The 72,089-nt window shown below is 39.4% G+C and overlaps 1 protein-coding gene across 3 annotated transcripts; it reads right to left on the bottom strand.

Annotated features, from left to right (window-relative positions):
* Positions 1–14,774: 14,774 nt before the first annotated feature.
* Tbp (TATA binding protein) lies at positions 14,775–52,504 on the bottom strand. Of its 3 annotated transcripts, XM_076208064.1 has the most exons (7): positions 51,749–51,820; positions 45,302–45,622; positions 44,536–44,666; positions 38,005–38,248; positions 25,998–26,101; positions 17,942–18,036; positions 14,775–16,800 (listed from the first exon to the last, which is right to left on the bottom strand). In XM_076208064.1, exons 2-7 carry the CDS (start codon positions 45,593–45,595, stop codon positions 16,727–16,729), a joined length of 942 nt encoding a protein of 313 aa, XP_076064179.1. In that variant the 5' UTR covers positions 45,596–45,622; positions 51,749–51,820; the 3' UTR covers positions 14,775–16,726. The 3 variants fall into 3 exon arrangements, with proteins under 3 accessions (XP_076064179.1, XP_076064170.1, XP_076064162.1); XM_076208055.1 differs by lacking the exons at positions 14,775–16,800; positions 17,942–18,036; positions 51,749–51,820 and adding exons at positions 23,347–24,800; positions 52,482–52,504; XM_076208047.1 differs by lacking the exons at positions 14,775–16,800; positions 17,942–18,036 and adding an exon at positions 23,347–24,800 and having other exon boundaries at positions 51,749–51,823.
* Between the last annotated feature and the right edge of the window lie 19,585 nt (positions 52,505–72,089).

Genomic DNA, 72,089 nt, shown 5'->3' with positions numbered 1-72,089 from the left:
ATTGAACAACTTTTATGACACGTTCACCTATAAGCACTTCCCACAGTCCCTTAAACACATCATTGAATGAGTAAGAAATAAGGATATGTATACACAAAAGCTGCCATTGGCACAATACTAAGGTTTGTTGTATGTTCAGCTGCATAATGATGAAACACTTCATGCTCACTCAGGAATGTAGGGGGGTGAGAAGAATTCTGCCACCATGTTCCCATACATGTTGTAAAAGGCAACTGTTTGGGGTAGAGTGAGGGGATTCAGGTTCCCTCCTCTGTATTCTTCACCTGCAGAGTCGAGGCACTGGGTCTGGGAGAATTTTAATACCCTAGTAAATATGTCCTTGCTGTGGAGGTGCTGTGTCTTGCAACACTGCTTCTCACCCAGGGCAGTGGGCAAGATACAGGGATGACCCATCATCCAGGAGGTGCCAAGATAAGAGGGAGGGAAGGAGGTGGACGGGAGTGGAGTATGTTGAGGATGGAATGGGTGGGAGTGGTTTTTATGCCTTTGTTTTTTGGCTACCTCCCTTGTAAGGGAGAAAAAGCCTTTGGTATACATATGTAGTAATTACGTCACTGAATGTTCAAGGATGTGGTACTAATGATGGCAAACAGGAAGAGATTTGTGGTAAGTTTGTGGAATAAAACTGAAAGGATAAGATGAATTGGACTTTGGGAATGTGGCAGGGTGTCAGGAGCAAGAAGAGAATGAGGAAGTGAAGGATTGGCACCATTGGTAAGTGATGAGATAGGTAAGTGTTAGGTAGAGTGATAAGAAGTGTTACTGAGGATAATGTGGGCAAAGGTAAGATCAGAATAGGAGATAAGGACATTTGTGAGTACATATGGCCCTAGTAGTGAAGAAAATGGGAAGGAGTGATTTAAAGTCTTGGAAATATAAATGTAATGATCTTAAGGGTTCTTAATGCTAGAGTAGAAAGTGAACCAATAGAGTAATATGGAGATATGAGGTAGCAGGAAAGAATGAGAAGAGATGATGTAGATGTGTTTCGAAAAAGGAAATTAAAATAACAAACACTGTTTGATAAGAAAGATATAAGTATATGTGGGCCAGGGTAATTTGTGGGAGGTTAATTGAGAAGGCATTACTGAGGAGACTAAGAGGAAAACAAATTAGTGGGAGTAGGTGCATGCCTTGGCTGAGATATAGTTACTGAATTATGTAGTGATGCCCAAAAGGAGGATTATATGAATTGTGGACAAATGCATTCAGAGGACAGGGAAGTGGATCATTTGGCCATTATCTAATGAAAGGGAAATTGAGAGTGGAGTGACAAAAGTGAAAAATGTGGAGGTGAGGCAGATAGTAGGTAAAGAAAGAGCTGTTGGATGGAGTAGATTAAAGTATGCCAAGGTGATTTGAGCATATAGAAAGCATGGGTGAGGAAACACTAACAAAAAGAGTGTGGAAAGTAGAAATGGATGGAGTGATTCTAAGAGGAAGATCAAGGATGAATTGGATGGATGGGGTAAAGGAGACATTGGATTCAAGCAAGGAAAGGGTAAAAAAATCAGGAGTGAATGGAGAATGGTTATAACTAGATCAGAAAATGACAGCCCAAAGGGATGTTTTGTCTGCTCTGGGGGCAGAGAGGTCACCATATAATGGAACAGTAGGGATAAATCGGCTCCAGCTGTCAGGCCTTACTATGGAAATGCTGTGTTTTTGGTGAACTGCCTTTGACACAAGCAATGTGGTGTGAGACAGCGATGACCCTTCATCCCTGAGGGATGGGATGGGAAATGGTATTGAATGGGGTGTAGGATAAGTGTATGCTTTGAAATGGTCACAACCTTATAAGGAGGGCCTTTTGGCATGTGTCATTTTACTGAAAGTAATGTTATAAATGAGAACTGGGCAGGAGAAACTCGTGAAATATTTAGAATTCTTACAGCTTTATAAATTTATACGTTATTTTCTCATATTGTGTAATGTTGAAATATTTTACATTTAAGTAAAGTGAGTTCACAACATCACAAAAAGAAATATCAGAACATCTATCAAAACTGGACGTCAGAAAATCACATGGCCCAGATGGTATTGCAAATTGGATTCTAAAGGAATGCAAAGAAGAACTAACAGACAAAATACACATCATAATAAATAGCTCACTCAAAGAAGGAAAGATACCTAATGACTGGGAAAATGCTAACATTGTACAAATATATAAAGGAGGAAACAAGGAAGAACCCACCAACTATAGGCCAGTATCACTAACAAGTACTATAGCCAAAATTTGTGAGAAAATCATCAAAAATAGATGGGTAAAACATCTGGAAGACAACAACATATTAAACCCAAGACAATTCGGGTTAAGACAAGGAAGATCATGCACCACAAACTTAATATGCTTCTACTCAAGACTAATAGACATAGTGCAAGAAAGAAATGGATGGGCTGCTTGTGCGATCCTAGACTTGCAAAAAGCCTTTGACAAAGTACCACACAGAAAATTACTAAAAAAAAATGGAACACATAGGAGGAATACAAGGGAACCTACTAAAATGGATGGAGGACTTCCTGACTGGTAGAAAGATGAGAGTAGTGCTCAGAGAAAAATATTCAGATTGGAAAGAAGTGATCAGTGGAGTACCGCAAGGATCTGTACTGGCACCAATAATGTTTGCTATCTATATCAATGACATGGATGAGGACATGAACTGTTATATGAGCTTCTTTGCTGACGACGCCAAACTGTTAAGGGAAGTAGAAACTGATAAGGACTGTGAAGCACGGCAAGAAGACCTGAATAGGGTATGGAACTGGAATCAGAAATGGGAAGTGGACTTTAATACTAAGAAGTGTAGCATAATGGAGTTTGGAAAAAGCAAAAACAGAATATCAGGAAAATATACAATTGGAACTAAGGAAGTAAAGAAAGTAGGATCCGAAAAAGATTTGGGAGTAATTATCACAAACGACTTGTCCTAAAATAAACAAATTAACAAAATTGTCGGGGAAACTTACACCTTGCTAAGATCAATAAAAGTGGCATTTGCATACTTGGACGAAGACATGATAAAAAAAATATTGGTTACATTGATAAGGCCTAGACTAGAGTATGCAGCGGCATTGTGCTCCCCCAGTACCAAAAAGAATGTAAAGAAAATAGAAAGAATCCAAAGAGCAGCTACAAAAATGGCACCTGCACTTGCAAACCTATCATACGAGGAGAGATTGGCTAAACTGGAGTTACCAACACTGGAGCAAAGAAGAGAGAGAGGTGACCTATTGACCATCTACAGAATCATGAAAGGCACAGAGATACTTGATAGAGAGGACTTACTTAACTGGGACAAGAAGACATGGAAAGAAAATAAAAAAACATAGCTATAGAAGAGAACCGAAGAAAAACAGTTTTCCACATAGAGTTTTGGATACTTGGAACAAACTGGATAATGAAATAGTATGTGCAAAAACCATTCATGGGTTTAAAAGCAAACTAGACACTGCGAGATACAATGGCGTGACACCACGAGCATTGCTCCCCTTCCCGCAAAATACAACTAGGTAAATACTATTTTCAGGTTTTAGATATTTTCCACCATTCAAAATAGGAGAGAAAAATGTGTAGTGCAAAAATTTATGGTTTTGATTGTGTTAATGGTATGGCTTGTCAGTGACAGAATGAACACATGCTGTGGTCTCATCCTTAAACTGTTCCATTTTAGAGATGAGAAATGCAGTCATTCCAAAATCCAAAATGCTTCTAATCCCAAGCATTTCAGATAAGGAATGCTCAACCTATAGTGATGAAAATAATAAATATTCATACATATAGTAAATGCACATGCATATACCAAGAAGACTTTTCCCCTTTATATGAGGTGGCCAAGTCAAAGTATATACCCACTATCCATTTCACACTCACCCAAAAATCCATTATCCTTTCCATCTTAGCTCCTTATGGATGAAGGGTTCTCCCTGCCACACTGCGCAGATCAGAGGCAAAACAGCAAGACACAGCACACCAGAGCAAGGTACAGCATGAGCTGGTTTACTCCCCACTACTTCATTACATGGCAATCCCCCCTCTCATCCACTCAAGAAATTTCTAGAACAGACAAGAAGAAATCCCTTCAGGCTGCAGCATTTCCTCATTTACCATTCTCTGTTCACACCTATCTTTTGCCCTCTTTCTTCCTTGTTTAACAAATATTCTTCTTGTATCTGATGCCTTCGCTCCATCCATTTACCTCAATCTTAATCTTCAAGTTACTTCCATTCAGTCCTGCTTTCTATGCTCTTTCAGCTGGTCTTTCCTCACCCATTCTTTTAATATGCCCAAACCATTTCAGCATTCTTTAATAAATTATACTTGCCAGCTCCCTTTCCACTACCCCCACTCTCCACTTCACCTCCATATTTCTTACTCTATCCATCCTTGTAACCCCCACCATACTTCTTAAACCCTTCATATCAAACATATTTAGGTTCTTCCCTTTTGTCTCCTTCAATTCCAAAGTCTCTGCTGTGGGAAAAATCACTCCCCTATACAGTCTTCTCTTTGTGTTCATTCACACTTATTTGTCATGACTTTTCATTCCCTCACCAGTCATTTATTTCCTTCTCTTACTCTACAGTTCACCTCCACTCCCTGCTACATGCAACCCCTTATACTTTAAACTCTACCTCATCTAGCCCCATCCTTTAAACTAACCTTGAACTCACTGCCACCCTCACCCCTTGTACATCTCATCACATTACTTTTGCTCACATTTACTTTCAGCTTCCTCTTCTCACATAGAGACCAACAATGGGTACTTGTAGCATTCCTGCAAGACAGACAGCAGAGCTGCCCATTTTCATAATTCCATCAACCCCTCCAACTCCATTAGGAGGTGCAGCCTTAAGGGGCTCACACTTAGTCTCTGGACTGGGCCCAGGATCTCTCTCAAGCAACTTCAACTGTTTTCCTTTCACCTTGTCAGACATGGAGACTTAATAACCAGTGACTTCTCCCTTCCTCCTACTACTTTCAGCCAGTGATATAGAACAGTCCCACACCAATACAACTCAGATAATACTCAAAAGGTTCTCCCCAGAGACATTTACGGGAGAGCCCAAGGACTGTTGCCACCTGCTGTGGGTTTTCTGCTATCTGAAAATCAATGCACCAAAATTATTATTAATCTTCTCACAAACCCTCCCAAAATCTACCATTAACTGCTTCAGTCTGTCCTCCAATTTGAATATAAGCACAGTATTATCCACAGATAACAACTTGCACACTTCTCTCTATTCTTATTAACTCCAATTCCCTGCCTAGCACCCTCACTCACTACACCATCCATATACACGGTGAACAACCATGGTAACATTACACAACTCTGGCACATCCCCACCTTCACCTCCAAGTACTCACTCTCCCCATTCTCAACATTCACGAGGTCTACAACTCACGGAAAAACTTTCAACTCTACAGATTCCCCAATACATCTCCAAGATATTCTATAATGCCTGTCATCCTTGTCCTACATATACCAACTGCTTTTTCCCCCATACAAGGGAGGTAGCCAAAGTCAAAGGCATAAATTCCCACCCATTTCATCCCCACATACTCCACTCCCATTCACCACCTCTCCCTCTCTCCTTTCTTGGCTCCTGGATGACAGGTCATCCCTGTGTCTCGCCCACTGGGCTGGGTCAGAAGCAATGTAGCAAGAAAACCCATCCACAGCAAGGCTGCTTCATTTAATCTGTGACCCACCTTCTCCATCCCCTCATGCAGAAAAAGAGATGGGGAGAAATCCCTTCAGGCTGCATCAAAATATCATTCATACATACTCCCTCATCCCCTGCCCACTCCCTCCCATGAATCACAGCATCATCCATACACAACTATTTTCCATTCACCCCTATCCTCTGTCTTCTCCCTTCCTTCCTCATCAGACATTCCCCTCTTTCCCAAAGCCCCTTTTACCCCATCCATCCATCTCATTGTTGGTCACCCCCTTATGTTCACTTCTTCCAACTTTGCCCTCCATACTTCTTTTACCAATCTTTCTTCACTCATTCTTTCCATGTGTCCAAACCAGCGTTTCTCAACCTTTTACCCTTGCGTAATCTTTGAAATAAATTGCATGTCTCAAGGATCCCCTGCACAAAAAAAAACACATATACCTTATCTTTTTAATATCATTTTCATTGTAATAATAGGTCAGATAGGATGATGTCTATATTACATTATCACAATAACCTTTTGCAGAACCCTAGGGTTCCATGGAACCCTGGTTGAGAAACGCTGGTCCAAACCATCCCAATACTCTTTCATCAACCTCATCTCCCAACTCCCTTTCCACTCCTGCTCTTCTCCTCACATCCTCATTTCTCACTCTATCCAGCATGGTAACCCCCACCATACTTCCCAGGCACTTCATCTCAAACACATTTAAAATCTCTCTCTTCCTCTTTTGTTTCATGTTTCTGCCCCCATACAGTGCTATTGGCACAATTATTCCTTCATACAATCTCCTCTTAGCATCCATTCCCAAATATCTATTTCTCATTACACTTTTTAATCCTCCAAGGCATTTACTTGTTTCTCTCAATCTACATTCTACATCCACCTTCACTCCTCCCCTTCCTGCCACATTCACACCCAAGTATCTAAAGCTATCTTCTTCCTCCAGTCTCCCTTAATACTCACTTCCAATTTGCTGCCATCCCCTCCCCTTGTACATCTCATCACCTTACATTTATCACTAACTTCCTTAATCCCTCCTCTGATCCTGCTACAAGCACAGTGTCCTCAGCAAATAACAACTGGCATATCTCCCATTTTTCTCCATTTTTTTTAACCATCTCCAATCCCCAACCCATTACCCTTGTGTTTATCTTTTGCACCACCCCATCCATGTATAAATTGAATAGCCAAGGTAACATTACACATCTCTGATGAAGTCCCACCTTTACCTCAAACCACCCACTCTCTCCATTTCTAACACAGGCTCTTACTCTCATAAAAACTCTTGACTGCTCTTAACAGCTTTCCTGCTATTCCATATATCTGTAATACCTACCACAGTGCCTTCTTGTCAACCCTGTCATAAGCCTTTTCCAAATCCACAAAGGCCAAAAAATATCCTTACCTTTTCCTAAAACTTTCTCATATATCTGCCTTACCACAGAAATAGATCCATGCAACCCCTACATGTCCTAAATCCACACTGTTCCTCACCAATAACTCCCTCTGTTCCTCTCCTAATCCTCTCAATCAAAACCCTCCCAGAAGCCTGCCTAACTACACTTGACAAACTGATCCCTCTGAAACTACTACACTCATACTTGTCTCCTTTTCCCTTGTAAAGCTGAAGTATACAGGCACTCTTCCATTACTCTACCCTCTTCTAAACAAACATTAAACAACCTCACCAGCCAGTCTACCATCACTATACCTCCCATTTTTAGACACTCCACATGACATCCATCCAACCCAGGTGCTTTACCTGCTCTCATCATTTTAATAATTGCTTTCACCTCATCTTTCCTTATTTCTCCTCCATTTTCCTCTTACATCACTGTCATTTTCTTAGCACTTCCCACTGCAACTACCTACCCTCATTCACATTTTGCAACGCCCATCTTCCTCTTACTGCCATCTCTTCCATTATCATCTCTCCATCTGCACCTTTTCTTCTCTACTTGATTCATCTCCTCTTCCTCTCTTAATTTCCTTCCAAAACATCTCTGTATTACTTTCAAAATTTTGTCATACTCTTACCTCATTTCACATCTGCTCACCTCTTTGCCTCCTTTATCTTATGCTTTCTCTTCTCTTTGTACCTCTCATATGATTCTCTCGTCCTATTTTGTAGCCAATCTGTGAATGCTCATTTCACTTCTACAACCTTCCTTGCTTCATCATCCCACAACTCACTACCCTTCCTTCTATTTCCTCCCATCCTCCTTGTTCCACACAATCTTTACACACCTTGTGACTCCTTGAAACATCCCTATTCCTCCTCCACTCCTAGTTCTACTATATCCTTCACTCCTTCCCACTTTTCTCTCAGATTCTTGTACTCCTTTTCTTTCTCATTTAAGCAGTTTACTCTAAGCACCTCCCTACCTTCTGCCCTTTTCCTCTTTCTCCATCTATCCTCCACTCAACTTGCCTTCCAAAAAATTATCTCTCCCCTTACAACATGTACATCCAAAACTCTTCCTACGCTTCTCCTGGTTATCACTATATAGTCCATTAAAACCCTATCTACCACCCTTCCATCCACCACCCTCTCCCATGTGTACTCATTCTTGACTTTCTCCCTAAACACTGTATTTGTTATCATCAACTCTCCAGACACATCTCCACCATTAACTCTCTACTACAATTTTTTCCTGGAACTCCACACTTCCCAACCACTCCATCTATTGGTTCGTCTCCTACATAAACCTTGAAGAACCCTCCTTCCACTCCATCAGATGCCTTCCTATCTCTTCACTTACTAGTATAGCCGACTCTTCTCTCCCTCATCCTCTCTTCATTCCTGACCCCCTTCCAACTACACTCCCATACTCAAACTCGCCCCTCCCATTCAACTTAAGTTTCACTCAATGCCAACACATCCATAGTTCTTCTCACAAACATACTGCATATCTCTTCCTGTTTACTCTTACTCTCACCTGTACCACATCCACACACATCAAAAGACCCAAACCTTCAGTTTCTGGTTGGAAAACTCCTCCATTGCTTTTTTTCAGGAATGTCCTCTTTGGGGCTATAGAGTAGAATGCCTAGTATTTATTTACCTAGTTGTATTTTACGGGATGGGAGCTATGCTCGTTGTGACCCGTTTTCGTATCTCTCCACATCCAATTTATTCTTGAACTCCTGTATAGTCCTATCCCTGTCCTGTTTTTGTTGCCTTTTAACCCCTTCAATACGTGCGATGTTGCGTCATAATACTCGCATTATAAAAAATAAAGTCACTGCTCTATCGCTCGTTCTCTTTCACCCGTGAATTTTGATAACCATAGAAAATATGATGAAGCCAGTTTACAGAGTACGGGGGTCACGCAGGTACGACTACAATAAATATAATCAAGACGCCGACATCAGCATCCTCACGTACCCGCTTGCTCCTCATGACACCTTCGTAGGCGTCACCGTATGGTTGTTGTTGTTGTTGTCGTTCCCTAGACTGTCTGTCCGAGCAGTCCCGTCTCCCCAAGGAGGGCCACAGCCGAAACTGGGTTTTCCCACAAATCCTTTATAGAGTGTATGTTGTGTTGTTTGCGTGCATGATTGTGTATAATGCAGTCTTCCATTATGTGTTGTATGGTATGGGGTGAAGTGTTACATCCTGGGCAGCTGTTCACAACACGGTCGTCCAGCCTCTTCTGGTAGCTTAGAAGTGCTGGGTGGTGACCGCATCGCAGTCTGGCCAAGTGGACTCTATCCTTTCGTGGGAGAGAGGATTCAGAAGGGTGGATATCAGGGGGTCTGGCATGCAGCAGTGTGTTGTCTTTCAGTGTGTTAATGGAGCGGTGAGTGATATGATTATGAATATGTTTCCGGAGGCTGGTATTTGGTGGTTGTGGAGGAAGAGAAGAGAGTATCTGTGCGTAATAAAGGTCTTTGGGTGTAGTTTTAATGTTTCTTGGTGTGTGTGGGTGTTCTGCTATGTAGTGTAGCGGGTGTGATGTGTTTGTGGTGGCTGCAGCAAGTGTTTGTGTGCCTCTCATGTCGAGGTGGTCCTTGACTTTGAGGACTTTTGTTTCATGGTGTAAATGGTCTGTAGGTGATGTATTTGTGCAGCCTGTAATTGTTTTTAGGGCTTTGTTTTGTATGATTTGAAGGGTGTTGTGGTGTGTCTCACTGAGATTAGGAGCCCATGCAGGACTCGCATAATTCATCACTGAGCGTATGCATTGTTTGTATATTGTTATATTAGTTTCTTTGTTTTGTCCAAATGTTGTTCCTGTGATTGACTTAAGTGCGTTAAGTCTAGGTGTGCATTTGGTTTTTATGTTTGTGAGGTGTTGTTTGAAAGACATGGATGTATCGTATGTTACACCAAGAATTTTCGGTGTGTTTGTGTGTGGTATTAGAGTGTTGTTGATGTAGAGATGAGGTATGTATTTGTGTTCTTTTGTCCAGTTGGTGAGAAGTGTTGCTGTAGATTTGGTTGGAGCTATTTTGAGTCTGTTTGTGATGAACCATGTGTTGAGTGTGTCAAGGTAAGGCTGGATTATTTCTGCAGCTTTGTCTGTGTTACGATGTGTGCATGTGATTGTTATGTCGTCTGCGTAGGAAGAGATTTGTATTTCTGAGGTGTCTGGCGTGGGTAAGTCATGCATGTATAGATTAAATAATGTGGGGGATAGAACTGAGCCCTGTGGTACTCCGTTCTTAATGTTTCTGATGTGCGATGATTGGCCATTATATGACACATGAGCATTCCTGCCTGCCAGATAATTGGCCAGCCATCTTTTGGTGTTATTGTGCATGTCTGTGTTATATATTTTATTTGTTAGGTTGTGGCGGGGGATAGCATCAAAAGCTTTACTAATGTCCAATGTTATAAGAAGTGTTCTGTGGTGGGGCCTATCTGAATTGATGCCATCAAAAATTCTTTGTGTGAGGTTTGTCAGAAGAGTGTTTGTGGAGTGTAGTGGCCTAAAGCCGTGTTGTGAGTCAGCAAGGGGAATATATGGTGTGACAAGTTTAAGTATTAGGCGTTCAATGACTTTAGAGGGGGTGCAGAGAAGTGTGATTGGGCGGTGCGATGTTGGGATTGTTGGGTCTTTGTTCGGTTTTGGAATGGTGATTATTTTACCATGCTTCCAGATGTCGGGTATAGTGTTGTGTGAATAGCTGTAGTTTGCAATGTTTGTGAGTGCGTGTATACCTTGTGGTCCAATGTGTTTTAGGTGGATGTTGCTTATGTTATCAGGGCCACAGGCAGATGAGTGCTTGAGATTATGCATTATGAGTTTTGTCTGACTGTCTATGAAGGGTGTATAGTCTGAGTCTGTGGGGAAGTCTTTCTTACGTCGAATGGTGCGTCGGTCGTCAGGGTGAGATGTAAGATGGCTCGTCTGTGCAAAATGACGTATGAGTGCGTTTGCTTGTTGTCTGTTTGAGGGTAGATTATCTGTTGTTGTGATTATTGCTGCGTGAGAGCGTGTAGTGTTAGTGTTGGATAGTGTGATGCTGTTGAGTGTTTTGTACAATTTGCTGGTGTTTGTTTTGTGATCAAGTGTATTGATAAAGTTTTGCCAATTTTGTGTTTTTTGTTCATGTATTTTATTGGCAATCACAGTGTTTAGTGTTTGTATTTGGTCTGCTATGTTTTGAGGGATAGGTGTGGGGGTATCGTGTTTAAGTGTGTCACGTTGTCTGATGAGGTCTTGGATTTCTGGTGTGAAGTTGGGGTTGTGTGATTTTCTGTTGCCTCTAGGGATGTATCTCTTGTCTGCGTTTTGTATGATTGTATTAAAAGCGTGCACAGCATTGTTTATGTTTGTGATTGGTGTACTGTTAAGTGTTTCAAAATGTTGTTCTGTCTCTTCAGTAAAGGCTTCCCAGTTAGCTCTCTTGTAATTGGTGTAAGTGTGTCTGTGGCCAGCTGGGGTGCATCTTGTTTTGGTGGTGATGATGATTGGAAGGTGGTCAGAGCCAAGGGCTCCGACCACTCTCCATGATGTTGTTGGGGTTAGGCAGGGGGAGCAAAAGGTGATATCAGGAGAGGAGGGAGTGTAGAGGGCTTGGTATGGGATATGTGTATGATTATGCGTGTTGTTCATGATAGTCAATGAGTCGAATTGAGTCTGTATATCAAGCCCTCTGTCTGTGTCAGGGTTGTCGACAAACCAGGCAGACGACTTGGCGTTGAAGTCACCACCCATGATCAGGTTGGGGATTGAGGTTAGTTGGCTGAGTTGAGGTCTGAAGGTGTTTGGAACTGTGGGGGATGATTGGGGGGGAATGTACATGTTAACTATTGTTAGTGTTGAATTGTTGCCTGTGCGGATACGAATGGATTGGGTTTCTGTTGTGTTATCTGTGGTAGGGAGGAGAATTTTGGTTGTGGCACTTGTGTCCACAAAACAAATGGAATGGTGGATCAGGGTGATGAGTCCACCGCCATTGCCGTCAGTCCGGTCTTGTCTGATGGTGGTGTAATTATGAAATGATGGTGTTTTGTGTGAGTGTCTTAATTTTGTTTCTTGTAAAATTGCAATGTGTATGTTGTGTTGTTTAAGAAAGTGTTCAAGTTCATGTTTTTTAGTGTAAATACCGTCAATGTTGTGTTGTAATATGTTGATGTGTGTGTTTTGTATGTGTTGTATGTTGCCGTTTGGGGTTGAGGTTGGGGTGGTAGTGGGGAAGGTGTAGGATCTGGGTCAGAGGGGGGGAAAGGAGAGATCGGGGACAAAGGAAGGGGAGTACTAATCGGGGGTAAGGGCAAAGGGAAATTGGGAGTGGGTAAGGGTGTTGGCTGTGGTTGGGGAGGTGGGATTGGGGTTACTGGAGGGCAGGTAGAACATGTCCAAGTGTTTGTGTATTGGTTTGTGTCAGCAAGTGTTGTACAAGTGAGGTGGGCCCAGTTTTTGCACATATTGCACTGAACTGAGCCCCTTGTCTGTCTGCTCGAAGTAATGGGTTTAGAGCATGTTGGGCATGTGTATTTTGTGGTGGGCCCAGGATTGCTCTCTACATCTCCGGCTAAAAGTAGAAGAAGAGGGGTGATCGCCGGAAAATGACCCCTCAGTGCAGAAAAAACGTAACATTGTGTGTTGGAAAAAAAGGATTGTGGTACTCCCCCAGGTAGGCGTAGTTCCTCCTTGGGGATCGGTGCCATCTGCGTAGAGCTGATGGCCAGGGGTGGTTGCTGCTGATTGGCCCCCAACTCTTGGGGTTGGGGGGTGGTCCCACGACGTAGATGTTGCAGCTCCAGGACCGTATGGTAGGGGTTAAGACTCAAGTGGGAACACTCAGTGGCAGTATTATTTCTACCTTACCACAGGGTTCGATGAAAAAGGAAATAAGTATTCAGAGAATGGGTACAGGACAGTATTAAGAGTGAGGGGGACAGCTTAACGGAAGGACAGTCACAGTATAATAAAGTAGCATCAATTCTCTATGAATAGAGACTTCCTCTATCACAGACAAAATGATGTGTGGCACTGGTCCATAGGGCCCCATATAGGCCCTAAAGTATAAGCTGCATGCTACTGAGGTGCTTTTAACCCCACAATAACATGTAGCCAATACCACACACTTTCTCTAAGTCCATAAGACATCCTTACGTTTTGGTAAAGACTTTTCATATTGTGCTACAATATTCTTATTTACACCTCTTCCCTTTCTACATCCACACTGCTTTCCCACAATTACTCTCCCTATTCCACTAAATGTTCATCATTCTCAAATACACATAATGTCATGTCTCATTCCTTAGCCCAGTGTTATATAAAAAAAAAATCAAACATTTAGGTCATACCCTTTTTTTTCAATTCTAGAAATAAAACATTTTGGAAATTGTTCATTTTCAAAGAAAGTGACTTAGAAATCTTTCTATTAGGTCATGGTATATTAACCCCTTCACTCCGGGCCAAAATCTCACAGGCAGCATTAGCTGCCAGACGTGCGATGTTGCGTCATAATACTCGCATTATAAAAAATAAAGTTACTGCTGTATTGCTCGTTCTCTTTCACCCGTGAATTTTGATAACCATAGAAAATATGATGAAGCCAGTTTACAGAGTATGGGGGTCATGCAGGTACAACTACAATATATATAATCAAGACGCCGACATTGGCATCCTCGCGTACCCGCTTGCTCCTCATGACGCCTACGTAGGCATCACCGTATGGTAGGGGTTGACTCAAGTGGGAACACTCAATGGCAGTATTATTTCTACTTTACCACAGGGTGCGATGAAAAAGGGAATAAGTATTCAGAGAATGGGTACAGGACAGTATTAAGAGTGAGGGGGACAGCTTAACGGAAGGACAGTCACAGTATAATAAAGTAGCATCAATTCTCTATGAATAGAGACTTCCTCTATCACAGACAAAATGATGTGTGGCACTGGTCCATAGGGCCCCATATAGGCCCTAAAGTATAAGCTGCATGCTACTGAGGTGCTTTTAACCCCACAATAACATGTAGCCAATACCATACACTTTCTCTAAATCCATTAAAGTCCATAAGACATCCTTACGTTTTGGTAAAGACTTTGCTACAATATTATTTACACCTCTTCCCTTTCTACATCCACACTGCATTCCCACAATTACTCTCTCTATTCCACTAAATGTTCATCATTCTCAAATACACAATGTCATGTCTCATTCCTTAGCCCAGTGTTATATAAAAAAAAAAATCAAACATTTAGGTCATACCCTTTTTTTCAATTCTAGAAATAAAACATTTTGGAAATTGTTCATTTTCAAAGAAAGTGACTTAGAAATCTTTCTATTAGGTCATGGTATATTAACCCCTTCACTCCCGGCCAAAATCTCACGGGCAGCATTAGCTGCCAGATGTGCGATGTTGCGTCATAATACTCGCATTGTAAAAAATAAAGTTACTGCTGTATTGCTCGTTCTCTTTCACCCGTGAATTTTGATAACCATAGAAAATATGATGAAGCCAGTTTACAGAGTATGGGGGTCACGCAGGTACAACTACAATATATATAATCAATTCGCCGACATCGGCATCCTCTCGTACCCGCTTGCTCTTCATGACGCCTACGTAGGCGTCATCGTATCGAAGGGGGTTAAAAAACAAGAAATATTACATTACAAATATTTACAAAAAAAGGTTTTACAAAGTATTCCATTTTCAATATTTCTAGCAATTGCATTCTGCTCTGAAGATGAGAGCATAAGTTTGACTGAAGAAAGTCTACATGAAGTGATGATAACTGGGAGTAGGGTTCCAATATCTCTATATTGCATGGGTATGCTAAAATTACTTAAATTCTGAAGTGTCTACAAAAACTGTTCTCCACAGAAATAAAGAAATTCTTCTGAAAGTACCACCAGTTACATATCTGGTTCAGAGGAAAGGGGAAGTTTACCACTGCAATAACCTTACAACACAAGGCAGAATAGTCCACAGGCATGCACTGATACTTTTTTTGACTATCAAAAATACTTCCAAATTTACTGTCTTTACCCAAATGAGATCAACAATAATATTCCCTTATAGTGAAAAATGTAATTATTCACATGGAAAATTTGCATCAAGCAGAAGCTACAATATGCATCAATGCCCTGAACAGATTTAAAAATAAAATACATACTAGGTGACAAATATACATGTATGGTTTGAAATTCTAGAGGTTCATATGTTGCTACCTGACAAGAGTATGATGAAGATATTCAAATAATGTTACCAGATGACTTTGGTAAACACAATATTCATTCCTTTTACAGTACACTTTTCATACTATGGATTAGGCATAGTTTTCACAATTTTCAAGCCTTTTGTACTTCATGTAATGATATGCCACTTGTAAATGAGGGACCTAATACAATTCTGAGTTAGTAGCTATAGGTCACATCAGGACAGTTTAACAGGTTGACTGACAGTGCCATTGTGCAACATAATTGTGTATACTTAATATGCCAATTCCTAGGGAGTGGCTATACCAAAGTACACATCTACACCATAAACAAGTTTATAAACATTCAACACCCCCCACACCCATCTCAGCACCTCAGGGATAAAAGGTTACTCTGTCCTCCACCATGTAATTGTGGTACAGGCTTATAATGGTGTACTAGCATAGGATTTACCAGACTTAATATTCACATTCTAAGCATCTTAAGACATCTCAAAAATATATCATGGATAAGCATGACAAAATTACTGCAAGCTAATAGTTGATGGTCCTGCTAAACCATACCTAAAGGCGACAGGATATCTTCCCTCTGCCACCTCTGACCTGTTATAGTGGAAGTTATATAAAACCTCACCCCTGTTTGCCTTCATGAACTTCCTCTAAAGGATAAAATGAAAAATAAACTTCCTGATTTAACTGGAAACTGTCTTCTAATTAGAAACAGTGACAAAGAGGAAGAAAAAATATATGCCCACATATGGAGACAATGACCGTACACCCAATCCTCATACCTCAAGAGTTTATGGTGCAAAGTAATATGTGGTTTCCAATTATTTATTCACATTTTCAGATAGAACTAGAACCTTGTAAAAAAAGATTTCAACTAAATATGACCAAGACAAATTAGTTCTAGTATTTTCCTATCACCTAAATCAAAGAAACATGTGCAACATAGTTATGGCAACATCAACTATGTGCACTCTAACTTTGCACTGTAATGGCAGCCTATTCAAGAAATAGTTGTACATACTGTGGTCATTCCCACTAAAATGTACTTATAACTCCCTGATAAAAACTAAAACTAAATAAGAAAACTAGCATTTTCACACTTTCATTTCTATACAACAGTGGTCATCTGAAAATAGTACAAAAACTGTGTACATGTATAACCTTACTTGTTCCCACATTTCAAAAATTAATTTGTAATAAAATCTTATAGGCCAATCAACACAGGAGACAAATAATCATGAACATGTACTACAGGAATCCATAACCTTGGACCTAAACTTTAACTGTTGGAACCTTCATAAGGATACCCAAACTTATACATCACTCTTGGAATTGAGGTCATTCTATGCAGAAGTGTCTCTTATAACCTAATGATAGCCTCCACAAAAATTCACTTCTTAAAGCTCTTTAAAATGGGGTAGATGTTATCAAAGGCTTCATAGATCTCTTGTCGAACTTTAGCACCTGAAAAAGGAACAAATTGTTTTATTATTATCCACAATGCAAAAACTGTTGCCAGCAGTCTCAACCAGTTTCAAGCCAAATTTTTACAAAATTCCTTGATCATGAAATATAAATTCACTTAAACATACCAGATTCTATTCAATGAACTTAATCTAATTCCATCTACAGACCTAAAGATTTCTTCCACATTATAAGGAAGGTAGTCAAGGCATGCACCCACCTTTCACCTATCCCACATCCATTTGTTTTCCCTTATATCTTTGATCCTTGTGGATGAAGAGCCATCCCTGCCCCCTCCCTACTGCCTAAATTAGAAGCAATGTAGTAAGACACAGTACATCCATAGCAGGGCTTGACAGCTGAAACTAGTTTACCCCCACTATTTCATTTATATGGCAACCCTCCCTCCTCCTCCCCTCATAAGTAAATAGAGAAGATAAGGAGAAATCCCTTCAGGCTACATCAATTTATCATATATTCACAACCATTCTCCACCCACACTTATCTGTTGGCCATCTCCCTTCCCTTCTCAACAGACATTCCCCTTTTACCCATGGCCCTTTTCATCATATCCATCCATCCCATTCTCAGTCTTCCCAAGTTTATTTCATCCACCTCTTTTTGCTAGTCTTTCTTCACTCTGTATGTCCAAACCATCCCAGTATTCTGTGATCTACCCTATCTATGAACTCCCTTTTCACTCTTGCTCTTCCCCTCACCTCTCTATTTCTCACTCTACTCATCTCCACCATTGCTAGTTATTGTAGGAAGTTTCCAGTCAATGAAATTTAAGACAACAATAATAAATTATTGTGTGTAATGACATGGATTTTATCTAGTTTAACATCATAAACTCCTTATAGAGGTCATTTTGAAGCAGGGAATTTAATGTAGTATGGCTTTACTACAAACTCATCCCCTGCCAGGAAGGGCTCAAACTTCTCCACTGCTGACCTCCATCCCAAATTGCAATGCTCTAACTTGTTCAGCCAGCAAGCATGGGCACATGAGTGTAATACAACTATGAAAACATCTTCCCAAACATATAACCTTCAAGCTGTGAAGCTCAGAAGCATAATTCTATTGAAATATAACCCATAAATATATCCTACATATCCTTACCCAACAGTCTTGTTCTCACCTGTTAGTACAACCTTGCCCGACACGAAGATAAGAAGTACAATACGAGGCTTCACCATTCTATAAATCAATCCAGGGAACAATTCTGGCTCATAACTGTAAGTAACAAATGCAGAAACTTTAAGTGATATCACCCAATAAATAATTCCAAGAACTTGGAATTAAGAGATAAAGCCACACTACAACACCATCTCAATGTAATTTAGTAAGTCAATCCACTGCCTAAATTCTCTCTTGCAAGAGACCCACAGCCTCCAAGAAACCAGCTATAGCTACTGTTTTAGCCCACAGGTTACTCAGTGAAAAGATTTTATGTAAATGTCTCAAGTAACTGTGGGGCAGGTTAAGATAGCATGTTCTGCGACTCGTGTGTTGACTATATTCAGTGCTTGGTGTGTGTTGTCAAGCCAATTACATGCTAGCCCTATTTTAGTGCTGAGTGATGGATGACCTAAGCACTGACATGTTCATACTACTCCTGTGTGTCTTAGGAGAGACTTATCTGATGGATTGCAGACATCTGGTGAAGTAGTAATTTATTTTTGGTCTAGTTAGTGTATTTGTATGTGTATGACACTTCATCTACAAGGAACTAAGAAAAAAGGAAACAAATAAATGATGGATAAGAGTGAAATGGGTGGTGGTGGGTGCACCCCTTGGCTGGCTACCTCCCTTTCATGGGGAGAGAAACCTTTTAGTATACAGATAGCATGAACTTATTTTGTATGTATTGTGTATGTATTTCTGGATGGATGGGTTGTGAATTACTAGGTTTAATTTATTGTAAGTGCATTGCGTTGCATTGCTTCTGACCCAGGGCCATGTGCAAGGTGCAGGGATGACCCATCATCCAGGAGGAGCCAAGAAAAGAGGGAGGGAGGGGTGGCGAATGGGAGTGGAGTATGTGGGGATGAAATGGGTGGGAGTGGGTTTATGCCTTTGACTTTGGCTACCGAAAAAGCCCTTGGTATATATGTGTATATATATATATATATATATATATACATACATACATACATATATATATATGTGTATATATATATATATATATATACATACATACATACATATATATATATATTCGTGAAGTAAGGAAGCAGGTTTTCTTTGATGCATGTAGAATTAAATACGACAGCATTCTGACAATTGTTAAACTTTTTCTTAATGTTTTCTATTTGTCTTATCAACTTTTTTCCAGTTGAAGACGAAAGCTCGAGAATATTAAATGGAAAACTATGGAGAACTTGTATCAGCTCACCCTACAACTGGAAAAAAGTTGATAAGACAAATAGAAAACATTAAGAAAAAGTTTAACAATTGTCAGAATGCTGTCGTATTTAATTCTACATGCATATATATATATATATACACATATACATATGTCAATGTTATGTTAGACTATAGTGTCAAAGGAACCTTAGATATATATGAGCAATTTGAGGGAGTAATTGGTGAGGAACAGTGTGGGTTTAGTACAGGTAGGGGTTGTGTGGATCAGATTTTTGTGGTAAGACAGATGTGAGAAAGCTTTAGGAAAAGGTAAGGATGTTTTTTGGGCATTTATGGATTTGGAAAAGGCTTATGACAAAGTAGACAGGCAGGCACTATGAAAGGTATTGCAGATATATGGGATAGGAGGAAAGCTTTTAACCCCTACAGCGTCAGCAGCATACATCGTATGCCGCAAATTAAAAAATTTGCAAAAAAAAAAAATAGGCATTATGTTAAGGGTCAAATCTATGGTAATGACCAAATAGCCCTATCCATTGGCTATAAAAGACTGCCAAATTTTTTTATTCATTGACAAAACTGGCAACCCCGGCAGCAATTTTTCAGAGGTAACTTGGGGTATAAAATCAGCCTTTAGGACATAATTTAGGCAACTCTGATGTATGAAACGAAGTACAAGGAGGTGAAGTTGTACCTCAACAGTTAGGCAGGTACTATTTAGTACATATTCAGATGTATAGAACTGACAATTTCGCACTGCCAATTTTTGTAATAAATCCATAATACTAAATGTGGCTGGGCAATAATGGTGTGATGGAAGCTTACTAAAACATTTACAAAACAATAAGAAACACCACAATCACCTATCCTCCATGAAATTATATAAAAAAAGAAAAAAATACTGAAAAATCAGTTTACAACATAACAGAGTGATAAATATTTGCCAAAAAATAAAAAATATATAAACACATTTTCCATAAGTGTCAGACTATTATGGGTGACTGTACATTAATTTGAAACATCATAAATGTAAAATTCCTTCACTCTCTGAAATTCTAACAAAGCTTTCCCGAAAAATACGACCTCGTTCAACCCACGTGAGGGGCAAAAGAAAATCTAAGGATGTTCTACCAAACTTTCGTACGCATATCTCGACAAGATCGACCCAGTTTCTCCACTTCTAGGCTAAGGTGATTCAAAATAAGCAAGATTTGCTGTTTTACATCATTTTGAGTTGATTTAAGCAATTAAAAAAAACAAAAATTTTTGCTCCGACGCTGTACGGGTTATGAGCAGTCAAGAGTTTTTACAAGAGTAGTAGAGCTTGTGTTAGAATCAGAAATGGAGAGAGAGTGCGTGGTTTGAGGTAAATTCAAAATGAGGCCCAATTCAAAATGACAAAAATGTCATGACAGAATCAGAGGAAAAAATGAGTGAGGCATTTAACAAATATTTTCTCTCAGTGTTTACCAAGGAGTTAAATAAGGTACCTGACTGCGATCTGATTTTCAGGGGGTGGATGAAGAAAGCAGACTATCTAATATCAGCATTAGTAAGATAGAAGTAGTCAAGCAGATTGAAAGACTTAAAGCTACAAAATCCCCAGATCCAGACGAAATTTTTCCGAGAGTGCTTAAAGGGTGTAAATTTGAAATCTGTGACCAATTAACAGAAATATTTAATAAATTGGTAAACACTGGTTTTATGCCTATTGCTTGGAAGCAGGCAAACATTGTTCCTGTTTTCAAAAAGGGAGATAAATAGTCTATATGCAACTACAGGCCAATCAGTTTGACATCAGTTATAGGTAAAATGCTTGAATCAATAATAGTTAATAGACTCAGAGAACATATTGAGACACATAATTTGATTTGTGATACACAGCATGGTTTCTCCAAGGGCAAGTCATGGGTGACTAATCTTCTATCCTTTTATACTAAAGTATATAAGGTACCAGATAACAATGATAGTTACAATGTTATTTACCTCGACTTTAGCAAAGCATTTGACAAGGTGCCCCACTAGAGACTACTAAATAAAATTAAAGCTCATGGCATAGGAGGAAAAGTGTTAGAATGGATTAGAGCTTGGATCAGTGACAGAAAACAGTGGGTCACCATAAATGGTGTACAATCCAAATGGTGTGTTTCTAGTGGGGTCCCCCTGGGCTCAGTTTTGGGTCCTTTATTGTTCATTATGTACATAAATGACTTGGACAATGGGATCAATAGTGATGTTAGTAAGTTTGTGGACGACACTATAATAGGATGTCAAATTATGTCAGGTGATGATGCCAAGATTCTGCAGGACAATCTAAGACAAATTGTTCATATGGCCAGTGAAATGACAAATGAATTTCAATATCTCAAAGTGCAGCATGTTAAATGTAGGGCTACACAACCCCAAAATTGGATATAGCTTAGATAACACATTTTTAGAGAAAACTGAGTGAGAGAGACTTGGGAGTTCTAGCGAGTTCTTACCTTAATTCCGGGAAACAGTGCATTAGCACCAGGAATAAAGCAAACTAAGCATTAGGTTTCATTGCTAGGACAGTTACGAACAGAAGTGCAGAGATAATTATCAAATTCTATCTTGCGTTAGTAAGACACATCCTTGACTATGAAGTACAGTTTTGGTCTCCATCTTATAAATGGACATCAATTCACTAGAATCAGTACAGAGGAGAATGACCAAAATGATACATGGGCTCAGAAATTGACCTTACAAAGAGGGGCTTAGGCACCTTAACTTACACTTTCTAGAAAGATGCAGAGTGTGGGGTGATCTAATAGAGATGTTAAGTGGATCAGACTTTAACAAGGCTGATGCAAACAAGGTCATCCTATTAAGACAACAGGGTAGGACTCGCAGAAATGGATTTAACTGGACAAATTTAGATTTAAGAAGGAAACAGACATGAATTGGTTTACTAATAGGGTCAACGAATGGAACAGACTTAGTAACCATGTAGTGAGCGCTGAAACTATCAGTTGTTTTAAGAAATGGACATGGAACTGTCTAGTGTAGGCCTCATGGTCTATTGCACTCTCAAAGGATTAGGCAAAGGATTACAAGCAAAGCATGCCGACAGGAGACCTTTTGATCCATATCTAGGTCGGATGCAAAAAAAAAAAAAAAAAAAAAAAAAAAAAAAAAAAAAAAAAAAAAAAAAAAAAAAAAAAAAAAAAAAAAAAAAAAAAACTATCAATGTTTATGTTCTTAAAGGTGGGACTTCGCCGGGGATGTGTTATGTCACCGTGGCTCTTCAATTTATACATGGATGTGGTAGTGTGAGAGGTAAATGCAAGGGTAATGGGTTGGGGATTAGAGATGGTTAAAGAAAATGGAGAAAAGTGGAAGATAAGCCAGTTGTTGTTGGCTGATGACACTGTGCTTGTAACAGGATCAGAGGAGGAATTGAGGAAGTTAGTGACAGAATTTGGGAAGGTGTGCGAAAGAAGGAAGTTCAAGATAAATGTGGGTAAAAGTAAGGTGATGAGATGTACCCGGGGAGAGAGTGGCAACTGACTGGAGGTGAGTATTATGGGAGAGAGACTGGAAGAAGTGGATAGTTTTAGATACTTGGATGCGAATGTGGTGGGAAAGGGAGGAGTCGAGGTGGAGGTAAAATGTAGATTGAGAGAAGCAAGTAAACGCCTTGGGGGATTAAAATGCATAATGAGAAATAGGCATTTGTATGATGGAGTGACTGTGCTGACAGCACTGTATGGGGCAGAAACATGAACATAAGAGAGGAAGAGAGGAGACGTTTGAATGTGTTTGAGATGAGGTACCTCAGAAGTATGATAAGGGTTACTAGGCGGGATGGAGTAAGAAATGAGGAGGAGAACAGGGTTAGGAAGGGAGTTGGGAGATAGGGTTAATGAAAAAGTATTGGGATGGTTTGGACACATGGAAAGAATGAGTAAAGAAAGATTAGTAAAAGAGGTGTAGAAGGCAGAGGTAGAGGAGTGAACCATGGGAGGTCGACCAAGGATGAGATGGCTCAATGGGGTAATAAGGACATTGGGAAAGAGGGGAATGTCTGTTGAGGAAGGAAGGGAGAAGACAGAAGATAGGGGTGAATGGAGAATGGTTGTGTAAGGACAATGCTGTGACGCATGAGGTGGAGTGGGTGGGGGATGGGGGGTGAGGGAGTATGTGTGAAAAATAAATGGGACCTTTCGCAGTCAGGCTCGTAGTTTCCTATTAGCGCTAGAATTTTCAATTGTGTGGGAATTCACGGGGCAAAGGGGTGACTTAGCTAATTTGGAAACCGATATTAAGAAAAAAATACGACATAAATTGCTGCATAAGTGTATTCAAAATTTAAAACATGACTCTTAATGTTATAATTTTTACTTACTGGTGTGTGATAAGGCTTTGTTAATCTAATTATAAGATAAAACTAAAAATAGGTAATTATTTTTACTGAAGTAAGTGTAAGCAGTAAAAATTAGAGGATGTCGATTTCGGTTTGTGGAATTTATCTAAGAGTGTCGAAAAATAATGGATATCACTGTCACGTCCTGTATATGAAGATAATCAGTGAGATAAAATATAACAACAGTGGTGGCGGACGTACGAGTATTTGATGCGCGATGTATTGAAGCGATGATTTGAAAAACGTCGCAGCGCTGCGCAGTGTGTCAACAGTTGAAGGGAAAGGAAGCACGCGCTCTGCTTCGCTCTTCTAGTTTCATACAATGGCACAAGCAACTTCCGCAAAGCCTTTCGAGTGGACGAAGACTATTATCTTACATTACATTAAGCTACTAAAGCAGTACCCAGCCATTTGGAATATCAAGTGCAAAGAATATAAGATGAGAAATATAAAAAGTACAAACATCGAAAGCTGACTTCTTTTCTTTAACAAAATGTAATGTGCGGAATGAAGACATTACCAAAAAACTTTATACCCTGAAAACACAGTTTCACAGGAAAATGACTGCCCTCAATGCATCAAAGAAGTCTGGTGTTGGCACGAAAAATGTATACACTCCAAAGCTGTGGTGGTTTAATGATTAAATGAGTAGAGCGTCGGCAGACATCCTCTTCCCGTGAAAGCCAAATGATGACTGAGATCTGGTTGTTCGCGTAAGGTATTCGCAGTGGTGCAGTTCGTCCGGACGCTAGTGTTAAGGTATCAACACGACTACTGCATCAAATCGCTGATGCGTGATGGTACGTGTGGACGGGGCTTTAGTAATCGTACCGGAAAAAAGTCTTCGATACAAAAATATATTTTCTATACATTACATAGATTTGAGTATTGCTTGGTGCATTCAATTGAAAGTATATATCAGTATATGTCCATTGAAGTCGGTAGAAAATGACAAATTGCTTGGCTTGATACAATTATAGGCTGTTTTACGAATATCATCTGTAATTATAAATAGAGGCTCAAACAATGCTATATGCCGTTTGCAATCATGAAATTAATTGACTTGAATTTTAGACACAATAATGTGCAACGATATACCTCTGTAAGTCTATAATACTTGCCCCAAAAAGTAATTATTTTTCGGCAAGAATTACAAAATCTGGCGGTGTCTGGTATCAAATCTCTCACCGCGAAAGGTCCCATTGATGCAGCCCGAAGTGATTTCTCCCCGTCTTCTCCATTTCTGAATGACGGGACATAAAGGGGGGTCACCAATTTAATGAAGTGGCCTTGCTGTGGATGTGCTGTCTTGCGACACTGCTTCTGACCCAGGGCAATGGACGAGATGCAGGGATGACCCATCATCTTGGAGGAGCCAAGATAAGAGGTAGGGAGGGGGTGGATGGGAGTGGAGTATGTGGGGATTGAATGGGTGGGAATACATTTTATGCATTTGTTTTTTGGCAGTAGACAAGATGCAGGGATGACCCATCATTCAGGAGGTGCCAAGATAAGAGGGAGGGAAGAGGGTGGAGGGGAGTGGAGTGTGATAAGGGTGGAATGGGTGGGAGTGGTTTTATGCCTTTTTTTTTGGGCCACCTCCCTTATAAGGGGGAAGAAAGCCTTTGGTATATGTATGTATATGTTTTTTGGCAACCTCCCTTATAAGGGGGAAAAAGCCTTTTCTATAATATAAAAATAAATAATAAAACTTTATCTTATGGCATTCTGTCACAAACAATTTTTTCATTACTTAAAACAAGTCCTTTGTAATAAAAAATCCATGAAATTAATTTGTATCTGAGTTTTCTTTGCCATCATAGTTCAACTTGTCCAAAAATAGTAATAATTTGTTGTAGATGTTTGAGTATAGTACTGCTGGAGTTGTGTTCTTGCATTTTTATCTATATACAAAAGGCCTCTACCCCCTTACAAGGGATGCACCCACCCCCATCCCTGCAGTCATAATATGACAATTTTGTGATGGGAACAAGCACAATGCCTTAACATATGTTGCTCATTTGGAATCAGTAAAGGTATTAAAGTTTAAGATATGAGCATACACAATGCAATACCAAAGCTAAAATTATCTAAAGTGATACATAACATACCTATATACATACAGAGACCTTCTCCCCCTTCTAAGAGGAGTGACTAAATTAAAGCACACATACACACCCCACACCTGTCTCACACCCAACAAAATCCATTTATCATCCCTCCCATCTTGGCACTTTGTAAAGGAAGGCCTGTCTTCTACCACACTCCTAAGGTCAAAAGTAATACAGCAAGACAAAGTCCTACAATTACAAAAACACACAAAATCATATGTACCAACACATGATAGATACTGAGTTTTCTTTAAATTTTCATACATCTCTTGTGTCTTCCAGCAAAAGAAATCATGCATTCAATCATGAACAATGTATAAGTCACTGACCTACTGAACTGGCTGTGTGTGAGAACCAGACCTTCCAACCGAATGGGGAATTTTACATCACAACTGCCAACCATGTTCTGAATTTTGAAGTCAAGGAATTTGGCCTGCAAAGAGAAAAATACTATGTTAATGATGTCCCCATCTGGGGTATTGGCTGCATGATGCTGTGGGATTAAAAGTTACTCAGTATCATGCAGTTGATAATTTTGGGTCTATATGGGGCGCCCCTACAGACCAGCACCACACATTATTTTGTCTGTGATAGAGGAAATCTTTATTCATAGAGAAATTATGATACTTTATTATACTGTGGCTGTTCCTCTGTTATACTGTCCCTCTACTCTTAATATTGTCCTGTAGGTACTTCTCTGAATATTCATTTCCTTTTTCACCAAACCCTGTGGTAAAGGAGAAAGAATACTGCCACCGAGTGTTTCCACTTGAATTGTAAAAGGTGACAAAAAAAAAAGGGGGATAAGACTAGGCCTCCTACTCTCTGTAGCCCCAAAGGGGACATTCCTAAAAAAAAAAAAAAGCAATGACATAAAAGGGTCTGGGAGAAGTTTTCCAACCAGAACCCTAAGGTTTGGGTCTTTTAATGTGTGTGGATGTGGTACAGATGAGAGTATATGGGAAGAGATAGGCAGTATGTTTGTGAGAAGAAAGATGGATGTGTTGGCACTGAGTGAAGCTAAGATGAAAGGAAGGAGCAAGTTTGAGTTTGGTTGTGTAGCTGGGAGGGTGTCAGAAGTAAAGAGAGGACAGAGAGAAGGGGTGGCTATACTAGTAAGTGAAGTGATAGGTAAATGTGTGGTGGAATGGAAGGAGGTTTCTTCAAGGTTAATGAAGATGAAGGTGAAAATGGGAAGGGAGATGTATTTACCTAGTTGTATTACACAGGAAGGGAGCTATGCTCATAGTGACCCATCTTTGCATCTTTCAGCATCTAGTTTGTTCTTAAATTCTTGTATGATTTTTGCACACACTGTTGTCCTGTCCAATTTGTTCCAGACATCCACCACTTTGTGTGGGAAACTATTATTTTTTTTTTCCAGATCTCTTCTATAACTGTCCTGAGTTTCTTTTCATGTCCTCTTGTTTTTCTTTTGTCCCACTTTAATAAATCTTCTCTGTCAAGGGCTTCCATGCCTTTCATGATTCTATAAATGGCCAGTAGATCTCCTCTTTCTCTTCTTTGTTCCAGGGTTGGTAGTTCCAGTTTGGACAATCTTTGTTCATATGTCAAATTTGAAAGTGTTGGTGCCATCTTTGTCATTGCTCTTTGGATTCTTTCTAATTTCTTTATCTCCTTTTTTGTGCTGTGGGTCTTTGTAACTGCATATGGGCCTGGTAGTAAAAAGAGTGTAGAGGAAAGGGAGGCTTTTTGGATAGATTTAAATGAGTGCATTGAGGGTTTAGGGAGAAATGTCAATGTAGTGGTATTGGGAGATCTCAATGCTAGGAGATGAATCAATAGAAAGAGTGGTTGGGAAGGGTGGACTTCCAGGAAAAATTTGTAGTGGAGAGATAATGGTGGAGATATGTCTAGAGAGTTGATGATAGCAAATACAGTGTTTAGGAAGAAAGTCAAACATAAGTACACATGGGAGAGAGTGGTGGATGGAAGGGTGGTTGATAGGTCTTCAATGGACTATATAGTGGTAACCAGGAGAAGAGTAGGAAGAGTTTTGGATGTAAATGTTCTAAGGGGAGAGTGTGTGGGAATATCAGATCATTTTTTAGTGGAAGGTAAGTTGAGAGTGGAGAATAGATGGATAAAGAGTATAGGACAGAAGGTAGGGAGGTGCTTAGAGTAAACTGCTTAAATGAGAAAGAAAAGGAGTACAAGAAGAAGCTGAGAAAAGAGTGGGAGTGGAGAAGGAATGAGGATGTTTCAAGGAGTCACAAAATGTGTAAAGATGGTGTGTGGAACAAGGAGGATGGGAGGAAATAGAAGAAAGGGTAGTGAGTGGTGGGATGATGAAGCATAGAAGAAATGGTTACAAAATAGAACAAAAGAATCATATGAGAGGTACATAGAAAAGAGAGGAGAATTAAAGCATAAACTAAAGGAGACAAAGAGGAAAGCAGATGTGAAATGGGGTGACAGAATTTTTTTTAAAGTAATACAGAGATATTTTGGAAGGAAATTAATAGAGGAAAAGGAGGGAAATCAAGTAAAGAAGAAAAGGTAAAAGGTGCACATGGAGAGATGATAATTGAAGATACAGCAGTAAGAGAAAGGTAGGCAGTATTTTAGGGAGTTGCTAAATGTGAAGGAAGAAAGGGAGGGAAAGGTAGTTTCAGTGGGAAGTGCCAAGAAAATGACAGTGATGAGGAAAAGGGAGGAGAAATAAAGAAAGATGAGGTGAAAACAGTTATTAAAATTATGAAAGCAGGTAAGGCACCTGGGTTAGATGGGTGTCATGCAGTCTCTCTAAAAAAGGGAGGTACAGTGATGGTGGACTAGCTGGTGAGGTTGTGTAATGTTTCTTTAAATGAGGGTAGAGTACTGGAGGAGTGCCTATATAGTTCCACTTCACAAGGGAAAAGGGGACAAGTGTGAGTGAAGTAGTTTCAGAGGGATCAATTTGCCGAGTGTAGTTGTTGTTGTTGTCGTTCCCTAGACTGTCTGTCCGAGCAGTCCCGTCTCCCCAAGGAAGGCCACAGCCGAGACTGGGTTTTCCCACAAATCCTTTATAGTGTGTATGTTGTGTTGTTTGCGTGCATGATTGTGTATAATGCAGTCTTCCATTATGTGTTGTATGGTATGGGGTGAAGTGTTACATCCTGGGCAGCTGTTCACAACACGGTCGTCCAGCCTCTTCTGGTAGCTTAGAAGTGCTGGGTGGTGACCGCATCGCAGTCTGGCCAAGTGGACTCTGTCCTTACGTGGGAGAGAGGATTCAGAAGGGTGGATATCAGGGGGTCTGGCATGCAGCAGTGTGTTGTCTTTCAGTGTGTTAATGGAGCGGTGAGTGATATGATTATGAATATGTTTCCGGAGGCTGGTATTTGGTGGTTGTGGAGGAAGAGAAGAGAGTATCTTTGTGTAATAAAGGTCTTTGGGTGTAGTTTTAATGTTTCTTGGTGTGTGTGGGTGTTCTGCTATGTAGTGTAACGGGTGTGATGTGTTTGTGGTGGCTGCAGCAAGTGTTTGTGTGCCTCTCATGTCGAGGTGTTCCTTGACTTTGAGGACTTTTGTTTCATGGTGTAAATGGTCTGTAGGTGATGTATTTGTGCAGCCTGTAATTGTTTTTAGGGCTTTGTTTTGTATGATTTGAAGGGTGGTGTGGTGTGTCTCACTGAGATTAGGAGCCCATGCAGGACTCGCATAATTCATCACTGAGCGTATACATTGTTTGTATATTGTTATATTAGTTTCTTTGTTTTGTCCAAATGTCGTTCCAGTGATTGACTTAAGTGCGTTAAGTCTAGGTGTGCATTTGTTTTTTATGTTTGTGAGGTGTTGTTTGAAAGACATGGATGTATCGTATGTTACACCAAGAATTTTCGGTGTGTTTGTGTGTGGTATTAGAGTGTTGTTGATGTAGAGATGAGGTATGTATTTGTGTTCTTTTGTCCAGTTGGTGAGAAGTGTTGCTGTAGATTTGGTTGGAGCTATTTTGAGTCTGTTTGTGATGAACCATGTGTTGAGTGTGTCAAGGTAAGGCTGGATTATTTCTGCAGCTTTGTCTGTGTTACGATGTGTGCATGTGATTGTTATGTCGTCTGCGTAAGAAGAGATTTGTATTTCTGAGGTGTCTGGCGTGGGTAAGTCATGCATGTGTAGTTGGGAAGGCTTATGGGAGGGTTTTGATTGAGAGGATTAGGAGAGGAATAGATGGAGTAATTTGATGAGGAACAGTGTAGGTTTAGTACAGGTAAAGGTTGCATGGATCAGATTTTTGCGATAATGCAGATATGTGAGAAAGCTTTTGGAAAAGGTAAGGATGTTTTTTCGGCCTTTATGGATTTGGAAAAGGCTTATGACAGGATAGACAGGAAGGCACTGTGGTAGGTATTGCAGATATATGGGAAAGGAGGAAAGCTGTTATGAGCAGTCAAGTTTTTATGAGAGTAGTAGAGCCTGTGTGAGAATTAGACATGGAGAGAGTGAATGGTTAGAAGGTAGGACTTCACCAGGGATATGTTATGTCACCTTGCCTATTCAATTTATTCATGGATAGGGTGGTGTGAGAGGTAAATGCAAGGGTAATAAGCCCGGGATTGGAGATGGTTAAAGAGAATAGAGAAAGGTGGGGGAGAAACCAGCTGTTGTTCGCTGATGACACTGTGCTTGTAGCAGGATCAGAGGAGGTATTAAGTTAGTTAGTATCTGAGTTTGGTAAGGTGTGCAAAAGAAGGAAGTTGAAGATAAATGTGGGTAAATGTAAAGTGATGAGATGTATATGTAAGGGGAGAGGATGGCAGCAAATTGGAAGTGAGTATCAAGGGAGAGGGACTGGAGGAAGTGGGTAGCCTCAGATACCTGGGTGCAAATGTGGTGAGAAAGGGAGGAGTGGAGGTGGAGTTAGAATATAGACTGAGAGAAGTAAATGCCTTGGGGGATTAAAAAGTGTAATGAGAAATAGACATTTGGGAATTATTTGGGGATTATTTGAAGGAGTGATTGTACTGACAGCACTCGATGGGGCAGAAACATGAAACATAAGAGAGGAAGAGTTTAAATATGTTTGAGACTAGACAGAGTGAGAAATGGGGTGAGAAGAACAGGGGTGGAAAGGGAGTTGGGAGATAGGGTTGATGAAAGAGGATTGGGATGGTCTGGACACATGGAAAGAATGAGTGAAGAAAGATTAGTAAAAGAGGTGTGGAAGACAGAGGTGGAAGGAGTGAACATGAGGGGTCGACCAAGTATGACATGGATAAATGGGGTAAAAGGGGTATTGGGAAAGAGGGGAATGTCTGTTGAGAAAGGATGGGAGAGGACAGAAGTATGGTAGGGGTTACTAGGCTGGACAGAGTGAGAATTGAGGTGAGGAGGAGAACACGGGTGGAAAGGGAGTTGGGAGATAGGGTTGATGAAAGTATTGGGATGGTTTGGATACATGGAAAGAATGAGACAAGAAAGATTAGTAAAAGAGGTGTGGAAGGCAGAGGTGGAAGGAGTGAACATGAGGAATTGACCAAGAATGATATGAATGGATGGGTAAAAGGGCTTTGGGAAAGGGGGAAATGTATGTTGAGGAAGGAAGGGAGAAGGCAGAAGACAGGGGTGAGTGGAGAATGGTTGTGTATGGATGATGCTGTGATGCATGGAAGGTAGTGGGTGGGGGATGGGGGGGGGTGAGGGAGTATATGTGAATGATATTTGGATGCAGCCCCCCCCCTAAAAAAAAGGGATTTCTCACTGTATTCTCTTTTTCTGCATGAGGGGATGGAGAGAGGGGTTGCTGATTACATGAAGCAGCCTTACTGTGGATGTGCTGTGTTTTGCTACATTGCTTCTGACCCAAGGCAGTGAGCAAGATGCAGGGATGACCTATTATCCAGGAGGAGCCAAGACAAGAGGGAGGGAGGGGTGGTGAATGGGAGTGGAGTATTGTGGGGATGAAATGGGTGGGAGTGGGTTTATGTCTTTGACTTTGGCTACCTCCTCTGTAAGGAGTAAAAAGCCACTGGTATATGTATACAAGTATGTATTACTATTGCTTCTCATGTTGTCTGGTTTTAATATTTCATACATACCCCATCTGGAGTATTGGCTGCATATCATTGTGGCAATGTAGTATGCAATTGATATTTTATGGTCTACAGTGGCCGCGAAAAGTTTGGGTGCAAAATTATAGGCTCCCCAACTTTCAGCTAAACTCAAAACATGCGAAAAATACAACTTTCCGCCCAAACTTTTCGTTATTTTTCAATGCTAGCGTTTGTACCCGTATTTAGCCGAGACAATACGCACACTTAGCAACTCTGTTTAGGCGCACTCGATGTCACATGGAGTCAGTTTCTAAACATCTCTCACGGGGAGTAGTCTATTTTTTGCGGTGGTCTCTGTTTTTGTGCCTTGATATCTCCGTAATGGGAAGTGGTAAAGAGCTGGGAAGAGACACAGTTGTTACAATCATAACCCTCTATAAGGAGGGTTATAAGTGTAAAGATATTGCTACTCGTGTGGGAATTGGAGTGCGTCAAGTGCAAAAGTAGACCAAGAAATTTCGAGACGGAGGAAGTAACATCATTCCTACTCCAAAGCATCGCTCTGGTCGGCCAAGGAAGATATCAAATCGTACTTCTACGGTTATTAGGAGGCAGTTAGATAAAGATCCAACGCTCACAGCTCGAAAACTGAAAGAAAATAACCCTGCACTGCTGCATGATGTGTCTGTAAGATGTATTTCTGATCATTTAGCCAAAGATTTACAATACCGTAGTTGCTGTGCTAAAGTTCTTCCCCTCCAAAGTGCAAAAAACATACGTGATCGCATAGCATTTTGCAAGAAATATAGTTGCTGGATTATCGGTTCTGTCCCTTTTCGATAAATGAGACGCATTCGTTATTTTGCTAGCTCTGAATTTGATTTGTTGGTCGACATCATGATAGAAATAAAGATCCAGAAAACAGTTGGTTTTCTTTTTCCAAAAAACATCCCTTTCATTTTTAAATAATCCAAAAGATGCTTGAAGACGTTCGGGTTTCAAATACCCTATTTTGTGGTATATTCTTCCTTGGATCTTATAACACATAGCTTTCTCTGCATCATTTTCTAATCTTCCTGATGTACATAAAGACGTAAAGGAAAACATTAAATTAAAACCCGCTATGTTATTCAAAAACCGTTCAGAAAGCTCCGTTTTACCCTCATAAAGTTGAAGTATATCTCCATCTTCAATAACTGAAGGGTTAATGGGAGGCACTTGCCCAGAATTACAACATAGAGTCTTGGGTTCTTTTTTCCATAACAATGCCTGACAGAATTTACATTTGAAGTCACCAAGTTTTCCGATATCGTGAGGTTTAACTTTTGATTCGTTACGTGTAGTTCCTTCAAGTTCCCCCATATCGAAATCATCCATTACAGTTTTTTCACTGTCCTCTTTTTGTTTCAATCGTCGCTCTTCTCTATCCTCACTTAAAAGTTTCAATTCTTCGTTGTTTAACTTTCTCAACAACCCTTCATTCTCTATACACCTGTACTAACTTTTAGTTTCCTCACCGCTTTCTGCTTGGCTGTTTCTTCCATTTTCCTCTTTCGCATTTCCTTTTTTCTCAATCTTTTTATTTGTTCCTTTTTCTCATTCTGTATCCTCTCTTCTTCCTTTTGTTTCAGCAACACTTTTTTATATACCTCTTCTTTGTCTTTTCGTATAGTGTACTTATTTTTCCGTTCAATTCGCTTGAAGTTCTTGAAAAGCATGTCCAAATAATGCATCTGATAAGTTCTGTGATTAGACACACCTCCATTTTTCGTAAAGCTCTTGTAGCCCGCTAAATAGTGCTTCAGAAAATTACCAGAAACACTATCCTCTATTTCACCATCAAATAATGGCAAACCATCAAACATTTCATCACAATACGTAAAATCATCGGATTCTCGTATTGTGATATTTAACTTCAATATCTTACGATGAAACTCCTTCACGGATTCATTAAGAGAAAAGGACTTTTTGGTACCATAAAGGTCCGGAAAGTTTTTGCTATGCTCTGCCCTTAATGTGTTTAGTGTTTTAAGGTCCTTTGATACCTCATTTTTAGATACATTCTTCGTATCAGTCACCCACTTCCAAAAATTATGTTGGCGCTTCTTCCTAGCTGCTGCGTCGTCTGACATCTTACACACCCACGGTAATTCGCCAAAGGTATGGAGCAAAGCTTTACATGAGGTAGCGCTGCACGTGTCACAGAATTACCATAAGCAAAAATACACCTTCAATACTCGACAAAAGATAAATCGATTCGTGTTGAGGCTAAACGTACCTGGTAATTCTCCAGCCCGGCATCTTATGGTCAGAGAGAAGCGACATGACGTCATCAACGCTTAAGATTCGTTTTCTATGGCATGCGAGAAGAAATGAGGCTTCGTTGGTAAAAATAGTGATACGAAAACTTACCATAAGCAAAAATACACCTTCAATACTCGACAAAAGATGAATCGATTTGTGTTGAGGCTAAACGTACCTGCTAATTCTCCAGCCCAGCATCTTATGGTCAGAGAGAAGCGACATGACGTCATCAACGCTTAAGATTCGCATGCGAGAAGAGATGAGGCTTCGTTGGTAAAAATAGTGATATGAAAACAGCAAGATTAATATTAATGAAACGCCTGATGAAAAGAGGACCTACGAATTTTAGCAGTTCTATTTTCTGTACTTTTCTTCAATATTATTTATGTACGTGCGATTGTATGTATGTATGTGTATGTTGCAGCAATTCCAGAGGAAGCAACAGCTAACGCTATCTTTTCCTTTGATCGAACAGTGTCCAAGAGAACATTCAAAAGGAATTTTTTATTAGTTAGTAGATATATATAATATACACTCACTATCCGAGTTACGACCTAGATCGGTTCCGACCAACCGGTCGTAAGTCGAAACGGTCGTAACTCGGACCGTATACATTCGAGGTGTATACTCAAGGACATATGATGCAGAGCGTAAATCCAGCTCAAATGTTTCGTTTGTGGCCTCATTGTAGAACATTCTAAGTGTATGCAAAATATCCAATACTCTTAGATTGTTATACTAGATAATAAATTAATAATAATAAATTAATAGGATAGGGTAAAGAAAATATATTACACAGGATTCTTATTAGAGACCGAAAATACAAATTAACACAAAGATACAAAATATAAAAAATATAAAATATGCATGTAAAAAAAAAAAATCCACTTTTTGGTTGCACGTCATCTACACTTTCTTCGTGTGTACGGTCGAGGGAAAGATCAGGCAGTAGGTCTGGCGAGGCACCATGGGGGATCCGTTGGTATCCGCTGGTCGAGGCATAATTAATAAAAAGAGGTTGAAGTAATAAAGGCTTAATAACATTTAAAATAATTCCCTCAAATGTACATGAAAACAAGTACAAGATTCGCTTCTATGCACTGGGCTCAATCGTCGTCTCCCATGTGAAAACGTTCGGTCTCTCTTCGTAAGAAAAGAACGATAATTATAGCATAACGTTATTTTATCAAATAAATATTTTATGCATGGAATAGTACAGTGAGATATATTGTCTTATTGAATATAAGATATTATACTTCAGAACTCCAGGAATATCATAGACTTGGGTTAAAGCTTTTTGTATCCATGTTCGTACACTACAGCTTTCTAACCAGAATGAAAAGTACGAATGCAGGACTACTGTAAACCGACTCTCTGTCTTGGCTTTCGGGGAAGTGTGTATCACCGATCTGGTAAAACTGCCCTTTCTGACCATTCCCACCTGCCCTGATTAATTATCGGTGGGAACTGGAAATCGAAATACGGTATAATATCAATTCCAGTAAAATTATGGTATATGGTAGACATCGTATGGTAAATGGTAGACACACACTAAATTATGGTAGAAATACCATAATTATGGCAGACAGCGCAACCTTGGTGAGATGCTGTGCTGTGCTGTGCTGCCGTAACTGTCGTACGGGATGCTGGACGCCACGTGCAAACGTACAGTAAACCAGTAAACTCATAATATTTGCATGTAGGCATCTGCTGAATGTGGTCGTAAGTACGGGTGGACGTAAGTCGCACAGGTCTTAACTTGGATAGTGAGTGTATATATAGATAGATAATTATCATTACTATTATTATTACTACTGTTATTATTACTACTACTATTATTATTACTACTATTATTATTACTACTATTATTATTACTACTATTATTATCACTACTATTATTATTACTGTTATTACTATCATTATTACTATTATTACTATCATTATAATCTTCCAGTTGTGAAAGGTCTAGGAGTTCTCGAGGGCCTAGGAGTTCTAGAAGGTCTAGGAGTTATCGAAGGTCTAGGAGTTATCGAAGGTCTAGAAGTTCTCGAAGGTCTAGGAGTTCTCGAAGATCTAGGAGTTCTCGAAGGTCTAGGAGTTCTCGAAGGTCTAGGAGTCCTCGAAGGTCTAGGAGTCCTCGAGGGTCTAGGAGTTGTGGAAGGTCTAGGAGTTGTGGAAGGTCTAGGAGTTGTGGAAGGTCTAGGGCTCCTCAAAGGTCTAGGGGTCCTCAAAGGTCTAGGGGTCCTAGAAGGTATAGGAGTCCTCGAAGGTCTAGGGGTCCTCGAAGGTCTAGGGGTCCTCGAAGGTCTAGGGGTCCTCGAAGGTCTAGGAGTCCTCGAAGGTCTAGGGGTCCTCGAAGGTCTAGGGGTCCTCGGAGGTCAAGGATTCCTCGAAGGTCTAGGGGTCCTCGAAGGTCTAGGGGTCTTCGAAGGTCTAGGGGTCCTCGAAGGTCTAGGGGGTCCTCGAAGGTCTAGGAATCCTCGAAGGTCTAGGAGTCCTCGAAGGTCTAGGAGTCCTCGAAGGTCTAGGGGTCCTCGAAGGTCTAGGAGTCCTCGAAGGTCTAGGAGTCCTCGAAGGTCTAGGAGTTCTCGAAGGTCTAGGAGTCCTCGAAGGTCTAGGAATCCTCGAAGGTCTAGGAGTCCTCGAAGGTCTAGGAATCCTCGAAGGTCTAGGAGTCCTCGAAGGTCTAGGAATCCTCAAAGGTCTAGGGGTCCTCGAAGGTCTAGGATTCCTCGAAGGTCTAGGAGTTCTCGAAGGTCTAGGAGTTCTCGAAGGTCTAGGAGTCTTCGAAGGTCTAGGAGTCCATGGCATGTAACATTTTTAAAAAGTGTCACAGAATTACCATGTACCGCCGGTGGTCGATCACGGTTTTGAAATTAATTTTTTATTAGTTAGTAGACAAGGGAGGTAGCCCCCAAAAAAAGGCATAAAATCCATCCCCATTCACCCCCCTCCATCCCTCCTTCTGATCTTGGCTCCTTCTAGATGACAGGTCATCCCTGCATCCTGCCCATTGCGCTGGGTCAGAAACACATCCACAGCAAGGCCGTTTCATTTAATCGGCGACCCCCCACCTCCATCCCCTCATGCAGAAATGGAGAAGACGGAGAGAAATCCCTTCAGGCTGCATCAAAATATCATTCACACTTCCCCTATTCACCCCATCCCCAACCCACTCCCATGCATCACAGCATCATCCATACACAATTATTCTCCATTCACCCCTATCTTCTGTCCTCTCCCATCCTTCCTTAACAGACATTCCCCTCTTTCCCAATGCACATTTTACCCCATCCATCCATCTCATCCTTGGTCACCCCCTCATGTTCACTCCTTCCACACCTCTTTTATTAATCTTTCTTCACTCATTCTTTCCACGTGTCCAAACCATCCCAATACTCTTTCATATCTTTCATAACTTAATAAAAACCCAAGATGTTGGGCTCAAGATATGGCCAAATACATGTTGTAAAAGTAGCATAAATACTAACCAAAGAATCAAGAAAAATGCTACATTTACAAAATAGGACAGGAAGACTTAATTCTAATTTGCATTTCTTCCCTTTAATGTATCCTAAGCTACGGTACTGTACTGACGACATAGTGACATACAGTCAATACTTTAGAGACTGTTTTTGGGGAGCCTCTATGAACCAGAGCCACACAATATTCATCTACATTAGAGTAAAATCTCAACTCTAAAAGGACTGATGACTGCATTCAGACCACCATCCATTTTTAGAACAATACCATTGCAGAAGAGGTCTGACCACATAATCACACTCCCTTTCATGCAATAACCACACAAAAGGCACTGAACACTTCATCCTTCATTCCCTTACTTTAACCTTAACCTAACAACAACACAATATCTCTTCCTTAAGTGACTTATGGGCCAATATGGTGATCAGTGAGTTACATGAACTGTGGGTCTCCTGCAAGAGAACCTGGGGCAACAGGTAAGATAACTAAGGAGAAACAAATTACATGCAACTTTTAATGCACAAGACATTAAAATTGTATAAACTATACTTACGGTGAATCCAAGTTTTTGAACAATTCTAGCATATTTTCTTGCAGCCAATCTGGAATGGTCTTCACTTTTGGCACCCGTACAAACCATCTTACCAGAAGAAAATATGAGTGCTGTTGTTCTTGGTTCCCTGATACGCATAATGACAGCTGCAAATCGCTTAGGATTGTACTCTGCATTTCGTGCATGGAGAGCAATTTTCTTTAAATCCAACTTGCAGCCAAGGTTTACAGTTGCAACAATATTTCTGAGGAAAAATAAGAATCAGTAAAACATTACATGACAAATTACAGTTCTCTTCCATGTCACATAACAGTTAATCCTATAAATATTCACTAGTTTCATAATGTTATAAGAATCTGTCTGTCTGTGAAGGAGTGCTTGTTTTGTGATATAGGTGCATCTGCCTTTCTATAGATACACCATGGGATGCTTGATGTTTGATTAGAATACTGTTGTGGTTGTTTTCATGTTGTCCTTAGTTATGTTTGTTACCTCCCTTATAAGGGAGAAGAGGCCTCTTGGTTTATTGATAGATGTGTTTAGAATTTTTATCAAATGCCTTATTTACGTCTCCTGTAACCATAATTGTTCTTTCTGGAGAGGATTTCTTATTGAATCTCCCCAAAACTTGTGAGAAATGTGCTGGTGGAGTGGCCTTCCTTGAATCCATATTGGTTTGGGGTGGAGGATAGGTTACTTATGAGGGATTTCTCCCTGTCTTCTCTATTTTCTGCATGAGGGGATGGGGAGGGGATTCGCCATGTAAATGAAGTGGCCCTGTTGTAGATGTGTTGCATCTTGCTGCTTTGCTTCTGACTCAAGACAGTAGGCAGGAAACAGGGATGGCCCTTCATCCATGAGGATCTATGATAAGAGGAAAAACAAGGGTGGGGCATAGGAGTAAATGGATGGGAATGGGTGCATGCCTTTGATTTGGCTACCTCCCTTATAAGGATGATGATGATGACATTCCCTAGGCTGTCTAGCTAAGCAGTCCTGTCTCCCTGAGGAACACGATGGCTGGAACAGGGTTTTCCCATAAATCCCTTATAGAGTATATGTTGCATTGTTGGCATGCAGTACAATGCAGTCTTCCTTGTGTTGAATAGTATGGAGTGAAGTGTTACATCCTGGACAGATATATCCATCCACCTCTGGTAACATAGAAGGGCTGGATGGTGGCCACATCGCAGCCTGGCCAGGTGGACTCTGTCCTCTCAAAGGAGAGAGAGGATTCAGAGGGATGTATGTCAGGGGGTCTGGCATGCAGTAGTAATGTCTTTCAGTTTGTTGATGGAACAGTGAGAGATATGATTATGGTTATGCTTCTGGAGGCAGGTATCTGGTGGTTATGGAGGAAGAGTAGAGAGTATATGTGTGTGATGTAGGTATTTGGATGTTGTTTTGATGTTTCTTGGTATGCATGGGTGTTCTGCCATGTGGTGTAGTGGGTGGGCTGTCTTTGTAGAGGCTGTGGCAAGTGTTTGTGTGCCTTTCATGTAAAAGTGATCCTTGACTTTGATGATTTTCATTTCATGGTGTTGATGGTCTGTAGATGTTGTATTTGTGCAGCCTGGTCTTTATGGTTTTGTTCTGCAGTCTGCAGAGAGTTATGGTGTGTCAGTGAGGTTAGAGGCCCATGCAGTTGATGTGAGAGTGATTGGCGGGGGATTAGAGACAGAGAGACTGGAGGGAAGTGGGATGTGAGCCAATTGTTGTTTGCTGATGACCTTGTACTTGTGGCTGGGCCAGAAGAGGGTCTGAGGCAGTCAGTGATGGAGTTTGGGAAGGTACACAATAGGAGGAAGTTGAAAGTAAATGTAAGTAAAAGCAAGGCAATGAAATGTAAAAAAGGCAAGGGTGGCAGTAAGCTGGAAGTAAGTCTTAAAGAAGAAAGGTTAGAATTAAATTTATCCACTTACTCTGTTAGAGGAAATGGACAGTTCTAAGTATTTGGGGTCACATCTAGCAAAGAATGGAGGATTGGGGGTGGAGATAAACTGTAGACTGAGGGAATGAAAAGCGTCATGAGAAATTGGTATCTGGAGATGGATGCAAAGAGAAGATTGTGCTGTACCTGTAGGGGACAGAGATTTGGAATTTGAGTGAGGCAGAAAGGCAAAATCTAAATGAGAAGAGAGTATCTGTGTGTGATATAAGTACGTCAGTGTTATTTTGATGTTTCTTGGCATGTGTGGATGTTTTACCATGTAGTGTAGTGGGTATGCTGTGTTGGAGGCTGTGGCAAGTGTTTGTGTGTCTCTCAGGTCAAAATGTGGTTTAATAATCAGCGTCAACTCTTTGCCATTTGATATTTTGAACTGAAAGGTAAATTCCTTACTCTTTAAGAACCAATGGCATGAATAACCCTTTCCCTTTTTCTTTCCTAGGGGATTTAAATAAGTCATTTCTGATCCCCCCTCCTCCCTCTCTCTCAACTGATTATTGAATGACAATCCAGATATTTTAATACTTTCTGTTTATTTTCTATATTTTCGTTTTACATGATTTGTGGGAGTTTGTAATGAACTAGTTCCTTTTTTTGGGATAGAATCAATGATGCGCCCCAAAGTTTTGTTAATTCATAGGTGCGCCCCAATTTTCATAGGCGTGCCCTAGTGTAAAAAAGTTTGAGAAACACTGCTTTAGGGCTTTGTTTTGTATGGTCTGAATAGTGTTTAGATGTGTCTCAGTGAGATTAGAGGCCCATGCAATCCTCACATAATTAATCACTGAGCGTATGCACTGTTAGTATATATATTGTAGTATTAGTTTCTTTGTTTTGTCTGAATGTTGTACCTGCAACTGATATAAGCATGTTAAGCCTAGGTGTTGTTATAGTCACTGGTCACCACCGTCATTTTCTTCTGTCAACCCCGAAACCACGACTATAGATAGGCTCTTGTAAACGACCTATCAACCCCACCACCCCCCACTCCCACCCCCATCCAAGTCAATAACTTACTACCAGCTTCAATGGGTTACAAAGGATTAAAAAGGCGGAGCATGCCGACAGGAGACCTTTTGGTCCATATCTAGGTCGGATGCGAAAAAAAAATCATAATAATAAAATAATAAATAAAAACTATAATAATGTAAATAACAAATAAAATACATAAATAAATGCATAGGTATAGTTAAATAATAAACAAACAGGTAAATAGTAAATAATAATAAATTGACATATAACTAATAATAAATGAAAATCAAACAGACAAATGATAACAAAACAAAAACAAATAATATAAAATAAATTATAATCATTACAGCATCTTGCTTAGGTGTTTATCTAAATGATTCTTAAAGCTTCGAACTGAACTACATTGCACTACCTGTGCAGGAAGTTTATTCCATTCATTAACTACATGGTTGGCAAAGTTGTTTCTACCCACTTCCAAATTGAATCTATTTCCGGACAGTTTGAGACTATTGTTTCTTGTCTGATTCTCTATGTGAAAATTTGGTCACTTTTGATGTTGTCAATTCCCTTTAAAATCTTAAAGACCTGTATCAAGTCACCTCTGAGTCTATGCTTTTTTAGGGAAAACAGATTCATATGTTTTAGTCAATTTTCGTATGATTTATTTTTTATATTTGGAATCAGTTTTGTGGCTCGCCATTGTACTTTTTCCAGTCTATCAATGTCTTTAATGAGATTCAGTGACCATACGGAAACAGCATATTCCAAATATGGACGAACTAATGATTTATATAGCTTGTTAATGAGTGATGGACTTTTGAAATCAAAAGATCGCGCAATGAGTCCCAGAATCTTATTTGCTTTCTCAGAGGCTGAAATACACTGCTTGGATGATTTGAGGTCGTTACTGATAATTACGCCGAGATCTTTTTCACTATCCACTTTTGTTAACGAATTTCCAAATAACTTGTAATCGTACTTACTATTATTTTTACCTATGTGCATTACCTTGCATTTACTTGTGTTAAATTTCATTAGCCACTTTTCAGACCATTGCTGTAATTTATCTAAATCTTCTTGAATATCTAATTGGTTTGAGTGATCATTTGCCACTCCGCACAGTTTTGTATCATCAGCAAATTTGGAAACAGTAGATTTTAGTCCATGGTCTATATCATTTATATATACTATGAATAGAAGTGGTCCAAGAACGGAACCCTGAGGAACTCCACTTGCAACATTTTTCCATCCAGAAGTTTTTCCATTTAAAACAACTCTGTTTTCGACCATTCAACCAATTACTAGTCCAACCTAATAGGCTACCACTTATTCCGTGTAAAGCTAATTTAATAAGTAGTCTTTCGTGTGGGACGGTATCAAAAGCTTTTGCAAAGTCTAGATATATTAAATCTATATTGTTTCTTTTGTCATAATTCGAGATAACTGTGTTGTAGAATTCGAGTAAGTTAGTCATGCAAGAACGTTTCCATCTGAAACCATGCTGGCTATCATTTATCAAACGGTTACTTTCTAAATGATGTTCGATAGCATCTCTGATGATAGTTTCCATTATTTTTCCTACGATTGAAGTCAAACTTATAGGCCTATAGTTATTTGACTTCTTTTTGTCACCTTTTTTTAATATGGGAGTAACATTGGCTAGCTTCCATTCTCTTGGGACATCTCTGGATATGATGGATTTCTTAAAAATAATTTCTAATGGAACAACAATCTCATTTTTCATTTCCTTTAACCCCTTCCATACGGTGCCCCATACGTAGGCGGCATGAGGAGCAAGTGGATACACAAGGCTGCCATATCGGCATCTTGATTGTATTTATTGTAATTGCCCCTGCGTAATGACATACTCTCTAAACTGTCTTCGTCACATTTTCTATGGTTATCAAAATTCACAGGTGAAAGAGAGAACGATCGATATAAGCGGTGACTATATTTTATGATGCGAGTATTATTACGACACATCGTACGTCTGGCAGCTAATGCTGCCCGCGAGATTTTGAACCATACTGAAGAGGTTAAGATTCTTGGATGCCAACCGTCAGGCCCTGGTGTTTTATTAACTTTGAGTTTATCTATACACCTTTTAATTTTTTCTTTTGTTATATTTACCATAGTAAGTTTACCCTAGACTTTTCACAGGTTTCAGTTTGGAATTCACTTTGAGGTGTTTCGTTTACGAATACCGAGCTAAAATAATTGTTTTCAGATATTACACATTCCTTCATTTGAATATTCAAGTTGACCGTCAGTAGATAATAGTGGACCAATGTGATTCCTAACAACCTTTTTATCTCTAATGTAACTATAGAATTCTTTGGGATTCTCTTTGGATTTATCAGCGATATTCATTTCGTATTGTCATTTTCTTTTTCTTATTGTCTTTTTTAAATCTCTCTGTATTGATACATAACTTTCATAGTCATTAGATGCACCCGAGCACTTATATTTCTTATAAGCTTGTCTCTTTTATCTTATAAACTTGTTGGTTTGGACCTGTTTTCGAGCCAGACTCGAAGCTGACAAGGTCCACGTCATAGCTTCACCCACTCCACTCACTAATAGGCGGCCACCACCTTCGAAAAGCCACTCCACAATCCCAGACCAGTGGCTTCTTCCAGGTCTCACAATCCTTGCGTTGACATCATTCCAGCCCTTCTACCTGCTCCTAAACCACCAGCCTCCCCCAGGACAAGCCTCGTTCCATCTACAACTAAATTGAGTATTAACCAACTTTTACTAGGTAGAAGTGGAATCCCCCCTCTCCCTTTTATATCTGCCTTCCTTACATGTATTTTTGTGATTGGAAACATTTCTCTTGTGTTTAAATTATTTATAAGTTTCTAGTTCCATTGTATTTCTTTTTATAATATGTCTGATGTCATCCCTTGGGATATATTTATTTGTATTGATGGTGCATATTAAATGTTTTCATGGTATTAGACTTCTCGACTTGCCTTTATGTGTGTAAGGTTCAATCCGAGAGCCACTACATCTATGAATGTACTTTGTTACGGCTGCAGCATGCCTTCATAAACAATCGGTTTCCACCCTGTATAGCCCTGGCCACTACTCCCAAGTCCTGTAGTAGTTCGGCCCACCTAAGCAAGCCATAACAATGTGCATTTTGTCTTTAAGTTTGTGATGTGTTGTTTGTAACATGTATGTATCCTATGTTAGGCTAAGAATCTTGGGCGAGTGTGTGTGTGTGTGTGTGTGTGGTGAGGGTGTTATTGATAAAGAGGAGTGGTATGTATTTGTGTTCTGCTGTCCAATTGGTAAGAAGTGTGGTTGTGGATTTGGTTGGGACTATTTTGATTCAGTCTGTAGTGAACCAGGTGTTGAGCAAGTTGAGGTACAGCTATAGCATTTCTGTGGCTGTCTGCATTACGATATAAGGGAAAAGAAGCCCTTGCTATATAGATAGATTAATTTTTCCATCAAGTTTAATATGATGGACAGTAGTGAGATTGGTCTGTAAGATTCAGGGTTTTCATTTGAAATATATGTTAAGGATGCAAACCTGAGTGGTTCTGAGTGATAAGAAAAAATGTAGGCTACATATACACATATACATATATGTATGAACTCACTGTAGTTGTGGGATAATATATAGGTCACTAGGTGTCATGGGGTTACCAGTTGCTGGTGTTGATGGTCCTGTGGCCGAGCCAAACATCCCCACACTTCCACCAGGACCGCCAGGGGCAGGAGACAACATGTTCTGATGGGTTCAAATGACAAAGATGGTAAAATAGTAATCTGTTATAAATATTTTAAAAAGAATAAACACGGTTCCCAGTCACAGAAAATTATAATAACCACAGACAAATTATTTTCATGAGAGTTTAAGATAGCAATATTCCACTGATAATAGGGACAATATAAGGTACCAATGATGGGTGCCTGCACAACTGATGTACAGGAGAATCATCTCCTTAATGTTCATCTTCAGTTTACAATGTAACTAAGAATTTTATCATCTTTTAAGACTAATTATTATGGGTCTTTGGCAAGGATACTAGCAGCATTGGTCAGATTATATTTCCCTACGCATTAAACTCTCTTAAACCATGCAGCTAACAGTGATTTGAAATTAAATTGACTAACTATTTTTTCTTTAATATTACAAATAAATATGTATGCAACATACAAAAAAAAAAAAAAATAAGTCAATGTTTCAAAATCACTGTTGTATGATTTAAGAGAATTTAATGCTTAGAGAAATATAATCTGACCAATGCTACTAGTATCCTTACCAAACACTTATGCTCAGTCCTAGATTATAAAACTCTCAGTTAACAATGTTATACGTTTTCCCTCATAATTACCACTACCATGGCACTTGAATGTTCTTACTGGAGTGTGAGGCTGCATCAGACTGTGAGGAGTAAATCCACTGCCAAATGCTTGCTGTGTCTGTTGTTGCTGGGTCTGTTGTTGTTGGGTCTGTTGTTGTTGCTGTGGTTGCTGTTGCTGTTGATGCTGTTGCTGCTGTTGCTGATGCTGTTGTTGCTGCTGCTGTTGTTGCTGTGCTGACTGTTGTTGCTGTTGCTGCGCTGATGGTAATATCATGTCTTCTTCACCAGGATGTGGTAATGGAGTCCCAATACTGGGTATGCTGTACTCCGGAGATGGTAACATATTATCCATGATGGTGGTTTGTTGGGATAGCTATTCCTGCAAAATTAAGAGAAAAATTTAGTCAAATATTTATAATAATGAATATAGATAAAAGTGATGAGTCTTTTAAATGGTTGTAATTCCTCCTACTAAATTAAATCAAACATACTACATACCTGATTCCTTAGTGCCTCATATCTTTAGCTAATAAGAAAATATGCACAGAACTTACAACAAATTAAAAATATATGTAATATGGTTGCAGATCAAATAAATGTATTGCCTCAGATCTCAGAATACCCATAGCAGATCCTGGAGGGGCTGAGGGGCCTGAAGCCTCCCTCCCAAATTTGTTCTTTCATAACCTCATTGCAGAGGTTGAGAAACCTGATTAGTGCACACTGGTATGTGGCAGAAAGCAGTAATACAGTAGGAGAATTGTTTATTCCCCCATCATTCAATTAAACACTTCTGTGAAAATAATTGGAAGGATATTCAACATATTATTGAGGGTAAATTTTTAAAAATGTAAGATTAATGTGGGTAAAAGAAAGGTGATAAGATGTACAAGGGGAAAAAGTGGCAGCAGACTGGAGGTGAGTATTAAGGGGAAGAGACAGGAGTAAGTGGATAGTTTTAGATACTTGGGTGTGAATGTGGAAGGAAAGGGAGGAGTGGATATGGAGGCAGAATGTAGATTGAGAGAAGCAAGTAAATGCCTTGGGGGATTAAAAAGTGTAATGAGAAACAGACATCTATGAATGGATACTAAGAGGAGGTTGTAGGAAGGAGTGATTGCACTGACAGCATTGTATGGGGCAGAAACATGGAACATAGAAGAGGAAGAGAGGAGGAGTTTGAATGTGTTTGAGATGAAGTGCCTGAGAAATATGATAGGGATTTGGCGGGATAGAGTGAAAAATGAGGAGGTGAGGAGGAGAACAGGATTGGGAAGGGAGTTGGGAGATAGGGTTGATGAAAGAGTATTGGGATGGTTTGGACACATGGGAAGAATGAGTGAAGAAAGATTAGTAAAAGAGGTGTGGAAGGCAGAGGTGGAAGGAGTGAACATGAGGGGGTGACCAAGGATGAGATGGATGGATGGGGTAAAAGGGGAATAAGGAAAGAGGGGAATGTCTGTTGAGGAAGGATGGGAGAAGACAGAAGATAGAGGTGAATGGAGAATGGTTGTGTATGGATGATGCTGTGATGCATGAGGTGGAGTGGGTGGGGGATGGGGGTTGAGGGAGTATGTGTGAAAAATAAATTGTTGCAGCCAGAAGGGGTTTCTCACAGTCTTCTTTTTTTCTGCGAAAGGGGACAGAGATGGGGGGTTGCCGATTTAATGAAGCAGCCTTGCTATGGATGTGCTGTCTTATAACAATGCTTCTGACCCAGGGCGATGGGTGAGATGCAGGGATGACCCGTCATCCAGGAGGAGTTAAGGTAAGAAGGAGGGAGGGGGTGGATGAGAGTGGAGTATGTGGGGATGGAATGGGTGGGAGTGGATTTTATGCCTTTGTTTTTTGACTACCTCTCTTATAATGGGAAAAAACTTTGGTATATGAATGTATAAGCACTTTGTTATATGTAAATATCAATGATACTAGCCTTTTCAACAACAAATAATCACAACATGAGTAAAACAAAATAATGCATTGAAATTTTATGTTATGGAAATATACACATATTAAACCAATGCACCAATATTCCACTTAAAGTACATATACATATACAGAGAGCTTTTTCTCCCTTATGATGAAGGTAGCCAAAGTCAAAAGGCATAATTCCACTCCCACCCATTTCATCCAAACCCACTCCATTCCCATTCACCACCCTTCCCTCCCTCTTTTCTTGGGTCCTCCTGGATGACGGGTTATCCCTGCACCTCCCCATTACCCTGAGTCATGGACAATCCAGCAAGACACACCACATCCACAGCAAGGGCACTTCATTTAATTGGCAACCCCCACCTTTCTGTCCCCTTATGCAGAAAAAAAGAAGATAGGGAGAAATCCCGTCTGGCTGCGACAAAATATCATTCACTACTGACCACTCCCTAACCTCCCCCAATAACCCCATCAGGGTACTGTAATTTCATAGATTATAATACATCAACATAATCTACATTCTTATGGGCAGGAATCGATAACAAAAGAAAGTAACTAAAAGCAATACAATAGCAATAACGGTAAAATTTTAGTTGTGCACACCCATTTGATATAGCAATAGAAAATTAGTGATTAATTTTGTAAATTATAATAGATCAACGTAATGTGATTTTCTTTGCGGAAATCAATAACAAAAAAGTTGCTCAATTGTATTTTCTAACGAACAAAGTCACAGCGGTTGAATGATACACCATGTTTGTTTTGATAGGTGCAGAGGTCGAAGAAATTAAAGGATGATAAATTAGTCTGTTCTAACCTATGTAACCTAACCAATGTTTAGTAATTCGGTATCTCAAATTCTAAAGATCATCCGGGTTGTTGTCATCTTCATGGATGCTGACAGCCTGATTATTATTGTACCTCAGGCAATTAACTGATGACAGCACAACCCCGTGTTCTCTCATTAAGTCCAAGGAAGCCATATTGTCTTTGTAACAGTGCTTATTAACGTCACCTTGAGTTGGAGAACACTCGGTCCACAATGCGAAAGCTGTCGTCTGATAGTGACTGGACTGGCATGGTGTCCATACCATATCATAGCAGCTTCGTTTGTTAGTAAATTTGCTTGTAGCAAGTTTTTTTTGTTTTTCATTTATCTAATTTTCTAATGCTATATCGCGTAGGTGTGCACAACTAAAATAATACCGCAATAACTCAAGAGTTCTACATGAGCTTCAAGATGCCATGTTTGTTTTGATAGATTTGGAAGTTGAAGAAATTAAAGTATAATAAATTAGTCTAACTTAACCTCCTATGGGGTATACATTTAGTAATCCTAGCAGTTACTGGGGTCATCATCATCATCATGGATATTGACAGCAGGTTTTGATGTCAGTTAATGATTTTTTTATGTAATTACTCTATAAAATTAATATTTAATATATTGTATTGATATATCACTTAGGTATGCATTAGGCAGCCATCGCCATCATCAAACTGACACTGATGGGACTGAACAAACGACACAAACATGGAATCTTGAAGCTCGTGTCAAGCTCCATTCAGTAATATTTAGCTTTTAACAAAGTATTTTGCTATTGATTTTCACCAAGAAAAATATGTATTACGTTGACGTACTTTAATTCACCAAATTAACATTCAATTTTGTAATGATACATTGCATTGGTGTGCATTTCGGTAAATTTTTGGTTGTACACACCTATGTGATATAACAATAGAAAATTAATTTTGTAAATTATAATAGATCGACGTTATGCAATTTTCTTGGCATTAATCAATAACAAAAAATTTGCTAAAACCTACTTACTAACAAAGGAAGTCGTGGCAGTTGAATGATATGCCATGTATATATTTTTTTAAAAGATACTAACGTCAAAGAAATGAAAGGATGATAAATTAGTCTATTCCAACCTGACCTTACCTAACCTATATTTAGTAATTCAGTACCTCAAATTCTAAAGATAATCTGAGCCGTCGTCATCATCAAGGATGCTGATGGCCTGGTTATTATCATTATACCTCAGGCAATTACCAGATGACTGCAGAACCCTGTGTTCTCTCATAATATTCAAGGAAACCCTATTGTCTTTGTAACAGCATTTATTAATGTCACCTGGAGTTGGAGAACACCCGGTCTTCAATATGAAAGCCATCGTCTGATAGTCACTGGACTGGCATGGCATCTGGACCATATCCTAGCAGCTTCATTAATTAGTAAATTTACTTGTTGCAAGGTTGTAGTTATTTCCGCCAAGAAAGTCACATTTTACATTCATGTATCATACATACATACATACATACATATACCAAAGGATTTTTTCCCCTTATACGGGGGGGGGGGGGCATGGTTTAGCCAAAAAGAAAAAGGCATAGAAACCACTCCCACCCATTTCATTTCCCATATATTCCACTCCCCTCCCTCCCTCCTATCTTGGCACCTCCTGGATGACAGGTCATCCCTGCATCCTGTCCACTGCCCTGGGTCAGAAGCAGTGTCGCAAGACACAGCACATCCACAGCAAGGCCGCTTCATAAATTCGGCGACCCCCCTCTCCATCCCCTCATGCAGGAAAGGAGAAGACAGGGAGAAATCCCTTCAGGCTGTGTAAATTTTTTTCTCATACTTCCTCACCCCCCATCCCCCACCCACTACCCCTCATGCATCACAGCCTCATCTATACACAACCCTTCTCCATTCACCCCTATCTTCTATCCTCTCCCATCCTTCCTCTACAGACATTCCTCTCTTTTGTAAAGCCCCTTTTACCCCATCCATCCATCTCATTCTAGGACGACCCCTCATATTCACTCCTTCCACTCCTATTAATTTTATAAATTATAATACATATTCACTGGAAGGAGTGAATATTATAATTTACAAAATTAATCATTTTCTAATGCTATAGCATGTAGGTGTGCACAACTAAAATAACACCTGCACTTCTTTAGCAATGCCTAACATTATCATTAACCTCTTCAGTACGGGCCAAAATCTTGCGGGCAGCATTAGCTGCCAGACATACGATGTGTCGTAACTTGCATCATAAAATATAGTCACTGCTTATATCGATCGTTCTCTCTTTCACCCGTGAATTTTGATAACCATAGAAAATGTGATGAAGACAGTTTAGAGAGTATGTCATTACGCAGGGGCAACTACAATAAATATAATCAAGACGCCGATATGGCAGCCTCGCGTATCCACTTGCTCCTCATGCCGCCTACGTATGGGGCACCGTATGGAAGGGGTTAATGATGCAGAAAGTTGGAAATAAAGTTAAGGTAAATCTTTAGTTTCGACCATGGGAGGAATATAGCAATAGAAAATTAAATATTAATTTTGTAAATTAAAATGTATCAACGTAATATGCAATTTTGTGTGCAGAAATGAAAATAAAAATACCTTGCTACAAGCTAAATATGCTAATGAACGAAGTCGGTAGCATAGGATCGGGACGCCATGTTTGTTATGGTAGATCCCAACGTCGAAGAAATGAAAGGATGATAAATTCGTCTAAGGTAAACTAAACTAAACTAAACTAACCTAACCGGTAAATCTTTAGTTTCGACCATGTCCATGGGAGGAATATAGCAATAGAAAATTAAATATTAATTTGTATACTCCGCAAGCTGAGAGAGTGGTTGAAAAGCCCACCAACGTCTCTCACGACGACGACAACGAGGACGAGCCGGATGACATCTAATTTGCAGGTAATGATTTATTAAACACAGGTTAGGTTAGGTTACTTTAGTTTAGTTTAGTTTACCTTAGACGAATTTATCATCCTTTCATTTCTTCAACGTCGGCATCTACCATAACAAACATGGCGTACCATTCATCGTACACGACTTCGTTACTCAAGAAATCTGTTTTAGCACCTTTTTTTTCATTTCCGCACACAAAATTGCATATTACACTGATACATTTTAATTTACAAAATTAATATTTAATTTTCTATTGCTATATTCCTCCCATGGTCGAAACTAAAGATTTACCAAAATTAATTATAATCATACAAATTGGTGAAACATATTAGAATATGAACTTCACACTTAGGATGTATCAAGAGATGGGAGCCATATACTAGATAGTCTCTTGACCTCTGATTAAACTGAAATAGGTAAGCAGTAGAAAAATAATTCAGGGAATGTTGGAAAGCTAAATTACTCGTTATTCATAACTGGCTATCACACGAGCACGACTGTTTGTGAATTCCATAAAATCTCTTTCAGACATAATCAAAGGGGATTACTCCATGTCCATGACTTTGTTATTTGTACAAATGGCCAAATCAATGTACACATGAATTTGAACTATTCTTTACTAGTTTCATTAATCTATCAAGATCATTACCATACACAATATCTGAAAGATGTGGTGTATAAAACAATTGAATATTATCTGAAGCTCTTGACACACAATTTGCATCACATTCTTATTCGTCAATTAAAGACTGAAAAGAAATGTCATTAATATATCACAATATTACTTCCCCTATTTTTCGTCACTCTGCACAAATATTCTGTAAAATTGAGCACAAAATGTAATTACCGGGTTGTACAGTACACACAAATTCTAAACAAGCGAAAGCCAGTCTCCGAAATTGTAAACAAACATGATCTGGATCACAATAACCTGTCGTATAGTAATTATAAACTGTTGTATACTTTTTTCAGATTTAATCTCCCTGGTGTGTATGAACCATTATCAATACATTCCTTATTGAGGTGTGTCAGGATAATATGTAGCTGAATAGAATGACTTAGTGACAGTTAATAGAAAAAAAATAGATAACTTTGGTAATGAAGGGATTAATCGAGATATGTAGCCTTCTGTACCCCATACCGACCACAATCTATGCCTAGCCTAAATGTAATTCTCAAAGTAGTTCTGTGGAAGAGGCCAAGCTCAGGCCTATGTATCCAGTTCTAGACTTTAAACTTAATAAGTGGTGGTAGTGATATGAATTTGAATAAGATTGTTCTACTGAATTTTAGCTCTGTAATTATATAATAAATCTTATTTACCCCATGCTTTATCTAGATTACACTCAAATATAATAACTGATTTTGAGTCTATCACATACTGTGGTAATGCATCCCAATTATTTACCACTATATTACAAAATGAGTTCTTCTTTTTATTCAACCTTGTTCTATTCTTCAATATTTCATATGATGTCCTCAGGTTCTGCCATTTTCCCATAGTACAAAAATATATTGACCCACTTCCGGATCATACATTTCTATTACTGTTAGGATCTTAAATGTTTCAATCATATCACCTTGCGCCGGTGTAGTAGCGGCACTCCATCCGCCAACACCGACCGCGTTTGAGAAACCCCTCTCCCATGCAGACCGGGCCGGGACTGATGACATCACCAACGCGAGCGGAAGCGCGCTCACTCACCAGGCCTCGCAACTGACCCATAGCCAAAGGGAAGGCGGCCAATCAGAAGACTATAGTCAGCGCAACGAGAAGTGACCGCTAAGGCGGGGTTAGGAGATTTCCCGGTGTTGCCACATCTCCACAGATAGCACGGCCCGCACGGCTCACACTGAATGCAGTGTGAAGGGGGCGGGGCCAGAGAATATATGTAGCGGCATCGTCGCTCTCTCTTGCTCATATGCCATGTCTATGACTCGAGGAAACGAAACCTTTGTATAGAAAACATTGCTTTGATTTTTACCTCAGTGGTGGTGTGTGACAAAAAAATATAATATAATTATACGTGGCAACATTATAAAAATATAAAATAAAATAAAATTATAAAATAATTATATGTGGCAACACAGGGGACTCACAATGTTCCGCCCTAACGGCCATTTCTCGATGCAACGAGTATAGTCAGACACCGGGACCTGACTGTGAGCCGCTACCAAAATTTAAAAGACGGCCTATTACCAACGGAAGGCAGAACAGCCCCTTCGGTCACTTTTGGTACCAACTAATTGCTCTCTTCCGCACTCCTTCTATAGCTATAGCTTCTATGTCCTTCAATAAATACGGTGCCCATATTTGGTTTGCAAACTCCAGGTGTGGTCTGATTAGAGCTGCGTAGAGGAACTAGAATTTCTTCATCCAAGGAAATAAAGGTTCCTCTGATGAACCCTGCAATTCTCTTTGCTTTGTCTACTTTTTCTGCGAGATGGTTTGAAAACTGTAGCTTGTTGCCCATGATTACTCCTATATCCTTTTCAGAGCTTGTTTCTATCATCTTCTCATTCATGCTATACCCATCGTTTCTTATACTACAGTTTCCAATTCGCACGAATTTACACCATTTTGAATTAAATAGTAATAGCCATTTATCCGACCGTTGCTTCATACAGCCTGTGTCTTCTTGAAGAAGCTTCATACAATCCTGGGTTTTAATTTACCTGTAGATTTTGGTGTCATCTGCATACAAGTATATTTCACTTCCACTTTCTTATACTTTGGGGAGATCATTGATATAATGGATGAACAATAATAGTCCCACCACAACCCCTGAGGGACACCACTTTTCACATTATGCCATTCTGATTTTTGGCTATTCACTATTACACATTGTTCCCAGGACTCCACAAAACCTCCGATCCACTTTTAAACACTTATCTCCAATGTTGTATTTTTTCTAAAAAATATCCTATGTGGCACCTTATTGAGGATCTTCATAAAAGCACAGTTAATTATGTCCACTGTAGCATTTTCATCAAATATCTGAATCCATATATTCAATGTTTTTTTAGTGGAAGAAATGTAGATCTACCTGGTAAAATCCAAATTGCTTCTTACTAAATAGTTTATTTGATTTCACGCCGTTTATGATTTTCTCTCAGAATAATGACTCCATTAATTTACATACAATACTTGTTAGACTTATTGGTCTGGAGTTTGCAGGGTTACAACAGCTTCCTTGTTTAAGTATTGCACTTATATAAGAGAGGAAGAGGAGGCAAATCAAGTAGAGAAGAAAAGATAAAAGGTGTAGATGGAGAGGTAATAATGGATGAGACAGCAGTAAGAGGAAGATGGGCAGAGTATTTTAGGGAGTTGCTAAATGTAAAGGAGGATAGGGAGGGAAAGGTAGTTGCAGTGGGAAGCACTAAGAAAATGACAGTGATAAACGAGGAAAATCGAGGAGAAATAAAGGAAGGTGAGATGAAAACAGTTATTAAATGATGAGAGCAAGTATGGCACCTGCGTTGGACGGGTGTCATGCAGAGTGTCTAAAAAGGGGAGGTACAGTGATGGTGGACTAGCTGGTTAGGTTATTTAATGTTTGTCTAAAAGAGGGTAGAGTACAGGAGGACTGTAGGAGTGCCTGTATAGTTCCACTTTACCAGGGAAAAGGGTACAAGTGTGAGTGTAGTAGTTTCAGAGGGATCAGTTTGTTGAGTATAGCTGGGAAGGCTTATGGGATGGTTTTGATTGAGAGGATTAGGAGAGGAACAGAGGGAGTAATTGGTGAGGAACAGTGTGGGTTTAGGACAGGTAGGGGTTGCGTAGATCAAATTTTTGTGGTAAGGCAGATGTGCGAGAAAGCTATAGGAAAAGGTAAGAATGTTTTTCGGGCCTTTATGGATTTGGAAAATGGTAGACAGGAAGGCACTGTGGGAGGTATTGCAGATACATGGGATAGGAGGAAAGCTGTTAAGAGCAGTCAAGAGTTTTTATGGGAGTAGTAGAGCCTGTATTAGAATTAGAAATGGAGAGAGTGAGTGGTTTGAGGTAAAAGTAGGACTTCACCAGGGATGTGTTATATTGCCTTGACTGTTCAATTTATAAATGGAAGGGGTAGTGCGAGAGGTAAATGCAAGTGTAATGGGTCGGGGATTTGAGATGGTTAAAGAAAATGGAGAAAAATAGGAGATAAGCCAGTTGTTGTTTGCTGACGACACTGCGCTTGTAGCAAGATCAGAAAATAGTCTAAGGAAGTTAATGACAGAGTTTGGGAAGGTGTGCGAAAGAAGGAAGTTGAAGAAAAATATGGGTAAATGTAAGGTAATATGTACAAGGGGAGAGGATGGCAGCAAATTGCAAGTGAGCATTAAGGAAGAGAGACTGGAGGATGTGGATAGCTTTAGATACTTAGGTGCGAATGCAGCGAGAAAGAGAGGAGTGGAGGTAGAGATAGAATGTAGATTGAGTGAAGAGTGAAAGTGCACTGGGGAATTAAATAGTATAATGAGAAATAGACATTTGGGAATGGATACTAAAAGGAGATTGTATGAAGGAGTGATTGTGGTGACAGCACTGTATGGGGCAGAAATATGGAACATAAGAGAGGAATAGTTTAAAGGGATTTCTCCCCGTCTTCTCCTTTTCTGTATGGGGGGACGGAGAGGGGGGGGTCGCCGAAAATGAGGAAAATGGGGGAGAAATAAGGAAAGCTGAGGTAAAAGCAGTTATCAAAATGATGAGAGCAGGTAGGGCACTCGGGTTAGATTGGTGTCACGCAGAGTGTCTGGAGGAAGGAGATACAGTGATGGTGGGCTGGCTGGTGAGTCTGTTTAATATGTGTCTAAAGGAGGGTAGAATGCCAGAAAACTGGAGGAGTGTCTGTATAGTTCTGCTTTACAGGGAAAAAAGGGGACGAATGTGACTGTAGTAGTTTCAGAGGGATCGGTTTGTTGAGTGTAGTTGGGAGGGTTTTGATTGAGAGGGTTGGGAAAGGAACATAGGGAGAAGTTGATGAGGAACAAAGTAGGTTTGGGAAGGGTAAGGGTCGCGTGGATCAAAACTTTGTGGTAAGGCAGATATGCGAGAAAGCTTTAGGATTTTTTTTGTTTTTTATGCCTTTGTGGATTTGAAAAGGCTTATGACAGGGTAGCTGTGGGAGTTTTGAAAATATATGGGATTGGAAAAAAAGTTGTTAGGAACAGTTGTGAGTTTTTCCAAGAGTAGTGGAACCTGTGTCAGAATTAGAGATGGAGTGAGTGACTTGAGGTGGGGGGTGGGACTTCGCCATGGATGTGTCTTGTCATCATGGCTGTTCAATGTGTACATGGATGGGGTGATGCGAGAGGTAAATGCAAGGATAATGGGCAGGGGATTGAAGATGGTTAAAGAAAATGGAGAAAATGGGAAGTAAGTCAGTTGTTGTTTACTTATGACAATGCACTTGTAGCAGGATCAGAAGAGGGATTGAGGAAGTTAGTGACGGAGTATGGGAAGGTGTGCAAAAGTAGAAAATTGAAAGTAAATTTGGGTAAAAGTAAGGTGACGAGATTTACAAGGGGAGAGGATGGTAGCAAGATGAAAATCAGTACTAAAGGAGAGAAGCTGGAGGAAGTGATAGCTTAAATCCTTGGGGTCGCATGTGGCAGGAAAGGGAGGAGTGGAGGTAGATTGTAGATTGAGAGAAACAAGTGTCCTGGGTAATAGTGTAAAAAGAAATAAACATTTAGGAATGGATGGTATGAGGAGATTGTATGAAGGGGTGAATGTGTCGACAGCACTGTATGGGGCAGGAACATGGAATGTAAGATAGGAAGAGTTTAAATGTTTGAAGATGAAATGTCTGAGAAGTATGGTAGGGGTTACAAAGTTGGATAGAGTGAGAAACGAGGTGGTGAGGAGGAGAGGGGGTGGAAAAGGGGTTGGGAAATAAGGTTGATGAAAGAGTATTAGAATGGTTTGGACACATGGAAAGAATAAATGAAAAGATATTAGTAAAAAAAAATGTGGAAAGCAGAGGTGGGTGAAGTGAACAAGAGGAGGCAACTGAAGATGAGATGGATGGATGAGGTAAAAGGGGCATTGAGTAAGAGGGGGGTGTCTGTTGAGGAAGGAAGGAAGAAGGCAGAAGATAGGGGTGATTGGAAAATGGTTGTGTATGGATGACGCTGTGATGCATGGAATGGAGTGGGTGAGGGATGGGGTTGGGGATTTAGGGAGTGGTTATGTGTGAATAATATTTTGACGCAGCCCGATGGGATTTCTCCCCATCCTCAATTTTTCTTCATGAGGAGACGGAGAGGGGGGTCGCCGATTAAATGAAGTGGCCTTGCTATTGATGTGCTGTGTCTTGCTGCAGTCCTTCTGACCCAGGACAATGGGCGAGATGCAGGGATGACCCATCATCCAGGAGGAGTCAAGAAAAGAGGGAAGGAGGGGTGGTGAATGGGAGTGGAGTGGGTGGGAATGAAATGGGAGGAAATGGAATTATGCCTTTTGACTTTTGCTACCTCCCTTGTAACTATTTGTTTTAGCCAATACATTGATAATGTATACCAGGACCAGTAGGTTTCGGGTGCTAGTACAGAGCCCCGTGGGTCCCCACTATTTACTTACCTAAAACCTAACATTCTATCCTTTACAACTGTCCCCATGAAGTTTTAGGAAGTTCTTTATTCCTTCCAGGATGTACGTTTTAAGGCCTTCTGTATAATCCCATTTTATATTAATTTTTGTGAGTTATACTATAAAGATATTTCTCACACAGTTTATTTGACTATCTTTTGTAGTGCATTGATAATCTACCAAACTAGTCTTTTCTAAATATTATGTGCATCTGTATCTTACAATTCTCTCACACAATTTAGCCACCATGCAGGTCATGGACACTAGTCTATAGTTTAGAAGTTGGCTTTGTTCAATTCTTTAGGCCCTATTCTTTCTTATATTGAACACAATTAGCTCATAAATCTTGTCCATCAGTTGTTCTCTACATTCTTTGAGTATCCAATGTAAGATCCCACCAGAGATTAAGGTTTTTCTTACATCTAGGGTCTCTAGCAATTTATACATTTTTTATACTTCCATTTATGTCACCTAACGTAATGTTTCTGGCTATTCCTCTCACCCCTTAGTAAACTTAGACTATAAAATTTTATTCATTATTTCAGTTTGCATTTTTTATTGTATCTATATATACTGTAGGACAGAGACCAAAGAGTACTGACAACATCGTCTTTAACAGAAGGAACAGACACTGGAAAAAATAATACGAGTACTGAGAAAATAGACATCAAGGTCTACAATATTCTAACGAAATCTTTACAAAGGGAAAGCATTAACTATTGTAACGGGACGGGTGTAACGGTATCGTTACATCATCTCCATCCAATGTTACTTATAGACACAAGATGTAACGGGGTCGTTACATCATCTGCAGAAAGGGGTCACTTGCACACACACCTTTAAGTTTTGGTTCTTTATTTGTCACATCTTAAGCAACTTAGTTTACACACTATTACACAGTCTTATCACTAGGGCACGTCACTAGAACCGACTGTCCGCTCTCTGGTGCGTCTGGGTTTCATTCACCGGAAACGCTGGATATGCAAAATTTCCAGGTCCCAGCAATTATATTTACATTGTTTTCAATGGGAGTATTTGGTCTCCCACAACCAGTATTCTTATACTTGATTATTTATTACATCCCATTTATTTATTATATATTATTTCCAAGGGGGAAAAGCTCGTTGTTATTGGGTTGTTCAACAATGTTGTGAGTTGGTGGTCGACTGCACTTATAAGTGTGCGTTCGTGTGTGTGTGTGTGTTGCCTGGTGGTCGCGCTGCTAGAGATTGATTGGGTCAGCGATTTGTGTGTTGCATTGGACCTCGTGATGCTGAGTCGGCGTTTGATGCTTGTGGTGGACAGTGAGTGAGGAAGTGGGTTATATGACTGGGGTTATATTACTCGTCTTGTATATGAGGCGTATACACTATAACAATAAAATGGCTGTTAGCCTTCTTAGTAATGATTATTACAGAATCGGGGAACATTACTATGAGTTATAACTAGTAACACCAGGTTAATGCCCTGACGAAAGTTATTGATGGTATTAGAATTAGTTCGAGTGATAGCGGGCCTGCAATGATCACTCGTTCCTATGGAGGGCGCTGTCACTCCAATTATGATGAGCTATGCAAGATTTTTATTCATTTATTCATTCACTAATTTATCAATTTGTATTTATCTATTCACTTGTTTGTATATTTATTTGGTTATTTATTTATCTATCTATTTATTTATCTGAGCTTAAGATAAGGGGTAGAAAGGGGTTTAGGGCGTAGAATCCTGAAAAGAAAGACAAAAGACAAGGATAACACCTGTAGTTGATCTATTTGTTTTGTAAAACCGCGACAACCACGTGGCGTGGAGCACATGTTGTCTCGCCCACGCGAATAGATCTGACTCGCCTATGACAGTACGACCCTGCATGACCTGACCTAACTTAATCCAGTGCAATTATGTATTTACGCACCACGAGGATAGCTGTGATGGTCTCTTGGAGGAAAATAAGTATCTGTGATGACTCGGAGGACAAGGAAGCGGTAGATAAGCTACCCAAGACAAAGATCAGTGAAGGTCTTGTACATTCAGACAGCAATCGGTGCTTTATGGACCTCGAAGACGGAGCCAGCGGCGATGACGGAAGGAGCATCACCGAGGACGCCTACGCAGCTTTCACCGTGATAAACGACAGGGTCAACAACGAAAGGAGCTCCACCAAGGCAGATGACAGCGTCCCCCCCCCCCCCCGAATAGCAGCGGCAATGGAGACGACGGATGGACAGTGGTTGGTGCTGCCAAAAACCGACGCGCTCCTCGAGCAATTGTAGCCCCAAGTTCAAGCTAGTGGAGACCAGCGGCCACACCAGCCAATATCAGGCCGTTTTATCCCTCCAGCAAGACAACGCAGGACTAAACACGGCCATTAAACTACACCTGAAAGGGGAATATTTTCTCATCCCCAAGGACGACGAGAGCACATCGAGAATGCGTGCTCTCGCACAGGGTCCTTCCCCCAAGCTGGTGCTGCTGGACTCCAGTGACAAGCGCATCAAGGGCCTCGTCCAACGTTTCCCAGTGGATATGCCCCTGAAAGCGGTGAGGGACCACCCCAGCGTCCTCAAGGCGTAGCGTCTCCGCAGTACGCGGAACTACAACCTGCCAGGTTCTAGTATAGCTTGAAGGGGATCCTACAGGAGAAGCTCGACCTAGGACCATTTGGAAAATACACCCTAAGGCCCTATGCCTATGAGCCGACACGGTGCTACAAGTCCCAATGGTACAACCACCTGCAGAGTTGCTACCCCAACACCGCGGAGTGTGGAGTCTGCAGCCTATCACACGCTACGGAGATGTGTATCGAGAAGCATAAGGCAAACCAGGCCACCACAGCTCAGTGCCTCAACTGCCAAAAGAAGCACCACACGTGGCACCCTCGCTGCCCAGAATGCCTCCTACGGCTCCTTGGTGACAGGCGTAACTATCAAGGCGAGGGGCGGACCGGGCCTCCCCCCCCCCCCGCCCCGTAGCAGCAGCAGCAGCTCCGATTCATGCCTGCTCCCCACCTACACCCCCAGCTTATGGCCAAGGTTTGGAGGACAAACCCCATCCTGTCCCAACCCAGGCCCAGCCCTCAGCTAGTCCCCAAGCAGAGACCCACAACCCTCAGCGCAAGAAACGCCGGCGACGGCAGAGGAAGACATCAGTGACTCCAATATCCCCAGCAGTGAGAACCGCCCCTGCAACTTCCACCACCACCACCACAGTGCCCCCAGCTGAACTCCCGGCCGGAGACAAATCGGCGACCGAAGTTCAGCCGTCTGCCACCCTACACACACCACTCCAGGAGATGCTAAACGCATTTGTACCAGTGATCAGACGCCTGCTATAGCAGCCAAACACTGTATCAGGCAGAGATGAAGACCTGTCCTCTTTTCTTCTTCGAGAAGTAATGGCAGCCACTTTCGAGGGCGCATTACCCTCCCCTCAGTGGGATCTTCGAAAATCTCATAGAATCCGCTCTTATAAACACGTACTTTAATCAGAATATAACTATTACGACAGTAGAATCGACTGGGATAGTGTGCAAAACTATTTCTAAAAGGGAGTGTGTGGTTTAGAAGGATTACAAAGGATTACAAAGGAGGAACATGCCGACAGGAGACCTTTTGGTCCGTAACTAGGTCGGATACGAAAAAAGATTATAATAACGACAGATAGATAAATAATAAATAAACAGATAAATAAATAAATGAAAAGTATAATATCATAAATAATAATAGATTAAATAAATAAATAGGTAAAGTTAGATAATAAACAAACAGGTAAATAGTAAATAATAATAAATTGACAGATGAATAATAATAAATTATAATCAAGCAAACAATAATAAACAAACAGACAAATGATGGAAAATAATATAAAATAAATTGCAGGCATTACAGCATCTTGTTTCGGTGTTTATCTAAACGAATCTTAAAGCTTCGAACTGAACTATATTGCACTGTCTCTGCAAGAGGTTTATTCCATTCATTAACTACACGGTTGGCGAAGTTGTTTCCACCAATCCCAATTTAATTTCTATTTCCTGACAATTTGAGACCATTATTTCTTGTCGGATTCTCATTCAGTGTGAAACTTTTATCACTTGTTATGTCAATTCCCTCTAGAATCTTAAAGACCTGTATCAGTGACCTCTGAGTCTACGCTTTTTTTTTTCTTTTTTAAGAAAACAGATTCATATGTTTTAGTTGATTTTCGTATTATTTATTTTTGATATTTGGAATCAGTTTTGTGGCTCGCCATTGTACTTTTTCCAATCTCTCAATATCTTTGAATTTCTTTTGGATTTCTTTATTTTTTGTTATTTCATGTATGAAAATATAACTTAGAAGAACTTAGAACCTTAAAATGCACGTTTCTAGCATTTTATAGTCTTGATTTTATCCAAATAACGGTATCTTAAAAGTGCCTGATAGCAGACGAACTTTTCAATGTCGTAGTTACATTTTCCACTGCTAGGGCATATGATGACGTAACAGCTGTTGTTTGCATTCTTCAACATGGCCAGCACGCAATATGAAAATTATTTCACATCGAGTGAAGAAGAATTATCGGATTTGGATGCCCTTTCGTGTACGGTACAAGGATACATTAAAAAAAAAAAAATTATATATATATATATATATATATATATATATATATATATATATATATATATACAATAGACTATGTAAAAATGCACATTATTTTTATGAATTTACAGCAAAATGAATAATCATAGATTGATACTTTTATTTATTTCAGTATGTACAGGTATCCTGTCTATCGTAATTTAGTGAAGTGGTGTTGGCCAAGGTCTAAATATACAGGTCAGACCGTTTGAAATCTTCTGCGCAGCTTCTGACGTCATTTGGCTGAGTCCATTTTCTCTTTGTGATACACTGAAGAAAACTGTGAAACGCCAATATATATTTATATATATATATATATCTTATATAATATTTGTCAGAATATAACTAATTGCGTGGAGCGGTGCGAGCGAAGGCAACGTCATTTTCCAACGACGGACCAGCTTCAACTGACAGCTATAGGACCCGCTAACCCCACTTTGAACAGCCAGGTGACGTTCACGGGCCCGCTGCGCCAACTCTCTCGAAATTCGGTCGGAAGTGGTTAGACCTTATATTCTTAGATCTTGGTGTTGGCAACGACTTGGCAAAAGAAATCGCCTGTCCCTTTCAGTGTGTGTCAGAGCCCGAAATAGGAAAAAATGGCCTGCGACAGATGAACATTAAACAGGATTTAAATACCCTTCAGCAATGACTTTAGTTCAGATTCTTGGAATTATATTCGGAGTACTATTTGTCCTTGGTATATGAAAAGAGTTCACTGTGTTGGACGATTAAACCTGGACCTTTGTTTCTGGGTGATGTCAGACTTCTCTTGTTTTTCATACTTGGAACAGACTGGTTCAGGAACTTTCATAGCGGACTGAAGTTTGGCACCTCTTTCAAGCTTGTATGATGGGAATTCAGAACGGAACCTCAGTAATTCACCAAGTAAAATCTGTACATATTCTGTAAATACAAAATGGAGATTTATGGTTTGTACATTTTATTGTTTAGTTTGTCATATTATCAGAACAATACCAAATTTTTAGGCAAGTATTAATTTTGGATTTATCACATTGCTCCAGTAGGAAGTCCTATGCAGTTTCACAGTTTGGATGCAATATGTAGCACAATAATGCTTCATACACTCACCATATGTTAGATCAACCTTCTTCTCCTTCGCCACTCCAACACCTGCTTTGGCTTTGGGATAAGATATAGCCCATTGCGCCTCTCCATTTTTTCCAGTTTTCTGCTTTTTACATGAATTTTCATTGAAATGAAGGGCAGCAAGTAGTAGTCTGAAAGTGGAAAATTAATAATGATAATTTTCAATCACCATGCATGCATTTTACCATTCTCAATATGAATTCAGCCCCCTTGTGCCTGAATTACCATAGTGAAATTACATCAAGAGATGTTTGAAGTTACATATGTACTTGCCTTCCTTTCATTGCTTCATAAAAAAGTGCTGGGACTTGGGAGCAAAGAAGCACACAACCTGGTGATATGATTCCAGCGCTTATGTTTGTTGACAAGGCGAGCTGCGAGAGCCGACCGATATCCCTGAGAAGTGCTTTCTACCTTACTATGAACTCAAGCACTTTGTGAGCTTTTGAACCTGAAAACAAGGTGATAAGCAGGCTGTCGCGTGGTGTACGATTGGTAAGCAAATGTACGTCTATAAAGCAAGTGCAAAGCTAAAAACATGGTGCTGTGTTGGCAGTTGCTATTATTCCCCGTCAACCAGTTCTACATGCCAATTCTTTGTGAAACGCTTCACTACACTTTGTATTATAATTTACAAGAAACGCCAGGTTCACACTATCAAAGACTGTTGAATTTTATTACATTGTACAGGAGAGAGGACAAAAAACTGATGAAATATTTGACAGTGTGAACTGGGCTTTTACCTTCTTTCAGCCATTTCTTATCAACAGAGGTTGCCGACCCCTTGACGAGAGCGTTTGAAATTCGTGTCATTTTCACACGATTGAAGATGATCCCTGCGCTTGAATTTTGTCTATAGGTTGTCATCGTACACTTTGAATTTAATTTTCATCCTACTCCGGCATTTGAATTTGATATATTCATGTCATTCTACACATGATATATTGATTCTAGTGACAAGAGCGTTTGACAAATGTTTGTCATTTTCACCCTAGATAGTAAGTAATCCATGCGTTTGTTAATTTTTAATTGATCCTACTCCACAATTTAAATTTTATGTATTCATGTCATTCTACACACAATATCTTCATTCTAGCGTTTGGTTTATATGTGTAAGATGCCATACTGCACTTGACAACTGGACAAAGACGCCAATACAGTAATAACATCTCAAATTTTCCTCCGAGATATCCACAGGAGGGCTTGAGTACCATTTCCTGCTGCCATGAGGGTTGTGGATTACTCGACAATGTATTATGAAGTAATAATTGATAAATAGCTTGTCTATTTGTTTCTAATTTCTCATATATGTATTTACTTAGTTTTATATTTATCACTTCACGTATCTATTTATTCACTAGTTTATCTATTTAGCTATCTGTTATTTATATAGTGATTTAGCTATATATGCGTCATTTCATTCATCCATTCACTAATTCATATTTCTATATTTTATGATTTAATCTATTCTTTTTATGCATTGATTTTTTACTTATATATGCAAATATTTATTCATTCATCAATTTATTTGTTTAATTTTTGTAAACTAGCTCCTTGATTGTATTGTAAGATAAGCGGTATTACTAATAATACGCGTTTATATACACCTTACGAGAATAGGTTAAGACATTCCTTGACTGTTATCGCAATCTATACGCTTCAATGCCGACACAATTTAACCTCGTAATATTCGGGTGTCAAGCTATGCGCGCCTGTGTGTATTTACCTAATTGTATCTACCTAAATGTAGTGTACATGCAGGCGCGAATCCAGGAATTTCTGGAAGGGGGGGCGATGGTTTTTGTTTTTTTCTAAACCGGTGGTTTCTACTCTTTTTTCACTCTTGCCTCCATTTCCAAAATTTGAAACCCATGCAACCCCTTATATCAGCAGTTTGATGTTTTTTGTGGGTGAAAGAAACATTGTACAAAAACTTATTCCAGAAATCAGCACGTATTATTAATAAGTCAAAACAAGACATAATGCAACAGGTCTAACAATTATAACGCAAATAGGACAAAATTATTTATAAACTTGAAAACACACACACACAAATTAGCAAATTAAACCGCTGGAACATTTGTCTAACCTAAATTGATCAATAAACACATTTATTTTCTATTCTTAGCATCCGCTCTGAACTCTGCGAATAGAGCCTTGATTTCACGAATCAGTGAGTACGCAGATACCAGGTCACCGTCCTTCTTCTGCTGGGTTCTGCTTGGGTTGATTGTATCCGCCAAAACCGCCTCTGCTACAACCAATCAAACGAGGAAACGGGGGTCTCGAATCGTAGCGAGTAACAGCCTAGCGCTGGCATCAAGCTTCATCTCATCTTCTAGGAAAACTACAATCAGAGGCAGAAACTCGACAAATACGAAGACAGCATCATGCCGCTTCAGTCCATCTGTTAGGGCACAAGCCCACCAGATTTTTTCGGTTTGCTGAAGAAAGCTTCATGAGCTCAGTGAAGCTTAGTGTCATCATGCTGCTGGAGTTGTTGTAATTGTAGGCATTGTTGATGACCTGAACAAGTTTCACTTCCTTCACATCACAGGCCTTGGCTACCACAAAGTTCAGCCAGTGGTTGAAGTAGTGGATCGGTTTGCAAGGTGGTATTGCTGCATTATTATAGCGGTACAACCTCTAAATTTCCCCCATCATGGCACTTGCCCCGTCAAAGCCTAGGCTACGGCATTTCGACATGTCCAAGCCAAGGCCCTCGACAGTGCGGACGAGCAATTATGCCAGACTTTTACCGGTGAGCTCTTGCAATATTTGAATTGTGTAGGGGTGGCTTACTGGTTATATACATACACACATATATATATATATATGTATATATATATACATACGTATATGTATATATATATATATATATATATATATATACATATATAAATACATATATATATGGGCAGGAGATTTTCTCTCAAGCATGTATGGTTAAACTTAATGGCAAGATTATTATTGCAGAGTTTTGTATCTGCCGTTGCTCTTTCTCTGGTGACATTATAAGACAACTTCCCATGGAAGGGAAAAAGATTCTCAGAGAAAGAGAAAAGGCAGATAAAAAAACTCTGTAATAATAATCTTGCCATTAAGTTTAACCATATATATATATATATATATATATATATATATATATATATATATATATATATATATATATATATATATATACATACATATATATATATATATATATATATATATATATATATATACATATATAATTTTTCAACAATAAATAATCCCAAAATGCCTTCCTTACCCTCCTAGTATACCCTAAATACAGAACTATCCCACACCCTCCCAAAAACTAATTTTTAAAATAATTTCATTGGTACAAAACCTCTCAAAATATTTTACCGTCTAAATATGCTCTATATGAAGTCTTTCCAAAACCGGAGTACCCAATAACATGGAACTATCCCCAAAAATTGCGTATTAACCGAGCTATGACTTTTGATAAAATAGATCTGCAGTATCTACACCAGGGGTTCCCAAACTTTTCAGCTCATCGACTCCCTTGTAAAGTTTAAGATTTTCTATAGACCCCCAAACAATGAATTCAGGAATTATGTCAGTTTATTATTACAAGCACCCGGCTGACGCCGGCCGTGGCTCCGCCACGGGTGATTGGCCTGCGGCGCCGCTCGCTGTGCTCGCCCAGGTTAAAACAGTGCGCGGGGGGAATAAGAGAAAGATATTGATTCTACTTTTTATTATTCTTTATCTTTTGTACAATCTTTTACATGCTTTAACAATTTTCTTGGTGGAGAAGACTCACATTCACTATTGCTGCATCTACACGGAGTCTCCGGGCAATAACGTCAACCTGTCATCAAACTTGATTATTTCTCTGTCGATGATATAGACGCCCTTTTCCTTTTCTTGCAACAATTTCTGCATTTTTTCCCTTCTCTTTTCCCTTATCTTTTTTTTTTTTCGTTTCTAAAGCCAATTCAGCAGCCATCCGCTTTTCTTTTAGACGATTTTTTTTTCTCTAAAGCCAATTTTTCCTCAATTAACCGCTTTTCTTCTTTCTCTTTTGCAAGTCTCTCTCGTTCTTCTATTCTTTGCTTCGCCTTTTCCTCGTCTTGACGGATTTTATTCAGTCACCTTTGGTCACGGGAGTCTTTCATAGATTTCCTGATGGCGTATTTGTTTCTTCGTTTTGCCTGGTTGGACGTTTTGAAGGCCTTCTCTAGATAATACATTTGATGTTTTTTGTGGTCGGGTTTTCCGCCCGATTTCACAGTTTTTATACCCGACGAAATAATGTTTCGAGAAATTTTCAGAAACGCTGTCTTCAATTTCTCCGTCAAAAAGTTCAAAATTGTCAAACATTTCGTCAGAATACTCGAAATCTTCAACTTCTCGTAGCGTCTCGTTGAATTTAAGCACTTTTCGTTGCAATTCTCGAACAGATGCGTTGTCTCTGTACAGATCCGGGAAAGCTTTTGTGTTCGTTACGTAACTGGGCATGCAGGTTCTTGTCATTCTGCAGTTCTGTTTTTTATTTTTTCCGGTTAACTGTAATCCATTTCCAAAAGTGGCGAAGACGCCTTTTCTTGTTAGCCTCGGGTTCCCTGGCGGGCATGGTGCCTAAGATACAAACCTTACGTGACGTGGCCCAAAAACGCCGGACCCCTTTCCGTTTTCGCTCAAGCTCACTATGGTTTTGTGAAAACTGACAATTTGACAAAACTCCGCGCTTTATAGTAAGTAGATTGGTGTTGTTATTGTTATGTTAGTAATATCATTATTATTATAGTTGTTGTTGTTGTTATTATTATTATTATTATTATTATTATTATTATTATTATTATTATTATTATTATTATTATTATTATTATTATTATTATTATTATTATTATTATTATTATTATTATTATTATTATTATTATTATTATTATTATTATTATTATCATTATTATTATCATTATTATTATCATTATTATCATTATCATTATTATCATTATCATAATTATTATCATTATTATCGTTATTATCGTTATTATCGTTGTTATAGTTATTATTGTTATTGTTGTTATTATTACTATTGTTATCATTGTTATTGTTATTATTGTTACTATTATTATTATTATTATTATTATTATTGTTATTATTGTTATCATTGTTATTATTATTCTTATTATTATTATCATTATTATTATTATCATTATTATAATTATAATCATTATTATAATTATAATCATTATTATTATTATTATTATTATTATTATTATTATTATTAATAATATTATTTTTATTATTACAATTTTTATTATTGATATTATTATTATGATTTTAGTTAAGGAATGTGTAATATCTTAAACAATTATTTTAGCTCGGTATTCGTAAACGAAACACCTCAAGGTGAATTCCAAACTGAAACCTGTGAAAAGTCTAGGGTAAACTTACTCGGTACGGTAAATATAACAAAAGAAAAAATTAAAAGGTGTATAGACAAACTCAAAGTTAATAAAACACCAGGGCCTGACGGCTGGCATCCAAGAATCTTAAAGGAAATGAAAAATGAGATTGTTGTTCCATTAGAAATTATTTTCAAGAAATCCATCATATCCGGAGATGTCCCAAGAGAATGGAAGCTAGCTAACGTTACTCCCATATTCAAAAAAGGTGACAAAAAGAAACCAAATAACTATAGGCCTATAAGTTTGACTTCAATCGTAGGAAAAATAATGGAAACTATCATCAGAGATGCTATCGAACATCATTTAGAAAGTAACCGTTTGATAAATGATAGCCAGCATGGTTTCAGACGGAAACGTTCTTGCGTGACTAACTTACTCGAATTCTACAACACAGTTATCTCGAATTATGACAAAAGAAACAATATAGATTTAGTATATCTAGACTTTGCAAAAGCTTTTGATACCGTCCCACACGAAAGACTACTTACTAAATTAGCTTTGCATGGAATAAGTGGTAGCCTATTAGGTTGGACTAGTAATTGGTTGAATGATCGAAAACAGAGAGTTGTTTTAAATGGACAAACTTCTGGATGGAAAAGTGTTGCAAGTGGAGTTCCTCAGGGTTCCGTTCTTGGGCCACTTCTATTCATAGTATATATAAATGATATAGACCATGGACTAAAATCTACTGTTTCCAAATTTGCTGATGATACAAAACTGTGCGGAGTGGCAAATGATCACTCAAACCAATTAGATATTCAAGAAGATTTAGATAAATTACAGCAATGGTCTGAAAAGTGGCTAATGAAATTTAACACAAGTAAATGCAAGGTAATGCACATAGGTAAAAATAACAGTAAGTACGATTACAAGTTATTTGGAAATTCGTTAACAAAAGTGGATAGTGAAAAAGATTTCGGCGTAATTATCAGTAACGACCTCAAATCATCCAAGCAGTGTATTTCAGCCTCTGAGAAAGCAAATAAGATTCTAGGACTGATTGCGCGATCTTTTGATTTCAAAAGTCCATCACTCATTAACAAGCTATATAAATCGTTAGTTCGTCCACATTTGGAATATGCTGTTTCCGTATGGTCACCGAATCTCATTAAAGACATTGACAGATTGGAAAGAGTACAACGGCGAGCCACAAAACTGATTCCAAATATCAAAAATAAATCATACCAAAATCGACTAAAACATATGAATCTGTTTTCCCTAAAAAAAAGTGTAGACTCAGAGGTGACTTGATACAGGTCTTTAAAATTCTAAAGGGAATTGACAACATCAAAAGTGACCAAATTTTCATATTGAATGAGAATCAGACAAGAAACAATGGTCTCAAACTGTCCGGAAATAGATTCAATTTGGAAGTAGGTAGAAACAACTTTGCCAACCGTGTAGTTAATGAATGGAATAAACTTCCTGCACAGGTAGTGCAATGTAGTTCAGTTCAAAGCTTTAAGAATCATTTAGATAAATACCTAAGTAAGATGCTGTAATGATTATAATTTATTTTATATTATTTGTTTTTGTTTTGTTATCATTTGTCTGTCTGATTTTTATTTATTATTAGTTATATGTCAATTTATTATTATTTACTATTTACCTGTTTGTTTATTGTTTAACTATACCTATGCATTTGTTTATGTATTTTGTTTGTTATTTACATTATCATAGTTTTTATTTATTTTATTATTAATATGATTTTTTTTTCGCATCCGACCTAGATATGGATCAAAAGGTCTCCTGTCGGCATGCTCCGCATTTGTAATCCTTTGTTATCAATAGTGTTATTATCATAATTTTTATCTGTTATAATAGGGTTAAATGGCAACATTCATCAAGGCGACGGCGTTCCAATGATACAGATACTTTCACACATACTTAAACATGTTTTAAAATAAATATTTATAATTTACCAATAGCTTTAAGTGTGATATTATATATCTTTTATTATATTATTATAAGTAATATTTAAGCCAATAGTATCACACAAGCTCGTTATCTTGATGTTCATTCACGATGTGGTTTTGTGTTTGTGAGATTCTCCCTACATACACAGAATGGGGAGGATTTTCGACTCAGAGTGAACTGACATGGTTTTTCTTTAAGTTTAGATATTTGTTGGTTGATTATTCTCATTCTTTTAGTACGGGAAGAGAAGAGGATCATTTCACGCTAACCATTTAGTTTTAAAGACTGCCTTTCGAGGACCACAATAGAAATAAACTGAGGACCACAGTGGAAATAATACATGCTTTTTGTGTCATCCTCGGCATTTGTAATTGTTTTTCGAACTATGTATTCTTTTCATTATCTGCACTCCATATATATTGATTCAATGTCAAATTCAATTCAATTCAATTCATAGTAATTTACTGACCCCTTTCGACCCCCTAGCAATTTACTGATCCCCTTTCGACCCTTTTTACATGGTTTCATCGACCCCCTAGCAATCTACTGACCCCCTTTCGATCCCTTGGCTATTTGTCGACCACTTTGGGAACCCCTGATCTAGACACAGTCCTAATTCGACACCCTTACTTTTGTGGATACTAAAGCTTACCTGACCTTGATTACCAGTATATTTCCCTTTACAGAATGTAATGGAACTGCCTAGTGCAGGCCTTATGGTCTCATGTAGTCTCCCTTTCTCTCCTTTGCTCTTATGTTCTTATTATTGCCGTACATCTTCACTGTACGTAGTAACGTGACCTGCGCGTCACGCACTCTTATGTACTACGTTTGTCGCTCTATGAGTGTAATAAATTTATACAAACAAAATCACTCTCTCTCTCCGTCTCTCACTCTCTCTCCCTCCCTCCCACCTCCCCCCTTCTCTCTCTCTCTCTCTCTCTCTCTCTCTCTCTCTCTCTCTCTCTCTCTCTCTCTCTCTCTCTCTCTTTCAATAATCATTTGAACAGCACTTTAGTTTTTTTAAAACATAGATTCCTTCCATGTCCTTTCTAAGTTAACATGGTTGACCTACTGCCTTTTTAGCCAGACGATTTTATTCCCTTAGGGAGCAACCCGCCTGTTAATTATGTGCTAATCTTCGCGCCTGATTAGGGTGATTTTGACGCAGGAGTCAGGGTAGTCTTCTTTGGAGATGTTGGGTGTCATGTATAAAGGATCACTGTCTTCAGGTCATTCTTCGGGGGAAGTCAGTGCTCGCACTCTCAAAGAAGAATTCTCACCGGACGGGAGATACCTCTACCTGACACAGGCTGTCAAGGGCGACAATGGAGACGTGTAGGTTCGGAAATACACATACAAACTCCAAAGTGTAGAGACCCTGGTAGAGCCTCTACCCAAGGACTTAGGCGATTTCCTTTTCCAAGTGCTCCGGCCTTCACTAACCGATGATCAGGACAGGAGTTCTGGAAAGGAAGAGGACAGTGGAAAAGATATGAAAAAGTTTGATGATTATAGAAA

Source organism: Oratosquilla oratoria, chromosome 2 (assembly GCF_046742065.1).
Source record: "Oratosquilla oratoria isolate Oo_2021 chromosome 2, ASM4674206v1, whole genome shotgun sequence".
NCBI lineage: Eukaryota > Metazoa > Arthropoda > Malacostraca > Stomatopoda > Squillidae > Oratosquilla > Oratosquilla oratoria.
The sequence above is the reverse complement of the archived record's forward strand: the minus strand, read 5'-3'. Positions and strand labels throughout refer to the sequence as shown.

Coding starts and splice junctions, on each gene's coding strand:
- Tbp (XM_076208055.1), bottom strand. CDS start 45,595: ATGGATAATATGTTACCATCTCCGGAGTACAGCATACCCAGTATTGGG. Junction 38,249..44,535: donor TATATTATCCCACAACTACA/GTGAGTTCATAC, acceptor ATTTTTCCTCAG/AAATATTGTTGCAACTGTAA. Junction 24,801..25,997: donor ACACACAGCCAGTTCAGTAG/GTCAGTGACTTA, acceptor CCCGTCATTCAG/AAATGGAGAAGACGGGGAGA.